Raw genomic sequence first — 69,860 nt, 5'->3', positions numbered from 1 at the left:
TGGTGAGGGGGATTTGAAAACCAGGACCAATGGGGGGCCCAGGCAGTGACATGCTCAGAAGAGAGATGAAACTCACAAGAGATTCAGCTTTGTTGGGTTCTAATGAAACCATGTTCTTTTCTAAAATTTATGTTTTAAAGTTTTATTTAATTTTTAATTGACACATAACTATTATATATATTCATGAGGTACAGTGGGAGGTTTTGCATACTCCTATACAATGGGTAATGATTAAATCAGAGTAATTAGCATTTCTGTTATCACTGACATTTATCATTTCCTTTTCCTTATGATGAGGATATTAGAAGTTCTCTCAGTTATTTGAAATATATAGTTTATTGTTCACTGTACTCACCTTATTGGGCAATAGCATGACAGAACTTATTCCTTCCAACTAACTTTTGTACCTGTTGACCAATCTTTCCTCGTCGTCTTCTCCTCCACACCCTTCCCAGCCTGTATAACTAGCATTCTACTCTATTGCTGAGATTAGCTTTTTTAGATTCTACATATAACTGTGAACAGGCAGAATTATCTTTCTGTGCCTGCTTGTTTCACTTAATATAGTGCCCTCCAGGTTTATCCATATTGCCGCAAATGACAAGATTCACTCTTTTTTATGGCTGCATAGTTTTCCATCATGTTTTATCGATTACATTTTCTTTATCCACTCATCTGTCAATGGTCTCTTAGGCTGATTCCATTTCTTGGCTACTGTGAATAGCCAAGTACAGATTTCTCTTCAATATCTTTATTTCAGTTTCTTGGGGTGAATATCTCTTGAAGACTCTAATTACTGCCCATGACTCCCATGTCCTGCAACCATATATATGTACATATTAGTTCTAAGTGACCTGTTTGGGTCACAAGCAACTACAAAATGATGCTCTAGTTGGACATACAGCTGTCCACAAGGGGCATGTGATTCATGCAATTTTTAGTCACAATGGCACCCTGATTAACCCCCCTCTGGTACTCCCTGGAGTGACACATGAAAAGTCATATCTGAGATTTAGGTGATGCTGCCTTAGTAGGAGAAAAACTGACATATTCAACCTTAAAAATTCCTGAGACATCCTGTGCTCTTCACCCAAGATTTTCCTAACAGTGGGAGAGATGAGGAACGGACTCAAGTGAAACCTGCAAATGGGATACACTACCACAGATAGCCAGACTCCCTTATTCTGGCCTTTAGTAATAGGTGGTTATCTCATTTTTTTTTTCTTTTTTCTTTTCTATTTTTTAAGTACCAGGGATTGAACTCGACCACTGAGCCACCTCCTCAGCCCTATTTTGTATTTTATTTAGAGACAGGGTCTCGCTGAGTCCCTTAGCACCTCACCATTGCTGAGGCTGGCTTTGAGCTCTCAATCCTCCTGTCTCAGCCTCCCAAGCTGCTGGGATCACAGGCGTGCACCACCATGTCCAGCAATAGGTGGTCATTTCAGTGAAAGGGATCTGTTTCTTTTAACCCTGGAAGGCAGTAGGCCCTAAGAAGTGATTTTTTTCAGAAAGGCTTTACATAATAAGAACCTATCACCGGGCACCGTGGTGCATACCCCTAACACCAGCTCCTCGTGGGGGGGCTGAGCAGAAGGATCACAAGTTGGCAGTGTAGGTGAGTAAGCAATACACTGCCTCAAAATAAAATAAGGACTGTGGGTGCCACTGAGTGGTGGGGACCCGTGGGTTCAACCCCCAACACTGCAAACAAAACGAAAAAACCCATTGGTGGAAAAAACTGTAGTTTTGCCTCTAACTATTCTTTTCCCTAGAAACAAAGCCTCATGTGAGTAACGGGTGCATGCAATGACTTACTCTCTTATTTTTCTCTTCAGTTTGCCCAGGAGGTTAAATGTTTTTCCTAGTGACAGTGTGGCTGAGGGTTCATCCCCCCAACCACTGGTGCTGAGATCGTTTCCCACGCGGGGCTCTTGGGAGCAGTGATTGTTACCAACAGTGCCAGGTCCCCAGTCTTACCCCTGTGCTCAGTTCCCAAGTCCACTTTTGTCACCCGGGAAGCTGGGCTCACGCACGGCCAGCCTGCTCCTTGTGTCACTCAGGAGTCTGACCCAGGCCCTCCCACTTGGGAATTGCAGGCCCAGCCTGGTGACGTCCTCCTGAGGGGTTCCTGACCTACCCCCACCCCTGCTGCCACTTGGTCTTCCTTTTCCCTTGTGGTTCTGGGTCCCCCCACCCCAACTTTCTTGCAGCATCCTTTGAAAGTCAGAGTGCCTTGAGCCCTGTGTGACCGGGCCAGCTCTGGGGACCTCCCACCGGCCTCAGGCCAAGCCAGGCCGGGAACACCCTCAGACAGTGATGAAGGTGTTTTGTTGTCCCACACACTGAGAACCCTGGCCCAGCACCCCCTAGACTCTCCCGTAAACCCCGGGCCTCGCCATCCCCCCACCCGCTGTGGACAGACCCAAGTCCAACATTCCTGTTTCTCATTGCTGTCACCAGAGGACCTGACCACAATGACAGAGACGAGGAAGCGTTTAATTGGGGCTCTTGGTTTCAAAGGCCTCAGTCCAGAGATGGCTGTGGACTCCATAGCTCTGGGCCTCCATTCTCTGCCTGCATAGCAGCAGGACATGGCCACCAGGAAACAGAAAGAGAGAGAAAGGGATCTGCTCACCAGGGACAACATATAAACCCTGAAGGCATACCCCCCAGTGACCCACCTCCTCCATCCACACCCTACCTGCCTACGGTTACCTCCCAGGTAATCCAGCTCAGGGGATTGACACACTGATCAGGTGCCGCCTCTCACAACTGAGTCATTTCCCCTCTGTTCTTTTCCTTGTCACACATATGAGCTTTTGGGGGACATGTAGTATGGAAATCTTAACAATCCCTGTTCTCTGGTGTCCTTAGTAAGAACAACCCAAGGCCCTCGGGGGGGGGGGTTCCCCCTAATAATTGCTCTGCACTGATCGCCAGGCATTTGAAGCTCCTATCATTGGAATACCAAATGGACCCTCTGGTGATGGTTTGGGGTACTCCCTTGTGGGTATATCCAAGTTTTCAGCTGTGGGTTCAGTGGGGAAAAAAGTGCCCAGAAACACCGCCCCCCCAAACCACCTGCTTGTCTTATTAGTAATGATCTCTTCCTGGCTCCCCACTTGTCTACTCCTGCCACCTGTCAACAAGACATCAGCCTTCCTAATTCATCCTGCTGACTCTGATCTCATCTCCCACCACCTCCCCACCCACCATGGCCGCTGCACCAACTTTGGGATCATCCTTGGACATGACTGGCAGGCTGCTGCCCCAGGGCCTTTGTACTTATTAGACCCAGTACCTAGGACCTTCCCATGCTTCCTTCCTGGCTTCCTTCCTATGTCCTCTCCAATGTCACCTCCTCTCATCATCTTGTGCATTTACCTGATACCAGAATCCCCCTTTATTTTACCTTTTCTCCATGGTTGTATTAGTTCCTTGTGGGTACTGTAGCAAATGACTACAGAGTAGGTGGCGTCAAACAAAGAAATTTATTCTCTCAACCTTCTGGAGGCCAGGAGTCTGACATCAGGAGTCAGCAAGCCCTCATGTTCTCCAAAGGCCCTCGTGGAGGCTTTCTTGACCCTTGCAGTTTTGGACGGCTCCCAACATTCCTTGGCTTGCGGCCCCATTGCTCTGATCTCTGCCTCCATTTTTACCTCATCCCTTCCTAATCTGTGTCCATGTCTTCTCTTCTTTTGTCTCTTATAAGACACATGATCCTTTTTTTTTTCTTCTTTTAATTTTTAAAAAATTGTTCTAATGACTTGTACATTACAGCAGAGTGCACGCTGACACATTGTACACAAATGGAGTACAACTTCTCCTTCCTCTGGCTGAACATGGTGCAGAGTCACACTGGTTGTGCAATTATACATGTATACAGAGTAATAATGCCCATCTCATTCCACCATCCTTCCCCCCATACACCTCCTCCCCTCCCCTCACTCCCCTCCCCCAATCCAAAGTCCCTCCATTCTTCCCTACTGCCCCCCTGTCCCCCATTATGGATCAACATCCACTTATCAGAGAAGACATTTGGCCTTTGGTTTTCTGGGTTTGGATTATTTCACTTAGCACGATATTCTCCAGCTCCATCCACTTACCTGCAAATACCATAATTTCATTCTTCTTTAAGGCCACATAATATGCCATTGTGTATACTTACCATATTTTCTTTATCCGGTCATCTGCTGACGGGTACCTAGGTCAGCTCCATAGCTCAGCTATTGTGAATTGAGCTGCTATAAGCATTGATGTGGCTGCATTCCTGTGGTATGCTGATTTAAAGTCCTTTGGGTATAAACAGAGGTGTAGGATAGCTGGGCCAAATGGTGGTTCCATTCCCAGTTTTATGAGGAATCTCCATACTGCTTTCCAGAGTGGTTGCACCAATTTGCAGTCCCACCAGCAGAGAATGTGTGTGCCTTTTCCCCCACATCCTCACCAGCACTTATTGTTGCCTATATTCTTGATAATTGCCATTCTGACTAGGGTGAGATGAAATCTTAAAGTAGTTTTGATTTGCATTTCTCTAATTGCTAGTGCTGTTGAACATTTTTTTCATATATTTGTTGATGGATTGTATTTCTTCACACATATAATCTTAATTAGAACAGGAACTCTGTGTTATTTCTTGCTCCATCCCCAGATCCTAGGGCAGGGTCTAGAGCATGCTAGATGCTTGGTAAATGTCTATTGAATGACATCTTCAGTAACTATTTTGGACACACCATTTTGTGCTCCAATGCAAGAATTTCCCCAGGATATGCATACCTCTAAGGCTGGATTACCATGTCTTTGTTCATCCTCAGCTTTTCTGAAATTATTATCCCACAAGTGACAGAGAAGGGCTCCTTTGATTTAACAATTGACACTTTCAGACTTTTAAATTCCTGCCAGCCTGATGGGTGTAAATGCTATCTCCTTGTAGTTTTAATCTGGTCCTCTGGTGCTGGGATACATGTTAAATGACTACTAGCATGCTAGCTTAATTTTTAAATTTATTACCTATCTTGGATCAAAAACTTTGAACAATGAGCGGCATATGAATACATAAAATGAACAGGCTATGGCTGGCTGATAAACCTGCCAGAGTGAGGAATCTCCTTTGCTCTGGTGAGCATGCTCTAGGTAAGTGGGGAGCCATCAGCCCAATGAAAGGAAGAGATAGTCACTACTGTTTAGCAGGATATTTTAGTCAGCTTTTCAGTGCTGGGACCAAAAGTCCTGACAAGAACAACTTAGAGGAGGAAAGTTTATTTTGGCTCATGGATTCAGAGGTTTAGTCCATGGTTGGCTGAATCCATTGTTCTGGGTCCCAGGTGAAGTAGAGCATCATGAGAGGAGGAAAGCAGCTCAGGGCATGGCATGCAGGGAGCAGAGAGAGACGGAGGGCTCTTAACTAAGGTGCTCTCACAGACACTGCTGCCCCCTGTCAGGCTGAAGAACTCGAATTAAGTGGCTTCAGGAAATGGACTCAAACCTCGCATGAACTAGGTTGAAAACATTTTTGTTCTGACTTTTTAAATCAGTGGATAACACTGTGTGATTCTATCCTGTTGTACCCTAACACTGAAGTCCGCTAGGGCCTTCTGTGTCCATGGACTCCACATCTTTGGATTTGCAGATCAAAAATATTTAGAATAACAATACAACAGTAAAAATAGTACACATAAAAATAGAATATAACAACTATTTGCATAGCATTTACATTGTATTAGCTACTTTAAGTCATCTCAAAGTGATTTCGAGCATAGGGAGAATGTGCGTAGGTTGTGTGCAAATATATGCCATTTTGTATGGGTGAATTGACAACCTCAGATTTTAGTATCCTCAGGAGATCCTGGAATCAATTCCCCACATATTTTAAGGGAAGACTATAGATATTTATTATGGAATGGTTAAATCTAACTAATTAACCAATGCATTACCCTCACATAGTTTTACTTTTTTAATAGCAACCATTTTCTTTTTTACATTTTCAATAACACACTATTTTGTTATTAACTATAGTCATCTTGCTTTACAATTGGTCTCTGGAAGTTTATTCTCCTTTCTCACTGTAATTATATATATCCTTCACCCAACATCTCTCCATCCCTTCTCTCCCGAACACCCACTTCCCTCTTGTGATATGTACCATTCTACTCTCTACTCCCATGAGATCAGCTGTTTAAAAATTAAGTCTATAGATTCCATGACATCCCTATCAAAATACCAATGAAATTCATAGAAGTAAAAAAGAGCAATCCTAAAATTTATATGGAATCACAAAAGATCCTGAATAACCAAAGCAATCTTGAGCAAAAGGAACAAAGCAGCCCACTACCTTTCTTCAAATTATGCTGCAAAGTTGCACTAAGAAAGCAAGAGTTTGAGCATAACACAGACACATAGACCCATGGAACAGAGTAGAAATCCCAGAAATAAATCCATGCATTCACAGCCAGCGGATTGTCCATAAAGGTGCCAAAAACATACGCTGGGGAAAGGATAGTATATTCAAAATTTGTCATTGGAAAATCTGGGTATCTACACGCAGAAGAATACACCTAGATGCTGTCTCTCTCCATATATAAAAGTCAACTAAAATGGATTAAAGACATAATTGTAAGACCCCAAACTATGAAACTTTTAGAAGAAAATAGGGAGAATGTTTCATGACGTTGGTCTGGGCAAGGATTTTTGGGGGTCAGAACTCAAAAGCTTAGTTAACAAAAATCAGATCTGGCAAATGGGATTATATCAAACTATTGACTTTTTTTTAACTGAACTAAACTTCTCAGAGAGAAACCATAAGTCAAGGGTTATAATGACAATAAGAACTTAGGCAAACAGGAAAGAAATAGTAAACCTGGTAAGATTGACTTCCAGTTTGGACACTTTGTAGGTGTCAATTTCAAAGTAAAAATGATTATCTAATCAGAAAATATAAGAAATCAACTCCTCCAAATTAAAAATCGTTTTAAAAAGTGTCTCAAAGATGGAAAGATAAATTTTCTAACCATTGACATTCACAGTAGTCAAAAAGAGACTCATGTTGGCCAGTGAACTCCACCAGTAAGAAAATGACACTCCTGCTGGCTGTCAATGCCATCAAAAGGACCAGGTTCCCCAGAAGTGACCGAGTGGACCATGCTTCCATCTTGCTGGCCCTCTGACCCATGTTTCTCCCTTCTCCATCATCTCACCTCTTCATTCTGAGCACATTGCTCCGGGTCTCTCTCATCATCCTCCTTGCTTGGGAACTGTGCCTTTGGCTGCCATGTCCTCATGGACACGTGAAGCCCAACACTGCTACCCAGGTCTGATGGCCACCTTTTGGGGGGACTCATCTTTTGATGTTCATGCCAGATCCTCTTGGATGTGGCTTCTGGCTAAAGACCGGCAAAGCTCTCAGAGAAGATACCAGGCTCCCAAGATGACATCCGGGGTTCATTTGGGGTGTGGAGTGAGCTTCTGGGATACATAAAGGCAACTTATACAAAAGGAATCCTCGGACCAAGCAGTAGATGATATTGTTTTCTCCATTTATTGGGGGCCATGCCAGGTCCCAGGACCAAGCCCTGATTTAATTCCTGTGAATAGTGATAGTGATAGTGAGCTCCTGTGCCAGCTCGCTATCTGTAGGATGTGCCACCCTCTGTCACTTAGACTGGTAGGGCCTGGTCCTCACCCTGCTAGGGCACTTGCACCTAGGCCCTTGCACTGCTCCAAGCTGCTTGGCCTTACGTGACAGCACACCCTTTATAGCCTTCATGTGTGTTGGAGTTGAGTCGAGGTGAGATGTAAGTGAACTGCCCTGAACAAGCCTCATTTTCTCTTCTCCATTTCAAATGTTAGCTGTGGCTTCTCTCCTTTAAAAAAAGAAAAAAGACTCTACTTTCTGACCTTTTCCCCTCTTACTCTATGGTTCTCCAAAGTTCCAGACAATTCCATTGGCTGGTGCTGATGTGGAACCGTAGGGGCCAGTAAGTGTGGCTGGAAGCCCGCAGATAGGTTGGGGGGGAACCATGTCATGCTGGATTTTGCTTCTTCAAGTCTGACCCTCCACTTCCTTTTGAGCTTGAGCATGAGGCTTCCATTTGTATTCATCGGTGACTTGTGCCATCGTGATCCTTGCTTAATACGGGCTTGCTATGTGACTATCCAGGACTATGCTTAATAATAATACCCACAATAAAATCCAATAATATCACGAATCAACATATAAACGGTATCTAGGACACCTGCACCTTTGTACATGGATTCTTTGCCTGTCGCTAAAATAGGACTGCTCTATCTATCTGATGGGTTACACTGCAATCCAAAGCAATGGTGTGCTCACCCACATTCTTCCCCCCAAATACTGTTCCCTGGGTCCACCTATAGTCTGGGGGGTTAGCAGACTGAGGGTCCAGGGCTGTCTTGTGGGTGAACCGCCAGTATCTAGCTGGCTCTGGGCAGATGAGCGTGGAGGTGGTGGGGGTTTCTTCCCCCTTCCTGTCTACATGAGGCCTCTTTCTGGTGTGTCCTGGTTTCTCTTGCAAAAGGTGGGTGCAGTTCCATGTCTCCCTAGTCACTGCCACCCCTTGGGAATAAGTACCAAGCACCTTGCTGGTGGTTCCATGGGCTTCTGGAGGGAGGCAGCCTCCTTGGCAATACATGGTGGCTGTTGGCAAGAGAGAGACGGAGCATTGATAGGTATCTGTCATTTTTCTCCAGGAGAATTCCTTTATCCCATTTGTAGCAAGACTGTGTGTTGTGCTTGTCAAAAGACAAAATTATAACACATTTAGTCATAGATCTCATTTATTTATGATTCATGAATTGGGGAATTCTCCTTCTAAAAATAGAGAGCTCCCAAAGGGCCAAGCAGAACAGTGGGTTTTGTAAAGTGGGAACAAGGAGACAGAACACTTAAAAAAATAGCCTGATTGGTCAAGATCAGGTTACTTATTTTTAACTTTTTTGGGGTGGTGGGGAGGTAAGGGCTAAAGCAGAGGGCATTTCTTATTATACTGGCTCCTGTTTTCTGGAGAAATTGGTCTATTTCGGGATCTGTCCGCTTCCTTCAAGTTTCCGTATGGTAATGGGGCATTTTGTCAGGAGGGACTCCATGTTGGTCTGGTCTGGTCTGTTGGGACACGTGCAGGAGCTCAGGGCAAACAATGGTCTTGGTCATTTTGTTTAGCACGTTGCTCCTGGTGACAGGCCCACAGTGTCTGGAGATCTCACATCAGGACACACTGTCCTGGTGCGGAGGCTTTCCTGCTGGTACCTGCCCTCGAACCCTTGAAAGCCCTCTCAGGCTGCTTCCCCCTCCTCTGGGCACTGTTCTGGTCCACCAGCTCCCTAACTTTTATCCCTTCTTCCTCTCAAGCTGCCTTCCTGAGAATCTGCCTGAAAATCCAGTCCCAGTTTTGTGTAGGACGTGGCTTGCACGTTACGGGGACGGGCACACTGGCTAATACCTCTTTACCACCATTCTAAGAGGTTGTGCTTCTTACTATTTCCAGCAACTGCCTTTTGTGGTCTACATTGTACTCCCACTGAAAAGTCACCAGACCACTGTCTCCAAGTCTGTTGAATAGAGGAAGGTTCATTAAACAGCTCTCAGTTTAAATCCACTGCTTAAAGCCCACGGGGACTTAATGGGACTCCGTTGGTGCAAGATCAGGCTCTAGGCTGTGCTGAGGTCTCCTTCCAAATGCTGTTTCCCTAACAAGGTTAGGATTGATGGTTTGAAGACTCTAAAGATATTGAAGCACGACCAATTTGGACTTAAAAATCCTTTCTTTAAAAATAGAACCTATAATTTTGCAGACAGCTGGTTCTTAAAAAAGATGAATGCCTTCCACCATAGCTGTGGGATTTCCAGAGATGATGGTGTAGTCAGTTCTGCTGAGATGGATTCTGAAGCAAGAAGACACCTCCTTTTCTCTCTGACACCAAGAAGGAGCTCTTGGTTGAGGAGCTGGGGAGCTCCCGCATCTGTCTCTAATTGCCTGTGTCCCCTTCTCTCTCAGCTTGTCACATTCTGGAATGCTGTGATGGACTGGCCCAAGACGTCATTGGCTCCATTGGCCAAGCCTTTGAGCTGTGGTTTAAGCAGTATCTGCAGTGTCCTTCCAAGATTCCTGCTCTCCAGGACCGGTGAGTAGTGCTGCCCGCCACTTGCTGAAGCCCCTCTCTCTGTTTTATGACATTTTCTTTGAAAACGACATCCCCAAGCCATACTCTGGTCACACCCAGTTCATCCCAGGGCTTCCTGGGCTCAGAGACACCTGCTCATGCTGGGCTCGGGCACGGGAAGCCACAGATGGAAGGCAACATATGGGTGATGCTTCGAATGTGTAGAAAATATTTTCTTGAAACTATAGTGATAGTAACCAAGGTTACCAAAAAGCAACTTCACTGTGATATTTTGTTCTGTTTCTTGTGCGACCATGTGATTTTTCCATATGTCACCTCCTTAGGTCTGTGCTATCACAGATCCTAAACGTCCCATTGTCCTTGCTATTACAATTAGCCAGCATCCTGCTGCAAGGAGCACCTATTGGCTGCAGCTCCCCATCTGCTTTATTGTCCTTTGTGGCCTTTGGAGTCCTTTGTCTGCTGTGTGGCCTTGGGCAAGTTCCTTAAATTCTCTGAGTCTAGGAGCTTCACCTGTAAAATAGAGAGTTTGGCTTCAGTGTTCGGTGAAACAGTGATTGTCAACAGCACTTATGAGATATTGAGCTCACTATAAATGGTGGTCAGCATCTACTCCTGTGCTTCTTTGGGACAGAAGAATCTTCCATGCAGCATAAAGCATTAAAAGCCATAATACAAGGCATATGGGTCATTCAGTATTCTGCCCTTCACCCCGTCCTTGATCGACATGCACAACGAAAATTTATAATGGTGCATTCACAGTTTCTCCTAAGTGCAAAACTACACTCTGGGCTGTAGCCATAGGTCAGTGTCTGTCTTCAGTCCACTATTATGAAGGCCCACTTAATCTCCCTTTTCCTCTTGACCTCTCTGGAAAGAGACTTTTAATCTCTTTCCTTATTCCCTGGAAAATTCCCTTTAAGACCTTCATTGGGGAGCCAATGTGAAAAGCCCACCTTCTCCCAAGTTGATAGAAGGTTCAGCCTGCTGCAGCCGGGACAGGTCTCTAAGAGGAGGTAAGGGGAGGAAGTCCAGTGGCCTGGGTACCCTGGTCTGAGAACAAATCAACAGATGTTTTAGTTTTTACATGGTGGACATAGTGCTTAAAGAATCCATCAGTATATGTGTATGACCAGGATAAATCTTGAAGAAATTGGAAATGAGTATGAGTATTTACTTTTCACCGCATGTTTTGAAAATACATAAGCAACTGTACATATAGTTTATGGATATGTACATGTGTGTAAGGAGGTATGTGTACATCTGTGGCAGGGTATCTGAGGATGGGTGGGGGGTGATGGGTTGGTTTAAAATGTACTTGTCAAGCGTATTTTTTAAAACATATTTTTGCCCTAACATTTTATAATAAAATGTTTCAATACTACACAAAGACTTTTAGAGTGAATACCCATATATCCAGCATTTAGTTTCTACCACTAACACATTATTAACAGATCTACCATCCAGAGTGAGATCAACTCCCTCCCTCCCTCCCTCCCTCCCTCTCTTCCTTTCCTCTCCCTCCTTTCCTTTCTATTTTCCTTTTTTTAAATTTATGTATTTATTTTATTTCTTGAGTTCCTAGGGGAAATTTTAGTGTTTTTTTTTTCCCCAAAAGAAAGGTAGCATAAAACATAGCTGAATGGTTTAACATTTGATTAATCTCAGTGGTGGATGCCTAGGTATCTTTAAGACTGATTATTATGGCTTTCTGTATTTTTAAAAATGTTCTGTATTTGTAAAAGTCAGATAAAACGATTTGTACAAACCTGGGTAGAGAAGAGTTAATTTAACTGTTCTGCTTCTCTGGCATCAGATTGAAGGTATGAAGTCCTGAGTATGTGATTAAGTGTCCTATTTAGTCTGAAGGTCTTTGGGAGGAAAGAAAAGGAAGTAGACAGAATCTTAACCTTTGAGAAAAACTTCAGATGTAAATATTGATTAAATTTCCATAACAGAACATCACAGGGGCCTTTGCTATAGCTTGGTGCTGCGGGTGCTTGTCCTGCTGGGCATCTCACCTTGAAGGGCGGTGCTCAGTGCGTTCACTGTGCAGGGCTCCAGGAGGGCGGAACAAGTAGAGCCCCTGGGACCAGCTCCACCTGCTGCTGGATCATCCTGGTTCTGTGAGACAAGCGTGCTTCCTCCACCTGCCCTGTCCTCCCGACCCGCTCCAGCCTATGGAGACCTACATTGTGGATAACACTGCAGGCGTTCTTCCTGTGGTGCCAGGGTCCCAGAGGTTAGCATGGCATGCGCTTCTGTTTGGGGGAGTTCTCTTTGGTTTCTCCTCCTCCTCCTCCTCCCCCCCCTCATCCCCCTCCCCTCCCCCTCCTCCCCCTTCTCACTTCTTTCCAAATAGGGAAGTATTTGCTAGAAGCGGGAGGATTTGGTACATTGTTTCCCACATTGCGAGGGGTGGAGATGGGCAGGTGAGGGTCTCCCAAGCTGCGCAGGAGTCCTCAGCGTTCCCAGTTCTTGGAGCCAGGATATCCCTCCCCTTCTCTCCCTGCTGGTGAGGGGAATTACTTATTCCTGTGTCATTTTTGCTCATTGTGTTCATTTATTGTGACCTGGATTCGTCACCCTTCTTTAACTGAAAATAAAAACAAGGACATTTAAATGAACGGTGGCTTGGGTTGTGGTCTGATTTTCCTGAGGGCATCTCAACCCCACGCCAGAGAAGACGACAGATCAAGTGCAGCTAACGCTCTGCAGATCATGGTTGTTCTTTAGAAATCGATATCTCCTGGTTTCAGAGATTTCAGTTCCTTCTCACTTGGCCCCATCATCACATGGGGGCTCAAAGCTCTCGCCCAGAGGCAAAGAGAGAGACAGGGAGCAAGAGAAAGGAGGGACAAGGGACAAGGCACAGCCTTCAGGTGCCTTTGGAGGACCCAGCTCCTTCAAGTCGGCCCCACCCCCTAAGTTCTCACCACGTGTCAGGGGACCATTAAACCATGAATCCATCCATGGATCAATCCATTAATGAGATTTGAGCTACCCTAGTGCAAGTTAAGTGGTCTCAAGTGGGATTTCCACTTTCATTTTACTGATGACTAATGATGTCAAACATCTGTTCATGTATGTATTGGACATATGTATGTCTTCTTTGGAGAAAGTTCTGCTCAAATCTTTAGTCCATTTTTAAGGTCAGGATATTTATCTTTTTATTGTTGAATTGTGGGAGTTCTTTATATATTCTGGATATAGGCTTTTTTTTAAAGATATATGATTAGCAAATATTTTCTCCAGTTTTGTGGGTTGTGTTTCTTTCAAGATGTCTTGTAATTTTCAGCATATAGTGTACTTGTTTTAGTAATTTTCCCTTAAATAATTTATTCCTTTTGATGCTATAATAAATGGAATTCTTCATTAATTTTATCTTTGTTTATTTCCCATTTTTAATGTATAACATACACTTGATTTTTGTACATTTATCTTGTATCTATCAATCTTGCTCAACTCGTTTATTACTGCTAATAACTTTTTTATGGATACCTTGGGATTTTCTATTGAGAAGATAAAGTCATCTGCAAAGAGAGGTAGCTAGCTTCCTTCCTCCCTTCCTCCCTTCCTTCCTTCCTTCCTTCCTGCCTTCCTGCCTTCCTGCCTTCCTGCCTTCCTTTCTTCCTAATGTAAGTGCCTCTTATTTCTTTTTCTTATCTTACTTCTCTGGCTAGAATCTTCAATACAATGAAAGAGCAGGCAAGAGGGGACATTCTTGTAATGCTCCTGCTCTAAGGGAAAGTAGTTAGTTTTTCATCATTAGTTGTGATGTGAGCTGTGGTCTTTTCATAGATGTGTTTAATGGGAATGACTTTCAATTCCAAGTGTTTTATTATTTTTTTAGTATTTAATTATGCAAATGTGTTGGATATTTTCTTTTTTTCTGTGATTTAAGATAACCATCTGGTATTTATTTTTTACTCTATTGATATGGTATATTACAGCTGCTGACTTTTTTTTTAATGTTGATCCAAACTTGCATTCTTGAGATAAATCCCATTTTGTCATGGTATATAATTCTTTTTACATGTTGTTGAATTTGGCTTGTTAGGAATAATTTAGTATTTTTCATCCATATTCATAAGGGATATTGATATAGATTTTTTTCCTTGTGATGTCTTTGTCAAGTTTTGGGATCAGGGTACTATTGACCTCATAGATTGAGTTTGGAGATGTTGCCTCCTTGCCTATTTTTAACAAGAGTTTTTGAAGAACTGCTGTTAATTTTACTTTAAATGTTTATTGGAATTCATTAGGAAGCAATATGTTTCCAGGCTTTTCTTGGAGGGTAAACTTTTTGATACAAATTCAATCTTGTTATTTATAACTTATTCAGAGTTTCTATTTCTTCTTGAGTCTGTTTTAATAGTTTGCAATTTTTATCTGCAAAATTGTTGGCATCAATTATTCATCATTTCTCATACAATCCTTTTTATTTCTGTATGGTTGATAGTATTATCTTCTCTTTCATTTCTGATTTTTACAATTTGATTTTATAATTTTTATAATGTATAATTTTTCCTTGGTCAGTCTGTCTAGATCTTTGACAGTTTTGCTGATCTTTCCAATTCTTTGTTTCATTAAATTTCTTTGTTGTTTTTCTGTTGTTCATTTCCTTTATTTCTATTTTAATGGTATTTTCTTCCTCTTGATTGCTTTGGGATTAGTTTGCTCTTTCTTTTCTGGTTCTTGAGGTAGAAGGTCAGTTATTAATTTGAGGTCTTTATCTTTAGGTTTTTTATTGTATAGGTATCTCCCTATGAGCAGTTATTTTATTTTCTTCTATAACTTTTGGAGAGTTGTTTTTATTTTCATTCATTTCAAAGAAATTTCTAATTTTTCTTGTGATCTCTTTTTTGATCTATGTTTATTTAGAAATAAGTTAATTTCTACATTTTGTGAATCCTGAAATATTCCTATTATTTTCATTTCAACATTGTTTGAAAACATACTTTTTAGGATTTTACTCCTTTAAATTTTTTTTTCTATGAGTTCTATATCATATTTCATACATTTGATTCAAGTGGGTTATGAACTCCCATTTTTCCCCCATATACAGATTGCAGAATCACACCGGTTCCACATCCACATTTTTACATACCGCCATACTATTGTCTGTTGTATTCTGCTGCCTTTCCTATCCTCTACTATCCCCCCTCCCCTCCCCTCCCCTCCCATCTTGGGAAAGGGAGAGAGAAGGGAAATTTCATGGAAATGGAAAGAGACTTTTAAATTTTTTGAGGGTCATTTAATAGCTTAACATATATATATGATTTCTCCTGGAGAACATTTCATATGTACTTGAGGAAAAACTTTTATTTCTCTATTGTTAGGCAGAGTATTTTTGTAAATGTCTCTTTGCTCCAATTGGTTTATTATATTGGTCAAAGTTCTATTTCTTAATATTCTTTCCACTTGTTCCATCTATTATTGAAAGTGGCATATTAGTGTCTTCAAGTATTATTGTTGAATTGTCTATTTCTCCCTTTGTTTTTTCCTAAAGTGTCTATGTCTGTCATAGAAAATATATAGTCAAATCATATTTTAATCAATTCTGCCAATTTCTGACTTTTTGTTGGAATGTTTAATGCATTTATATTGAATGCAATTACTGAAGATTTAGGATTTTCCTCTGCCATTGACCTTTCTTTTTTCAAATGTCTTCATTTTCTTCATTATTATATCTTCAAATGTTTTTTTCCTCTGCCCTCCTCAGTCTCGCTCTCCTTTGGGGATTTCATTATGTGTACAGAGATATGCTTAATGGAGTCCTATAGGTGTCTGAGGATCTGTTCATTTTCCTTAATCATTATTTTCTTTCTGTGCTGTAGACTAATTAATCTCAGTTGACCTATATTTAAGTCCTGTCCTTTGTTCTTCTGCCTGCTCAAACCTGCTGTTAATACCCTTGAATGATTTTTTAAAAAAATTCAGTTATTAGAATTTTCAACTGTAGAATGTGTTTTATTTTTATTCTTTTTGTATTTATATCAATATTCCTTATCTCATGAGGCATCTCCTGTTTAATTTTTATACTTGGCTCTTTAATTTAATTCTTTCACCACATTTAAGGTAGTTAATTTATAGTCTGTTTACTTAGTCCAAAGTCTGAGTTTCCTTGGGACCATTTCCCTGTATTTATTTTTTCCCATATACAAGCTATTGTGTCATGTTTCTTCATATGCCAGATAATTTTTATTAAAAATGGAAATTTAAATGATATAATGTGGAAAATGAAAATCATATTTCTCCCCTTTTCAGGGTGGTCGTTGTTGTTTGTGGTTGTTTGTTTCAGTGACTTTTCTCTACCCAGTTTGTGAAGTCTATATTCTTTGTCATATATGTCCACCCATGGTTGTGCTTGGCTAGCTATGTTGCTTTGCTAATGCTTGAAGACATGTTTCCTTAAATGTCTGGGACCACAAAGTCTCCCAGTCTCTACTGATGGAGCTGTGTGTGTGTGTGTGTGTGTGTGTGTGTGTGTATACCTTCAGCCAGGCAGTTGACAACTTTACCTTAACCTTCACTTTTCTGCTCAAACAGAGAGTCAAGGTCAGCCAGAGGTGAGAGCTTAGGGCTTCTTACCTTGGTCTTATACAGACACACAACCCTAGGCATACACATGCATGTAGCTTTCTAAATTCCCAGAAATATTTTGGAGCTTGTTAAAATCCCTACAAAAACTCTCTTGCCAGCTTTTCCTTTCAAGGTTTTTGATTAATCTACTGTTCAACCCAAATGTTACCCACTGCCTCAGTAAGCCACAATGTTAAACAATCACCTCTAATTGTTTTTGACAAGTTCCCTGGGGATTAGATCCTTTGTCTCTTTGGGTGAGCTCCAAATTAGGTCAAATAAAGACAGCTTTAGCAAATGCAAAGAAATGATCACGTTTTAGAAGATGAAAATGCTAATTACTCTGATTTGATCATTACATATTATATAAATGTATTGAATTGCCACACTGTGCCCCATAAGTATACACGATTATTATGAATTAATTAAAAAATAAATTTAGAAAAGGACAGCTTTGGGAGTTGGGTCTTTCAAGGATCAATCAGGTCAAATAATGTCAGTTTCTGGGAATGGGGCATTGAAGGAGTCTCACTACTGTTTTGCCCTTCCACGACTGCCTGGGTGTTGGTTTTCACTGTGATTAAGGACACTTGGTTTCCCAGGCTACCACAGAGATGGAAATAGGGCAATTTAAAAATGCCACAAAGATACTGTTTTTACAAGTTTTAACAAATAAATACTCCTTGGGATGCTGCAAGTTTCTTGAGCTGCTGATTAATTTCCAGAGTTTGGGAAAAGTAATTTCTGATCAAAGTTTATCTCTGGACAGTTTTATTGTTGCTTCTATGGAAGAGATAATTTTTAAAGGTCTTTAATCTGCCATTTTCTCTGAGGTCTCTTAATCTTCATTTTTTTTTAGCTGATTTCAATTCTATATAAATTTCATGACATATTAAAATGTATGCTTGTACCTTGAAAATCTGGTTATCTTTACTTATAAATTATTTATTTCTCAATTAAAATGAACAAAAAGGACTGTGTCAAATATGGTTGGAATTTTCCAGTGGGTATAAGTCTGAATAAAGTAGACATTTTGATCAAATTATCATCTGATTTTTTTTTATGTATACCCAAGATATAGATGGCTGAGAAGGCAGTGACTAAATTCTCTTTTCTTGGCAATAGATTCTTTATAAGTTCATTTTACATTACTATAACAAAATGCCTGAAGCTTGGTATCTCGTTAAAGAAAAGAGGTTTATTCATCACAGTTTTGGGGTAGAAGGGCATGGTACTATCATATTCTCAGTGGATGTATCACATCATGGTGGGAGCACATGAGAGGAAGGAGGAGATCACTTCTTGAAACAGGAAAACAGAGAGAAGGACCTAGATCCTACAATCCCTTCTGAGGGCACACCGTCAATTGTCTATGACCCTCTCACTAGGCTATGCTCTTAAAGGTCCTACCACCTCCTGCTGACCGAGGACCAAGCCTCTAACACATCACCCTTTTTGAGGGAGGGTCACACTTAAAGCATATCCAAACCAAGCGGGTGCTTACGTTAGATCTGTTGGGTTTGCCTATAAGCTCCACTTTGGTGAAAGTCTTGAAAATCTTTTAACAGGATGCAGAGTCTAGATGAACCCTGGACAGAAGAGGAGGGGGAGGGCCCAGACCACCCATATTACAACAGCATTCCCAGCAAGATGCCCCCTCCAGGAGGTTTCCTTGATGCTCGACTGAAAAACAGACCCCATGCCCCCGACTCGGCCCAGGTAAGTCTTACATTTTCTCCTGGGTTGGAGGCTCACCGAACTTGATTGCCTTTTGTTGTCATCAATTTTTTTTTCAGGTGATATTCCAATTATCCTTTGACACAGTCACTCACACTTTCTTTTGCTGGGTTCCACCAAGTGTACAGATGGGAGAGACTTTTTGTTTAACATCACGCTGTGTTAGCCAAGTGCCTTAGAATCATATTGTGGTTCCTGAGATTTGCATCTGGGGAGTCCTCTCTATCGTAGGACAGATCCCTTCACGCTGTGCTTGATCTTCATGAGGGGAAGATAGAATTTGGAACCTTTAAAAGGTGTGTGATATTGGGTGTTCTCTGAAAAGAGAGGGGACAGAGAACCTTGAAGTATGAGATTCTTATGCATTTTTCTCTTTCCCTCATTCCCCCTCCAACTCAAAATTTTCCTTTAAATCTAAATTGCTTTCTAGAATTATATCTCTATCTTTTAATAGGAATTTTTTGTTTTCTTTTTCTTTTTTTCCCTCCAGAATTGATATAGAACCCAGAGCCTCATGCATACCAAGCCCATGTTCTACCCCTGAGCCCCAGCCATGGACATTTTTTTTTTACCATGACCTACTTATGTGAATGATAATGACCTTAAAATGGCAAAATAACACCGATATCAAAGGTCTAACACCAAGAGGGAAGCTTCTGGTTTTCAGGAAGTGTGTTTCCCTTAACATAAATGACTATGGGTGCTAGGCATTGGGTGGGAAGTGCAATATGGCACATGGACACTCTCTTTAATTAAAATCCATCTTAGAATATCTGCAGTGACGCAGCCACACTGGCCAGAGCTGACTTTACAGTCACGTTTGGGGAGGGACTGTGAGGTCATGGAAACAAGGAGGCTGTGTGTGTGATTTGACGGGGTGCAGCCTTTTGCTCACACCGACGAGAATTTATTTATCAAATTTTAACGCAGACTCGGAGGCATCAAGGGAAAGTTGGACGTAACAGAGAAAGCCATGACCCCCTCAAGGTCCCACCCGCTGCACTATGGCTTTCCAAGATGGGGGAGGGGTAGAGGGTAAAGCTTTCTTTCTCTATATTTACATGTGTCTATAGTTTGCAGGAAAAGAGCAAACTTATTACCAGGGAAGACACTTGGGAGACACATTTGGCGAAGACTGGCAGCAGACACCTCCCAGGCAAGGTGAGAGGCAAGGTGAGCCCGGGAGAAACGGAACACGCTTGGGATGGGTGATGTGCTCACTGATGTGACCAGGGCTGTGGTCCCTGTGGAGCAGCACAGACCAGACGCAGCTCCCGCCTGCTTTTAGAAGACATGTCCAGGTCTTAGCCAATCTAATAACACACTTATGTCACATACTAAAAATAACTTAAAGGTGGCTATCTAACTGTATCTAATGTAGATACAACTATCTATAATCCAGACATCGTCTAAGAATAATTTGGATGTATCCAGATAGAATTATAATAATTTACATACAACTTGCTAAGAACTTGCTAGCTGCTCACAGTTATTAATACAAACACACCCATTCCAACATCTGTCTTCCACCCATCTATTTATCCCTCCATCAATCTGTCCATTTATCCTTGAAGTCTCTCTTTTAATTTTAAACCTTTTCCCTTCTCAAAAATTTTCTTGACTCTTCAAATGGTTCTGTGGTCCTGCTACAAAATCTATGCGGTCTAAATGAGGTGGCTCCAACTCACACCACTATGGATGTAAATTTAACCACTTATTGATTTAATGTTAAGATTTACCCCTTGGTTATAACCATTTGTGCCAAGAACCAAGTGACAATTTTTCAAATTTTCCTCATACAAAAGAATGTCATGTCTTCTCTACCCCAGTGAAAGGGAGAGCTGTGGGGTTGGCCCCGTCAACAAAGCATAAGGCCAAGCTAAAGCCACCATGTGGCTCTGCCTTAAAGTAGGTTGGAAATAATCAAGGATATGATTTTGTCAAGGGGCTTTTTCACCATGAGCCATTCACCTCTGTTCTATTTATGTTTAAAATGTATTATGTAACATATGCATGGAGAGATATAATTGTTAGAGGCTAAAATAGAAGTGTTCTTTCTTCTAGATATTTACTTTATTATAAAATAAATCAGGTTTATTATAAAATAACGTTTTGGTTTTTTTTTTTTTTTTTTGTATATTTAAGTCATTCCAGCTGGTTCAAGATCAGAGAACGTAGCTGACCCACCAGGGCAAAATGAATCTGAAACAAGTTCCCCATCTGGAACTTGAGACTCATAAGTCTCAAGCTCTTATTGAAAAATAATAAGTATGTTTTCCCTTAAAACAGATATGTTCCCATAAAACAGATTGTTCATTTTCTAGTAGCTCTTCCTCCTAAGTGAGTGTGGACTCAGGGACCACCGTGGTGGGTGTCCATCTGTCCCCATTCAGCATCTGCTGTCATCTGCAGTGGGAAAGGACTGTCAGCAAGGTCATTCATGGGGATTTTGATCTCCTTTTTGAAATGAGCTTGTGGAGATTTGTTCACAATATACTCAAAGGTGTACACTTAAATAGCACTTCTTAACCTAGGGCAGGTGATCCAGAAATAGCCTCTTAAACATAGAAATAGTGTGTGGGATTCAGAGAGTAGAATCACAGCTCATGGTTTTGCAGGTGAGGCCTCCCAGGGAAGCAGTATCATCAGGCCAACTCCCCCTCACACGTGCTGGCTGGGAGATGGCCGTGTGCTGGCCAACACCTACCCATAGGCTCTTGGCAAGGTTTTTAAAAAGCCCTAAACTGACTCTTGCCAGTTGCACGGAGCCATCTTCAACATATCACTGGCCCCAGGGTATGAAAGATGCCCTCTTTCCAGAAAGGAGAGCACAATAGGGCATTCTCTTGGATAGGGTTGTTTAGCTGCGTTGGAGGCAGGGCGAGCACAGGAATAGCAATCCAAAAGGGCAATCATGGGCAATGCCTCTTATGCCACCTCTGGGTGATGGAAGAGCTGGACACTGGGCTCCCTCAGCCTCAGCACCCCTTTGACCAGCTGAGAGGTCCAATTGAAGAGCATCACTGCCTTGTAAGAGGGGCCTCTTTAAACAAATAACCGTGTATCACCAGATGGTAAGAAGTGCTCACAAGTTATGAACAGCAAAATAAGACAAGAGGGGGATGGGTGGTGATCAGAGGTGGCAATGTGGTGGCATGTGAACCGTGGGATTTCTGTTTGTTGTATAGATCTGGGAGGGAGACAGTATTATTACTAACACCATCCCTATGTTATAGAGGAGGAGATGGAGAATCCTAGAGGTTAAGAACCTCCCCATGTGTAAAAGTCTCTGCTGGTCTAGAACTTGCTACTCCAGGTATCTGATGTGGGTGAGGCTGGGGTCACATGCCTTGAGAATTAGGTCACTTTCTATTCCTCAGCCAATTTGGCTGCTTAGACTCATTGGACTCCCATTTTTTACTCTCATTTTGTCAAAAATCACCTCAGCTAGAAGAACTCTTGATTCTCAATGCTGAGAGGCACCTTAGGTTCCTTCATCCAAAGTGTTCACTTTTTAAAAAGTGAGAAAACAGCCCAATAATGTAGAACCAGACCCTCCCACCTCTGCTTCGTTGTTGCGGTATCTCCCAGTGGTAGTTTTGTCATTGTATTTTTGGGCAGCCCATTTTTTTACTGTTTAACGTAGTCAATTTCCCAGTGACTCCTGGCCCCAGAGCTTGGGGAGAGCTGGGTTAGTTGGGCTTTGAGGAAAATGGGAACCGGAGCTATTGTTTTTCCACCAATTAATTTCTAATTTCCCATCAATTAATTTCTATATCAGCTCCAGAAACCAGAGAAGGGGAAACAGATGGTAGAAAGGGTCTTACAGAGGCTCATGTCTATTAAAAAGTAATTAAAAATACAAGCCAGTACTGTGTTGTTTATCTTGAAGTACTAGGGCTAAATAATACTCGTGGTGGTGATGATGGTAATGATGGTGATGTGAGTGATGATGGTGATAGTCATGATGATGATGATGGAAATGGTCATGATGGTGATGGTGGTGGTGATGAAGATATGAAAACAGCAGTAATGGTAATGATGGCGATAGTGATGGTGGCATTGATGGTGATGGTGGTGGTAATGGTGATAATGAAGATGATAATAATGGTGATGGTGATGGTGATGATGGTGGTAGTGATTAAGATGATGATGGAAATGGTAGTGATGGTGATGATGGTGTTGGTGATGAATATTATGATGTCAATGGTGTTGATGGTGATGGTGGTGATGATGGTAGCGATGAAGAAGATGATGGTGGTGGTGAAGATTATGGAAACTGTAGTGATGGTAATGATGGTGATAGTGATGGTGGCAATGATGGTGATGGTAATGGTGATGATGGTGATTATGAAGAAATAATGATGGTGATGGTGATGGTGATGGTGAGGATGGCAATGGTGGTGATGGAGGTGGTGATGATGGTGGTAATAGCAGTGGTGAAGATAATTATGAAGATGGTGATGATGGCGATGGAGATCATGTTGCTGCTGATGGTGACTGTGCTGACCAATGTGAATGTGGGGACAAATGGGATGCTGCTGCTGATGGTGAAGATAGCAAAGGTGGAGATGATGCAGAAATAGTATAACACAAATTTCCAATTACTCCAGGTGATCAGATAAGATGACCAAAGAGGAAAACCCACAGACCTAATCTTAGCCTATCATTTTAACCTCTTTTCCCCCCTAAACCTGTGACACTTCGCAGCTATCGAAAAGATCTAATTTTGGTTTCACATATTCATCTCTTTTCTTTGTATCCCCCACTAATATTTGCAAAATTTAGCTTATTTGATGGCACCCATTGAATACTTAAAGTTATGGACTCTGTCCTAGGAACAACATGGGGGTCTGGAGATGTAGCTGTGTCCCGGAGAGAACCATTACTCTTCTTGTGGTGCTTGCCCCTCTCTGGGTGGGCAGTGGGATCCTAAATCATCCTCATCACACCTGTTTCACAGCCTGTGCTCATTTTCCAGAGTGCGTTGGTACCTACCACCTTACTGGAAAACTGAATGTTGAAACTGAATTAGACTTTTCTGTCTACTTTCTTTGCTACTGGTTTTTGCTGCTGCTGGAGCAGCAGTTTCCCCATCCACAGCCACCTTGTAGACAGAAGTGTGTTTCAAGGGGGATAAAGCCAAGCGTGGTGTCAGGAATTCAAGCAAGCCCTTTGTGGTGGGAAAATAAATGAAGGTCAAGGGGCGTTAAGAGTTCCTATCCTAGAAGTCACACAAGAGGTACCCAAAGATTTTGAAGTAAACTGTTGGTAAGTTGGGCTTAGGTTCTATATGAAATCAAAGCTGCACAACTTGCCTTCACCTTTGGTATTAGCAAGTTTTTATTTGGAATTTATTAAGAAACATGGCTGATATTCCAGGGAAATTGGAGGGAAATGAGCTATGTATGGCTTCTTGCAGTGTGCAGTGACGAAGTCCTACTATCTATCTGACAAAGGGTGAACTTGAATCCTTGGCACAAAGTAGAACTTCCAGCTGTCAGGGAAAACAGACTCCGCAGAGGGAGTCATGCCAACATTTGGGCTGTGCTTGTAATTACTGGTTATGATAAGTCTTGATATATTACCAGCCAGTTCTTCTTTCCTAGTTTTCCTACCCTGAGGGGGTTGTGTTTGCATTTTCATCTCTTACATGATATTTTGATCTTTTGCTCTTGTGGTGATTGACTGACTCATTGCTGGCAAATGTCCTTGATGCAGAGCCTTTTGAAGATGCGCTCAGGAACCAGTCCTTGGGACCCATGTTGAGCAAGGCAGCCTCCGTGGAGTGCATCAGCCCAGTCTCACCCAGAGCCCCCGATGCCAAGATGCTGGAGGAACTGAATGCCGAGCCTTGGTACCAAGGAGAGATGAGTAGGAAGGAGGCAGAGGGGCTACTGGAGAAGGATGGAGACTTCCTGGTCAGAAAGAGCACCACCAACCCAGGCTCCTTCGTCCTCACGGGCATGCACCACGGCCAAGCCAAGCATCTGTTGCTAGTGGACCCTGAAGGCACGGTGAGGCACGGGACAGGGCCTTCTCATGAGCTTGTACCTGTCTTTAACCAACTCTACTCACTGGGACACCACATGGGGCGACCCCTGCACTGTGTCTCCTATCCATGTGTGCGTGCCAGGGACAGAGGCAGAGAGCAGGTGTCGATGGTCAGGGCCCCATGCAAGTCATAAAACTTGGGGAAACTTTCATGGCCCGGGATGAAAGTTTTGACTTTCCTATACTTTCAGGTAAATAAATACAGGAACTTTGGCTTACTATGCAGAGACTTTAAAAATGTTGGGTTCCTGTCTCATATCATATTACCTTATCAAAGTACCTTCAGTGGGAATTAAAATCTAAAAGTGAAAGGTGAAACTAAATCTGTAAAAGGGAAATTTTTCTTCTTAATACATTCATAACAGACAAAGGAAGCACAGGCTTCTGGTATTTTAATATTTATCTCAAAAATTCCTGAAAGTTGAGTCACTGAGATTTTATCTGTAGGCCGAAAAAGTGCTGAAGAGTAAGCAAGATCCCCACCAATTAGTCTCTAGTTTTTTCCTCTGCAAGAGGTGATGCCCAGTGAGGCTGAGTTTGACCATTTCTGGCTGTACAGTTGTGTCTGGATAATTGTGTGGGTTTGGCTGAATTGACCATCTTCCAATCAATAAATAGATCAGACTTCACCCTGGGAATAGTCCAAATAATTGCAGTAAATGCAACTGAATTAATTGCTGAGTAAATTCCAGAATTGCTGTTTAAAACTTCTTATGCAGTGAAAACAAAAAGCAAGGTAGAATTGTTTAAGTGACTGACAGGTAGGAACAAAGCTTTAATCTTCATCTGGACTTGAACATATCCTCTGTGTGTAGGCGGGTGCAGGTGGGCTGGGGGTCACTTGAGGGGCCCTATACCTCAGCTCTCAGCATTCTTGAAACATCTGTTTGCATAATTCCTCTTTCTCTTCCACCAAGACAACCATCTCCCAGGCATGGAATACAATAAATGTAACCATTTCCTTCCAGTCTATTTTCTGTAGTAATTTTTTATACAGATGTCATCTGTAAAAATATATATTTTGTGTTCATGTCTTTTAGAAATTTATGAACATGATGTCCCACAGATCTTCTTTCATTTCCTTCCTTCCTCTCAAGTTCTTGAGTTGCATCAATGGTGCTTTCTGTGCATCGGATCATCACTTTGGGGCACTGCCTGGGGACCTTCAGATGCACATTTTGAGTCCCTCTAAATTCTCTGGAGAAGGTTGTTTAAGCTGCTACAGACCCTCATGTGTGTTTCTCTCTATCCCAGGGATAGTGTCTCTGGGGCATATGCCAGGGGTGGAAGTTTTGGTCACAGGAAATACATATTTAATTTGACCAGGGTCTGCATTTGCTTCCAGATTAGCTGGGCTACTGAGGTGCACCCCTGATGGGGGGGACCCTACATTCTCAGTCTTCCTAGATCGCGTCTGTCTAGTTTTGCTAATTGGTAGGAGTGAGGAGTAAAGTCCTAGTTCATGGCCAGATGTGCAATTCTTTGATTGCATATAATTAGCCAAGAACAACAGGTCTGTCTCCTGTAAGTGTTATGCTCTTGTTCCCATACTTTTCTTTTGACTTTCTTTATGAGTTTTTCAGCAGTAGAATTTCCATGTGCCTCCTCTTCTTCTTCTCCTCCTTCTTTCTTCTTCTTTGCTTATTTGATCATTTTGCCTGTGAGGTTCTTCATCAAATAGAAGTCTTTCTTTGGAATGCTGAATCCACCAATTTTTAACCCTTGGGATTAATGGTTTTGAGTTTTAAATTTTTACTCACCCACAAATCACAAAGGCACTGCACCGTGTTCTATATATTTTTTCTATTTCTCTTCTTCTAGCCTCATAGTTTTATTGTTCACAATTAGGTTTAATTTCAATGGGAAATACTTTTGAATATGATATGAGATAGGAAACCCTAAATTTTTAAGTCTTCCTTATAGTAAGTCCATTTTTTTTGCTTGCCATTTACCAAATTATTCATTATCTCTCTGCCATACCAAAGTTCCTTCTCCTTCTATAACATACTGAGTTCTTGACATCCTGGGTCTGTTTCTGGATTCTTCATTCTATCAACCTGACTGTTTATTCCTGTGTAAGAACTGTGCTCTTTTCATTGTTAGGACTTGGCAGCTGTCTTAATATCTGGTGGTGTGAGTCCTTCTCTTGACTTTCCTTTATCAGAATGGTCCAAGCATGCTCTCAAACATTCATTCTTCTCTATTTTGTTTGTAAAATCAGTCACCCAAAATACATGCTGGGATCTTGATAGGACTTGTGCTACATGTATAGATTATTTTGGCAAAGAACAGCCAGTTTTCAATACTAGATCATCACCCCATGATGTGATGAACCACTTACTCAGACTTTTAAGATATTCTTTGAGAGAGTTTTAATAGTCTATCTAGAAAGTTCTTGTGTTCCCTTTGTTTGGTTTTTTGTTTGTTTGTTTGTTTGTTTTTTGGTACCAGGGATTGAGACCGGGGCTGCTTAATCACTGAGCCACATCCCACCCCTCTTTTTTCTATATTTTATTTAGAGACAGGATCTCGCTGAGTTGCTTTGGGCCTCACTAAGTTATGGAGGCTGGCTTTGAACTTGTGATCCTCCTGCCTCAAGTTGCTGGGATTATAAGTGTGTACTACTGCACTGGGCTTGTTAGGTTATTTTTGAAATGTCTAGTTTTAGTCCCTATTGTAAGTAGTATGTTATTTTTAGTTACATTTTCTTAACAATGACTGCTGTAGGAAGAGGAATGTGGAGGGATCTTGTGCCTAGAGATTTTGCTGATTCTGGCAGGCTCCCTGGCACTCAGTCTTTTCAGATACTGGGAGTCTTGTCTCTTGCTTTCCAGGGCCCATCCTGGCCCCTGATCTACCACCCTGACTAGGTGCAGCAATAAGCATTAATCAAGAGGGGGCGCCCTTGCCTGACTGCAACTGCAAGGAAATGTTTTGCAGTTTTCTTCCCTTAGAGATGTTTGCCGGAGACCTTTAGTGGTCTGTTCTTCTCAACCTAAAGGAATTCATTCATTCATTTAACAAATGTGCACGGAATAACTACCAACTCCAGACATCAACTTTTGGCACCTGGTCTGTATCTGTGAACCTATTTAAATAGAAAAATCTCTGCTTTGGTGGAACTTAAACATATTATTTACCTAATAACTCCTATCATATGTAGGTATTGAACTTCATCCAATACTTCTTCAGCATCTTTTGAGATAATAGTGTGATGTTTTTCTTAAATCCATCCATGTAAGTATGACACAGGGAGGTCTTTCTGATGTTGCATCCTATCCGAAACCTGCCTTCCCTGTTGGATTTGGATACCTCATATTTTCTTTAGGATTTTTTGAAGACTCTGACGTGACATCCCTCTCAACTGTCTTTACTGCTTTTGTGCCTGTGTGTGCTCATCTGGTTTGGGTGTCAAGATCACGTGGCCACACTTGCTTCCTAGAGCCAGCCAGACTTTCTCCAAATCAGAGGTGGCTTATCAGGAGACTCTTCCCTGATGGATTTACTTCCCTGTGTGCTTCCTGTTTCTTTGTTCTGATTTGTTTTGGCTTTAATGCACTTATGGCAAGCAAGCATTGGTACCCATTTATTAATTTGCTTATTATTTGCCTCTCTGTTTCCTCTAGCCTCTGATCTTGATAAGGGTGGTGGTTTTGTTTATTGTCCACCCCCAGCAACTGGAATGGTCCCTGGCACACAGTAGGTGTTCAATAAACATTTGATAAATGCTTGATCAACTTGGGCTTTTCCTGATTAGTAGTTGAGAATCCAGGGAGGTTACAGGGATGTATGTGTACAGGGGCATGAGGGTCACACCTTACTACAGATGAAGACTTACAAGCAAGATTTTTCTAACTAGAACCAGCCCAGGGTTCTTTCTACCTGCTTAGGTCATCTAGTGATTCTGTTGTGGTTAACTAAAGAAAGTAGGAGAGAAAATACTCAAGCAATTCTATGAGAATCTACACACTTCACTTGAAAATCTAGGTTATTAAAAAACACAAATGTGAAAATATAGCTAAATATGTCATTATATAGAACAAAGATGATTACGTTTTTCCATTTAGTCTTTAAAGGGCCAAAGAATAACTTAGAGAGAGAGAGAGATGCACGACTAATAATGTGTTTATCATAAATTCACAAACCATGTAAAAAGATGATGTAGAAAATGAGGAAATGGAATTGGAAGTAACATGGTTAAGCCAGGTGTCCACAGAAGCCATTTCTCAAAGTTTTCATGTATTTTAATTTTGGAGGAGAAATGTGTGGCACCACTGAGAACATTTGTTAAGTCAAACCTACTAATGGCTTTTCTTTGGGGGGGCTTTTATCTGGGTCTGATTATCTTGTTAAATCGATCCTCTGGAGGATAGCTTTAGATGAAAAGAAAATGGAAATGAAAGACTTAATTAAAAATGTAGCATCGCTTCCTTGCTGTGAGGACACCAAAATAGACGCTGAACACATTCTCTTCAATATTTATTCATCTGATTTTCATGGTAATTGGTAGGTCCCTGACTATAAAGGAGGGAGCTTGGCAGAACAGATTACTCAGAGACGGAAGACTGCAAAGCAGTTCTGCATCTTAATTTACTCCAGTGTCTACCAACCACGGAGCCTCCCCCTGTGTGCCGAGGTCACTGGGAACCTGGGCCAGGAGGCCAGTGGTGGCAGCTTCTGAGTGTCCCTGGTGAGGTGTTGAAACTACTGACCCTAAAATAGCAGGTGGGACATGCGGTGACTGGAGTCCATCAAAACTGGATGAGATGCAGTTGGAAATGCCCCCCCCCCACACACATCTTTTAAAAAATTTCAACACCTTCTGAATCATATAGTCAGCCTGGGTGTCTAAAACTCTCCTCTGAGTCACTCACCATTGATTCATCCCTTAGGACAGCACAGTAGGGCAGCCACCCTGCTCCCATTTGGACGTGCCACGCACGGCCACACAGGTGACGGGGCTTTCCATAGGCCTGATCCACACGGTCTCAGGTTCTTGCACATGTAGGAGGGCACACTGGGGCTTTTATATCACAGAACAGCAGCCACAGTCCAACACTCCCACATTGACTAGATTTTTCTTTTATCCTGAGAGTAACTTAAAAAACAGGATTCTTTAGATTAGTCTCCAAAATCGCAGTTAGCAAAGGCACCCCACACAAATGGGACAGTGTTGACATGAAAAGCAAAGGAAGCAGTCAACAGAATGAAGAGACAACCCAACAATGGGTGAGAAAACCTGCAAACTCTTCATCTCAGAAGAGAATAATACCCAGATTACATAAAGAACTCAACTCAGTAGGAAACAAGTCCAATTAAAAATTAGACAAAAGACCTAAATAGACATTTCTCAGAAAAAGAAAAAAAAAAGACCCACAAATGACCAACATAAACAAATGCTCAACATCACTCAGTAACAGGGAAATGCAAATCAAAACCACAGTGAAAATCATCTCACCTCAGTTAGGATGGCCATTATCAAAAAGACCCCTCCCCGAAAAAATAACAGATTCTGGGGGCCAGGGTTGTAGCTCAGTTGTAGAGCACTTGCCTAGCACGTGTGAACCCTGGGTTCAATCCTCAGCAGTGCATAAAAATGAATAAATAAAATACAGGTATTGTGTCCATCTACGACTAAGACAAATACCATGTGATCTCACTTGTGTGGAATCCAAGTAAACTGATCTCGTAGAAGAGAGTAGAATTGTGGTTATCAGAGGCTGGGAAAAGGAAGGGGAGGGAGAAAGGGGAAAGTTTGGCTAATGGGAACAAAGTCACAGTTAGCCAGGAGGGATAAATTCTGGTTCTATTGCACAGCAGGGTGACTAGCTAACAGTAATGCATTGTATATTTCAAATATCTGAAAAAAGGATTCTGAATGCTCTTCCATAAGGAAATGATAATGAGAGGTGATAGATATGCTAATTTTCTTGATCTGATCATTATACAATGTGTACATGGATCAAAATATCACATTGTACCCCATAAATTGATACAATGATTATATATCACTTTTTTTTTCTTTTTGGTATCAGGGATTGAACCCAGGGGGGCCTTAACCACTGGGCCACATCCCCAGTCCTTTTTATGTTTTATTTTGAGAAAGGGTCTCACTAAGTTGCTAAGGCTGGCTTTGAACTAGTGATCCTCCTGCCTCAGCCTCCCAAACTGTTGGGATTACAGGTGTGCACCACCATGCCCAGTTATATGTCACTTTTTAAAAAGTCCCCTACTCCCCTCCACTTAATGCCTTGCTGTTTTGAAGTTCCCCTTGTCTCAGTCACTCTAGGCTATGCTGCAAGAAAAAGCAAAATCTGAATTCTCAGAAGCTTCACCCAATACAGCTTCAGCCCTGACTTACACCAAGTCCTCTGTGTGTTACGTGGCAGCTCACACACCTCTGTGTGTTACCTGGCCTTGCTGGGGAGGTGGCACGTGTCAACCCCCCTCCCCGCCCATTAACCCCAACCTGGACAGGTGGCTGTGGAAGGCAGGAAGGAACATGGAGTGTTTGCCCTTCAAGATCTCAGCAATATACCTTTTACATTTTTATCAACGTGACACCAAAAATATACCCAAATAAGATACAGCAGAAAAGCACTTAATGAACAGCTCTACACCCGACCCTGCCCTCCTCACCCTGCCGCCGTTTCAGAGAGAAAACAATGCCAGCAGTTTCTCTGAAAGTTCACTTGACAGGGACCCTGCCCCCGTCCCAAAGGAATGTGCTCACTTATTATATCTCCTTATTTTTATCTTAATATTACGTTCCTTGAATTATTATATCCATTGATGTAACCATTTAAGGTGTCATTTCTGTATGTTGCAAAGGGACAACCTAAAGTTATGTCACTTCTATTTCTTCCCCTTTTTGGCAAGTTTTAGTCTGCCTGGTGGTTGTTTTGTGCCTTTAAACACGTGGATCCTTCCTCTCTCTCTTTTCCTCTCTCTGTCATTTAGTCCTGGGCAGTGGCCTCTCACGACTTCCTCCTCTATCCCAGGGGGCCTGGCAGTCCTGCTGGACCTTGGGATTCTCCTGTATCTCATCCCCTTGGCTCTTTGGAATATTTTCTGAGAGTATATAGGACAAAAGTTTTGTTGTTTTTTTTTTCCTTTGGAACCATTGGAGAGCCACTTGGCCCAATACTTCATCAACCTTGAGTGCCAACAAAGACATTGTCCTTCACGGCTGCAGAGCAGCCCTCGAAAAACCAGATGTAAACATAGATGTAGCTCTATCCCGTGATGCTCCGGAGCCCACTCCTGCTTGCCCAGTGGTTGCCAATATGGTCCTTTATTCCAGAAGGGTTCTGTTCAGAATCTTGCACTTGGGGCTGTTCTCAGTTTGCGCTCTTTGGTGGCCCCCTCACTGCTGGTTTGGGTCAGGAGTGTCCCCTAGAGGCCCCAGTGCTGAAGGCTTGCTCCCCAGCCTCTGGTGCTGTTGGAGGTGGGGCCCTCGGCAGGTGGGGCCTCGTGGGAGGAAGTGAGGTCACAGGGATGTGCCCTGGAAGGGGCTGCTGGGCTCTCGTCCCTTCCAGTATGTCATTGCTCCCTGGCCACCATAGGAGGGGAGAGCTTTGTTCCCTCAGGTGCTCCCACCGTGGTGTGCTCCCTCACCACAGGCTCAAAGGCCACCAGGGTCACGTGACCATGGACTGGACCCTTTGCCACCACGATCCAAGATCAACCTTTCCTCCTTTTAAGTAGATAATTTCAGATATTTTGTTGAAGAAACGAAAAGCTGGCAAGCATGCCCACTCTGGTTCAGGTGATGCCTCCTGCTGCTTTCTCACAGAAATGAGGCCTCTCGGGGCCTCTCGTTAGCTGGAAATGACAGATGGTGCTCATTCTGGACACTCAGGGCGGCGTCTGCCAGGCTGCCCCACTGGGGACCCACTCCTCTCCCTCTGTCCCTGAGACCTGCTCTAGTTCCTAACCGAGCCTTCGGTTCCATCCACTTATTTATTTTGTGAGTGTGGGTTGTGGTCTCCAATTTTACTTGGTGGGCTCTAATCTGAGGCTTCTTCAAGCTGGCTTCTGTCCTTGTGATGTGTCCTTGTCACTGTTTGAGCACCTCTTTCTTTCTAGTACAAAAAGACACAGGGGCCCGTCCTTCTCTGCACTCAGCCTGTCCTCCCAAGCGCTCCTGCTCCTTCAGGAGGGCACTGGCTGTTAGAGATAAAGACTGGGCACTAGGAGTGCTTATTGGGGGGCTGTGATGGTCCTCCTCTCATCACCAGGACAAAGTTCCTGAGATAATCAACTTGAAGGAGCAGAGGTCCATGGCTCAGTGTTCAGTCCACAGTCCCTGGGCCCTCTGCCTTTGGGCCTGGGATGAGGCAGACACCGTGGTGGGAGTGGGTGGTAGAGGAAGGGCCATCCCCCCATGTCCCCTTCAAGGGTGCCCTCCCAGTGACTGAAGGTCTCTCCTCTAAGCCCCTCCTCCTAAAGCTTCCACATCTCCCAACAGCACCTCAGGCTGAGGGCCGTGTCTTCCACACATGGGCCTGCGGGAGACACTTACCAGACCAGAGAAGGGTGTGGCTGGCCCTGGCCTCCTGCACACACATGTGTGTGGACATGCATGCAACACTCTCACACAGACACACATGCACCCCAGGTACACACTCATATACATACCCCCCACCCCCACACCTCACACATACACCTACTCCATTCTCCACGCACAATTTGCATTATTATACATTTATTTCTATGTCATTTACAGCAAGCCTTCCAATATCACAGGGTTCATTATAGTTCTTTTTCCACATTTATAACTCCCATTCCCAGCAGTGAGATACCTGATCCCATCACCCCTGATAGCTTAATTTTTTTTTTTTTGTCTAGGCCCCTGTATGGAAGCCCCTCCTCTGGAAGACCCTTGCTCCTGTCCCACTGTCCCCTCTGGGGCTCTCACCCTATCCATGCTCTAACATTCCACATCAGTCCCTCTCTCACCCAGATGTCCCCTTCCCTCTTTGGACTCTGACATCCCACGTTGGCTGTGCAGCCTTCTCCTGGGCAAAGATGCTTTCCCCTCCCTCCACTTGACCTCGGATACTCTGTGCTGGTCCGCTCTACACTGGGCACCCTCTCTTCCTACTGTCTGAACCCCATGTGGGTCTGAGTGGCTACCTCCACTCTCCAAAGCATGGATATCCTGCTTCCCTTTTGGAATGATCATTAGAGAAAGAAAAAGAGTGGAAAGGAAGACAAAAGAGGGCATGTTCACAGTATTCTGTAGTGTGCACAAAGCCTACCCCTTGCCATGTCTCCCATAAATAACTTCAGCATGCATGTTCACCTATAGAGCCTTCCTAACAGTTCTACAACGTCATTGTTCATCCAACAAAACTAAAAATAACTCATCAGCGTGACCCAATACCCAACCCGTATTCATTTTTTTGTAGTTGTCTCAGAGATGTTCTTTTTATTATGAACTTGTTGGAATCAGCATCCAAATGTGGTATGCATTTGAATTTTGTTGTCTTTTGACACAATTTTATTGTATGGCAGCTTTCCTTCTGTTTTTCTTCTATTACCAGTGATTTTTTTTTAAATTGCACTTTTGTCTGTAGAATACCCTGCAGTTGGTAGTTGCTTCCTTGTGACATTATTTAATTTGTTCCTTTGTCTCTTTTTCCTGTATTTTTGGTAAACTGGGAGGTAGAGGGTTTTTTTTTTTTTACTGTTACTTTATTGAAATTTAATCTACATAGCATACTTATTTTAAATGGGTATTTAGTATATTTGCTTTTTAGTAAAATGGTTCTCAGTAAATTCATTCATATTTGCATCCATCACCAATGTCAATCTTAGGACATTTTTATCACCATCAAAAGAAACATCATCCGATTGAGCTAAAACCCACTGACCTCCAATTCTCCTCACTCACACAGGCCTTTTAGGAATATTTTCTATCCCTATAGGTTTTCCATTCTGGAATTTAATATGAATAAATAATATTCTTGTGGAGCAGGTCGCTCAGAAAACACACGAAGTCCTAGTTTTGTCTAAATTTAAGAGTCTTTATTTAGCCCCCCGGCTGGCAACTGCTTCCCACAGGACCCATAACTGTCTCTCAAGGAACAGCCCCGAGCCTGAGCATTTTAGGATATTCAAAAACCACATCTGGGTTGACGTAGCTGCAAGTAAGCAGGTACAGAAGCCGGACTGGGCAGTCAGCGAGACAATGCAATGTACCGTTGGTATTTCCCATGGGACTTTCCAGGTTGGCATAGCAGCAAGCAAGCAGAAGGGCAGTGGGTCAAAATGACCCTAGTTGAGAACAGGTTAGAGAATGGTTACTAGCGTCTAGATAGTCAAACTCTGACAAGATACACTGCCCAAGAAAAGTAGAAACCAAAGGGAACAATTTTACATTGTATAAGAATTGCTATTTTGTGTTGCCAAGTACTATGCTAAGTAACTATTAATGGGTACAGAGGAGGGGCTTTCCCACGGGAGAAGCACTTCTTACATGATATGGAGTCTCAGGGTAAAATGGGTCTGTTTGGTCATTGCCCGTCTAGCCTGGCCCATAACAATGTAACCTGTGAACTTTTGTGACCAGCTTCTTTCAATCAGCATAATGTTCTCAAGGTTCACCCAACCTCTAGTATATATTTTCTTTTTATAGCTAAATAATTAATACCCACTGTATAGGTAGATCACATTTTGTTTTATTATTCGTCTGTTGATGAATGCTCAGGTTGTTTCCACATTTTGGTTATTAGTAATAATGCTGCTATAAATATTTTTATAGTTAGGGTTAGCTTTTTCATTTTTATTTGATATATAGCCAGCAGTGGAATTGCTGGGTGAGATTTCTTGAGAAACTCCATCTTTTCTCTATTTTTTGAGAAACTGCCCGACAATTTTCCAAGGTGACTGTACCAATTTACACTCCAGCTGACACCATATAAAGGCTTTGATTTCTCCACAAGCTCTCCAACAATTTACCTCCCTTTATGATTCTACCCATCCTGGTGTGTAGGAAGTTATATCTCACTGTGCTTTTGATTTACATTTTTCTAATTACTAATAATGTTGAGCAACTCTTCATTTTCTTATTGACCATATCCTTCTTACAGAAAAGTCTGTTTATATCCTTTGCCCATTTGTTTTAATCAGATTATCTTTTATTATTACATTCTAAACGTTCTTTATATATGCTAGAGACAAGTCCATTATCAGATATATAATTTGTCATTATTTATTTTCTCATCCTGCAGGTAATCTTTTCACTTTCTTGATGCTGTCCTTTAAAGCATAAAAGTTTTAAATTTTGACAAAATCAATTTTATCTTTTCTTTTGTGCTCAGGTTTTTTATGTCATACCCGAGTCTTTTGCCGAATCCAAGGTCATAAAGATTCACCTCTATATTTTCTTCAAAGAATTTATAGTTTTAATGCTTACATTTAAGCCTTTGATTTGTTTTATGATAATTTGTATATACAGTGTGATGTAATGGTTCACCTTTATTCTTTTACTTGTGAATATTCAGTTGTCTTCCCATCATTTGTTGATAAGACTGTTCTTTCCCTGAACCACTACTAAGAATCAGTTGATCATTGATGTATAATTGTATTGTGGGCTCTCAAGTTGATTCACTGGGTCTGGATGTCTATCCTTGTGACATACCATACAATATTGATTACCATTGCTTTCCAGAAAGTTTTTAAATCAGGAAAGGTGAGTCCACCCACTTTGTTATTCTTTTTCAGGGTTGTTTGGCTATTTGAGGTTTCTAGCAGTTCCATATGAGCTTTAGAATAACTTGTCAATGTCTACAAAGAGGTCAGTTGTAATTCTGATGGGAATTACATTGAATCTATAGATCAATTTGGGGAATAGTGGTGTCTTAAAAATTAAGTCTTCCAAACCATGACAGAGACATGTTTTCCCACCTATTTATATATTTCTTAGTTTTTTTTACAATATTTTTAGTTTACAGAGGATAGGTTTTTGCACTTCTTTTGTTAATTTTACTTCTAAGTATTTTATTTCAGAAGGTTCTTATGAATGTTCTCATTTTCATTTTCAGACTATTCATTGCAAGTGTATAGAAACATAGTTGATTTTTGCATATTGATTTTGTATCCTACAAACTTGTGCTGAAGCCATTTATTGGTTTTAATATTTTAATGGATAGTTTAGATAGTTTTTCTATGTAAAGATCATGTTATCAGCAAACAGAGTTTTTTTTTTCCTTTCCAGCTTTGACATCTTTTATTTCTCTGCATTACCTAATTACCCTAGCTACAAGTTCCACTACAATGGAAGTAGCAAGAGCAGACTTCTTGTCTTGTTACTGAAAACATCTAGTTTTTCACAATTAAGTATGTTAGCTTTGGGATTTTTGTGTATACCCTTTATCAGGTTGAAAAAAATCATTTTACCTCTGGTTTGCTGAGTCTTTCTTTTTAAACATGTAGTGTTGAATTTTGTCAAATTATTTTCTGTGTTGAGTTAATTTTTTTGTGTGTGTGTTTGATTTATAATTTCTGTGTTATGCTGACTGATTTTCAGATGTTAACTCTTGCATTCCTGGAATAAATTCCACTTGGGCATGGATGCATATTTTTTTTATTATTATTTCCTAGATTTGGCTTGCCAGTATTTTGTTGAGGATTTTCCCCATCCATATGTGTGGTGAGCCGTTCCTATAGACTGTGGCCGCCATTAGAAGATGGCGCCGGCTTCCACTGTGGCCTGTGATAAACAACTCCTTTTATGGAGAGTTGGCACGCAATCCCTGACCACCCTATGAGAAAGATCCACGTGGCAGCTTGGGATTGGTATGCGGGAGGCTTTATTAGGCTGTGCTTGGGCGCTCGGCGGGGGGTCGCTAGAAGATGATACTTGAATCAAGGCCTGAATAAACTGCTGAAAGAAGAATCCTGTGTCGTGTTTTTCCCTTGCTGGCGAGGGGTCGCAACACATATGTGTAAGGGAATCTGTAGGGTTTTATTATTATTATTTGTGGTTTTGGCTCTCAGGGTATTACAGAACTCACAAAGTGAGTTCAGAAGTGTCTTGTCTTTCATTTCTTGGAAGAGTTTGTGAAGAATTGGTGAATTCTTCCTTAGTTTCTTGGCAAAACTTAGTAGTGAAGTCATTTGGTCCTAGCTTTTTTTGTGGTGGGTAGTTTGAGTACTAATTCTCTTCATCATTATAGTTCAATAGGTTATCTATTTCTTCATGTGTCAGTTTTGATAGTTTGTGCCTGTGTAGGAATTTTTCCATTTTATCTAAATATCAAATTGACATTCATGTATGAAGAATGCATATTCTATTATTGGATGTAGTGTTTCATAAATACCAAATAGGTCTAATTGATTTTTCGGGCTGTTCAGGTCTTCTATTTCCTTGTTGGTCTTCTGCCTTGTTGTTCTACCCATTATTAAAAATAGGGTATTGAAGTCTCTGTTATTGTTGACTTGTCTCTCTTTCTCCATTTCTGTTAGTTTTGCTTCATGTATTTTGGTGGTCTGTAATTGAGTGCATATATGTTTATGATTGCATGTCCTCTAACAGAGTGACCTTTTATTAAATGTTCTTTTTCATCTGTAGTAACATTTTTTGTTTGGAAGCCCAGTATTAATATATCCACTCAAGCTTTCTCAAGGCCGCTATTTGCATAATATATCCCTTTCTACCCTGTACTTTCAATTTGCTTGTATCTTTGGATTTAAAACATGTCTCCTTCAGACAGCATTTAATTGGATCATGATTTTTCCTTATATATTCTGATAATCTTTGCCTTTGCATGGTTGTATCCATTCACTAACATTTAATGCCATCATTATTGATATGACTAGATTTACATCTGCTGTATTACTTTTTTGTATTTTACAGGTCTCATGTCTTTTTTGTTCCCTATTCCTTCTTTACCTTTGCATTAAGTGAATATTTTATAATGTAGCATTTTAATTTTTTCTGATCAATACATTATATCTTTTTATTGGTACATTATGTACATAATCACGATATTTATCATACCACTTTTTATACATGTGCACATAAGTTGATTATTTTTATTCCCTAGTACCTTCTGTTTTGCCTTTTCCTTTTTAATCATTTTTCCATTATGCCTTTGAATCTTTTTAAGTGATTGTTCCATATACATTTTATCTTGCCAGAATTACCTTCAAATTTATACTAGCTTAATTCTTGTGATCTACAGAAACATCCCTCCTATGTAGCCCTGTTCTTTTTCCCTTGTGAGGAATTATTGCCATACATACCATATATATTAACATTACAAGCCCAACAATATATGGTATAATTATTATTTTACCATCTGAAGTTTTCTCAGCCAAACTAGATTTACTGGAACCCACTCCCTTTGTGCGATTATTGGCAAAGATGTTATATCACATTCCTCTATGTCAGGCCCAACATTGCATTATATATGTACTCTTTCATGCAACTGCTTTTTCAATAAGTTAATTTTGAAGTTTCTAAATGTGCTTTTCTGGAGAGAAGAAAGCTGTTTTTCTCTCGATGTGGTCACTGTTATTTAGCACCATGCTCATCCCCTCTCCTGTTTGGAACACACATGAAGACAGACAGACTTCTTCTGAAGTGGACTAATGTGTTTCTGAGTGAATTCCTCACCCTAGAGACATATTTTCCTTGAACCTTGGGTGAGTTTCAGTGTGTTGTTTTCCCAACTCTTCTTTCTTGGCATTCAGTCACATTTTATTGGATTGCTTACTTGATTGTCTTTCTCAGAACAGGTGCAGCAAATAGACTTTCTCCTTCTCACAAGTCTGAAAATGTGTTTTTAAGTCACTTTTGATTCACAGAATGGTTTGTCATAGTATGACTGATCTGAGTCTTTACCCTTGTGGTTACGTTGTTTTTTTTTCCTGGAAAACATTTAGCTTTTTAAGTGTGGAACTTCTTCCATTCTGTTTTCTGGAAACTTGATAACTCTTTATATCTTAAGATTTATGTTTCTCTGTAAATCAGAGCAAGTTTCATGAACCATTTCTTTGATAAATTTCCTGATTTCTACATCAATTCCTCCCAGAACATATAGATGAGAAATGTGTCCTCCTGGACTCATCCTTTCTCTTAAGTTTCTAGTTCTTTGATATTTTTCTCTACGTTCTGGGGGCTTTTATTGACTACCTCATAAATGTTATGTTATCTATCTCTGCATGTTTTACATATATTCATATTCATATCATTTTATAGATTACATATTTAATTTTTAAAAGATTTTTTGTCCTCTGTTTAATTTTGATGCACCTTATTCTTTTGAGGGTGCAGTCAGTATCTTTTTGATTCTTCACACTATTAATATGAGTTCAATTCTTGTGCTCTGTTTTCCAAGTCATCTTCTGAGGCAGGTGTTGATTTGCTCACCATGGTCTTTCTTCTCACAGTGCTTATGTTTTTTTGTTTTCTTTAATGATCATTTTTTTATGCAGTGCTAGGGCCTGGTGCCTGCCGTGCAAGTGTTCTACCACTGGGCTACACCCCAGGATACGCTCCATGCAACAGTGGCTCTTTTGAGTCTTCATTCCTTGTGGTGACATTCTTTTCTGAAAATATTTAGCTTTTTCTTTCCCTTCATGTTCTGTAATGATATGGTCATGAATCTGATCTTAACTCTGCTTTCACTGCGAGGTTTAGGGAGAGAGGCTGGGCTGATCACCCCGGGGTTGGTCTCCTCTGCTATGATAAACAGTTCTCCTTCCCTCTAATCTGTCCCGGGCTTTAGAAGAATGACTGAGATTGTGTGTGTGTGTGTGTGTGTGTGTTGGGATGGGAGGAAGGATGGAGGGGAGGAATGCAGGGGCGTTGCCTCTTAGACTAGAAAAACATGGGGGGGCCTGGGACTTTTGAGGCTGGGTACCTCTCAAGAGCTTCTACCTGGGGTCCCCTTTGTTCTCCTACAGGCTTAATTCTTCCCAGGCAGCAGGTTTGATTTCTCTGAATAAATATTCTCTGACCTCTTCTCTAAACATAAAGTGCTAGTCTGGCTGTAAGGAGGCAAGGAGGGAGGGGCTGGGTTTTGTGTCTGCAGCCCACTGCAGGGGAGTGGTAGGGCCCCTCCCCTGAGGGACGATGACCCAAGCTCCGTCCACATTCTAGGTGGCTCCTCCTGGCGTTCAGCAGGCTTCTGGCTTTTTGTTAGCCCATCGCCCACATTCTTCCCCTCCTTCTCTTTTTAGAAGTTGATTCTTCCTTTGTCATTTTACTGGGTATAGGAAGGGGGAGTAGGGGAATACCTAACTGATCCTGAATTCTCAGGGCTCCACATACCTGTTATATTCTATGAAGGATTTCAAACTCAGGCAAAATGAAAGACACAAAAACAACTAAATTCTAGCATCTTCCTCATTCAGTACTTAAGGAGCTTCCCCCCCTTCTCTCTGAAATGATGCAAATGGCCAGGGCCAGTGCGTCCAGTCCCCGGGGGAGGTTGGAGATACTGTGACCACCAATTCTCTCCTCTGGATCTGATTGGTGATAGTTTTCTATGAATTTCCTGTTGGATCACCAGCGTCGGTTCTCTTGTTTTTACTTATTTATTTTCTTATATTCTCTATTGTCAGAAACAGACTTTGCAGACTCTTGGGCAAAATTTGGGATGATGAGGTCTTCTCAGTACCTGGGAAATTATACCAGAAGGAATGGGGCTGGGGAGGGAACAAGACCAATTCCTTCTTCCCAGGACCTCCTGTTCAGAGAGCCCAGGGAAGCAGGGGAGGGGTGAACATCAGGCCCCCCACCCCCCCACCCCTCCACACCCCTGCAGAGACTCAAGCTCACAATCGGGGAAAATTGAGTGCTCTCCTGGGGCAGGGGAGGAGGGTGCGAACAATTGATGTACAAGGTCTCAGGCTGGATTCCTGACATTGTCACAGGGGGAGGGAGGGTGCGGTCAGCCCTGTGGCCCAGCCACTGCCTCCTGGAAGGACCTGGGCCGCATCTTCATTTTGGATCCAGGAAAGTGATTCTGGGTTTGATCTGTGTCCCAACTCGTTAGTCTGGATTCAGGCCCTTGGATCTTGGGTGGGGGCAGGGGCCCCCCAGTGGATCCATCCAAAGCCAGGAAGTTACAGAAAGGGCAGCAGCGGCATGTGCCAGCTGTTCCCAGGGAACCCAGGTTTTCATCAGGGCAGCTTTGCCCATGCTGGTGTCACCCTTTGTCATTGCAATCATTTTGTCATTGACTGAGTGTACTTGTTAGTGAGAAATCCTTAAGTGGGATTTCTGCCTGCCTGCAGGGTAACGCAAGCCCAGCCACAGGCAAAGGGAGCTTGCTCCTCACTCCAGGCTCCAGAGGGCCTTCTGGAGTCCTTCCCCCAGTCCAGGCAGGCAGCCTCAGCTGCCCCATCCTGTCTCTGTGTGCTCCTCTTCCAAATGCTCATCAAATGGCTCCCAAATAACCCAGAAAGCTGTCCTTTCTTCCCCACCACCTACCTGCTCAGGTCACTTCCTGCCTGAAATCTTCCTAGGACACACATCCCATCCAGGGTAAGGCTAATGTGCCAAGTGTGGTAAGAGAAAAGCAATAGTGACCACGTCCTGAGCACTCCCCAGAGGCCGTGCCCTGTGCTCAGTGTATATTAATCTTGTCACGATGACAACAGTCCTATCTGTAAAGTAGGACACATGACAGACTCTCCACAGAAAGGTCATGTCCTTGCCATCAGGGGCACCATTAGAAGGGGACTAGCCAGGATGCAGCAGGTACTCAAAACTGTCTTCCTGTCACTTGTCACAAGAGCAGAATGCTTCTTATGGGAGTCATGGGCAAGGAAGATGGCACATGTGCCTGAGCTCCCGCTTCATGCACGGGTGCCATGGTGCACCCAGGAAGAAAGGGCTGGGACCACCAGGCTGTTCACATTGTCAGTGGAGAAGGACCCTTTGTTCCCTCTGGATCCCGGGAGGGACTGAATGAATTGGGCAGGTGTGTTGATTCCAGTTCACAAAACGAAGTAGACAGGACTTTGAGCCCTTATGCTAGTTCAGCAGTCTCTAGAGTGGCTCTCCTGTCTAGCAGCTTGGAACCATCTGGAACTTGCTCAGAAATGCAGATTGTCAGAGCCTGCCCAGACCTGCTGGGCCAGAAATCCTGAGTGAGGGGTCACCAGCATGAGCTTTCATCAGACCAACAGGGTGCATGTCACTCGAGTGGAGGAACCTGGGTCTAGTTAACACACTCTTTTAAAGAGAAGGAAGGATGTGTTAGGTAAGTTGCCAAGAACAGAGCCATTAGCAGAATAAACATTCAAGCCCAAGCACAGTGACCTTTCTCCTGCATGGCAATCCCTTCTGATCCTGTCCTGCTTTGCATAATCCCTGAAACACAAGAGTGGGTAATCTAGGTGTGTGGGTGAATGAAGTTTGAAATATTAATTTCTATTTAAGTTTCTGGAAGGTAGGTGAGAACAGGCAGTGCGACAGTTTGGATCTGGAATGTCTTCCAAAGCCCTGTGTGTTAAAGACTTAGTCCAAAGCTGGGCACTATTGGAGGTAGTGGACCCTCTAGGAGGCTGGGCCTAGTGGGAGGAAGTGAGGCCATTGGTGGGGGCAGGGGGATGCCCTTGGAGGGAAGATTGGGATCCCAGCCCTTCCCTGTCTCTCTTCTTCATTACCAGTGGCCACAAAGTGAGCAGCCTCCTCCACCCAGAGTTATTTTAATATCCTACCACTTCTGAGTTATTCCACTGGCTCTCAGGAATCTTTGGTCCCAAATAAACCCAGCCTTTTGGATACCTGGGACTTGGTTCTTTCCCACCGCACTCAATTTTTGTCTGTAGAATCTGAGTTTCCTGTACTTTCAGACTCTTCCTGAAATGATTAGAAAAATCATAAGCAGCTCAGAGACCACGCTGACAGACCTTATCACACTGGCTGCTCCTGAAGACCAATCAGATCTCACCACACAGGTGGCTGGCTGTGTCTAAGACCCTGGCTGTTCTCACTCCAGGATGGCATGGGTCACTTTGAGAAAGCCTGTGCCCACTCCTTCCCTAAGAAGGCAAGCTCAGCTAAAGAACCACAGCGAGGCGGACACAATGGGCATGGAGAAGGCCATGTGCCTAACCTCCACTGCTGTTTGTCCTAGACTAGGCAGTGGGGTAGGGGTGGCTCCCGTCACCCCTGCATCTTGGTCTTCTTGCATCCCCAGAAGTCTGGGTCCCCAGAGAAGGTCAAGGCCTTTGGGCAGTGCCTGAGGTTATGCAGGTTCCTGCTTGGGGCTTCAGAAGGGGGTCTAATTCTGATAAAATCATGGTCCATCTCTGTTGTGGGGGTGGGATAGGGGTAGAGTTCTCTGTTCAGCAGAATTGCTTTGTGTAATCACTGAAACACAGGAGTGGGTAATCTAGGTGTGCTGTCTCCTGTTGTTGGCATTGTGCTTTATTGATTATTAAAAAATACGGAGATTATGGCAGACACCTCTGACCAGTTGTAGGACTTCTCTATCCATTTAAGATCTTGGGTGAGAAGATCCATCTCCAAGTCCTGGGAGTGCTCTGAGGCCTGTCCCTCCTGCCTTCTTCCTGGATTTTGCACATTAGGTGTCCACATAAGGTTCTGTGTGACAAAGTTGTTCCATGATTAAGAAGAAAATGTTTCTAGATACTAAACAAATGTTGAAGGAACCTTCCAACTGGAGATTTTCAAATTCCCCCACCATTTTGCCCTTCTAGCCACTAGGGGGCACTAGAAGCACACAGTTTCCACCTTGCAGGAGCTGGAGGAGCCTCACTTGGGAGGGCCCAAGGCAGGTGAGCATTAGGCCTCTGCTTTGGACCTAGAGAGGCCCCCCCCCCCCCCCCCCCCCGGGAGAGTCCACTGTGCACTTCCTGCCTGTACTTCCTCCTCTTCTCCAACTTTGCTCTGATTTGTGGAGTTTTACAAAAATGTGGAGTTCGTTTGTGGAACAGCTGTGACCTTTCCTGGCTGGTGTCCTTGGACAGGGGTCCTCCCCTCTGTGAATGGAATGGGTGCTATCTGTGGTCACTCAGGGATCTGTAGAGACGGATGGCTTTGGGGACACTGAGTGCGGTGGTCCCAGCACCCCCTGTTTAGCGGCTGAATGAAGACTTCTTTGTGGTTTCTTTAGTAACTCACCAGCTGGTGACCTGGAGGACTCATGGAGGTCACACTCAGCCCACAACAGCCTGGGCTTCCACAGGTGGGGCCAATTTGGGAGATGGGGAGAGCCCCTCGGACAGGGATGAGAGATGTTCTATTGGTGGCCCAGCTCCTGAGACACAATTTTAAAGCTGGAATGGACTGTGATGACCTCTATATCCATGTGTTCCACATCTGCAGATTCAACCAACTGCAGATATTCAGAAGATAAAAGTGCACCTCTACTAAACATGCACAGACCTTTTTAAAATTATCATCATACAATGTAATATAATGAGAATTTACATAGCATTTACAAGGTCATAGATATTATAGGTGATCCAGAGATGATTGAAAGTGTACAGGAGGCTATATATACATTATATGCAAATACGGTGCCACTTTATGTTAAGGGACTTGAGCATCCATGGATTTTGGCATCCCTTTGGATCAACCCTTTGGATGCTGAAGAACCACTGTACTTCCCCTACAGTTAGAACAAAAGTTACAAACATGATTCTGTTAGCAATTAGCATTCCAAAGGGCTGGTCTGGTGGCCTCCATCTGTTGCAAGGGCGTGGAAGTTCAGCGCAAAATATGTGAGGTCAAACCAGGCCTGTAGCTCTATGGATCACTCAAACTCCCACTGTGTACTTCCCCAACCCCCACCTGTCCTTGGAAGGCTCATACATACCAACAGAGAGCAAAAGGCTTCCCCCTACCATCTTCCACCACCAGGCACTTCTGACCACCACCATTCCCACAAGCATCGAGTAAGAGTTCTGGTTGCTCCTCTTCTCCTTCAGCATTTGCTGTGGTCAGTGTTCTGGATTTTGGCCGTTCTAACAGGAGTGATGTAATAGTGTCTCGTTGATATCTTGATCAGCATTTCCTTGTTGACCTATAATGTGAAAATCTTTTCCTATACTTATTTACCATCTGTATATCTTCTCTGACTCTGTTCAGGTTTTTGGACCATTTTTACCCCATTGGATTATTTTCTTATTGCTCAGTTTTAAGAGTTCTTGGTATGTTTTGGATACCAGTCCTTTATTGGATATATTTTTCACCAAGATTTTCTCCCAGTCTGGGGCTTGTCTTCTCGTTCTCTTGATGGTGTCTTGTGCAGAGCAGAAATTTTTTAATTTTAATGAAGTCTTGTTTATCAATTCTTTCTTGCATGGATTGTGCCTTTTGTAGTGTATTTAAAAAGTCATTGCCAAACCCAAGGTTGTCTACATTTTTTCTTGTAGTATCTTCTAAAACTTTTATAATGTTTTTTTTTTAATGTATCAGTGCATATTGATTATACAAGAGTGTGCTTCATTGTGGCTTAGTCATACATGCATGTAATATAATTTGATCAGTTTCATTCCCCTGTCCCTCCCATTTCCCATCCCTCTTCTCTCTCCTGAGCCCCTTCTCCACCCTAGCAGTCTCTCTTTTATTTTCATAAGACCCCCTTTCTCCCCCTTTTCTCTCCAGAGAGAAAACATATGGTACTTATCTTTCTGAATCTGGCTTATTTTGCTTAACATCATCTACTCCAGTTCCATCCATTCCCCTGCAAATAGCATGATTTAATTCTTCTTTATGGCTGAAAAAAAATGCCATTGTGTATATATGCCACACTTTCCTTGTATTGTTAATGATTGCTATTCCCATTGGGGTGAGAAGGAATCTCAGTGGAGTTTTGACTTGCCTTTCCCTGATGGCTGGAGATGTTGAGCACTTTTTCATATATTTGTTGGCCATTTGTATTTCTTCTTTTGAGAAGTGTCTGTTTAGTTCCTTTGCCCATTTAATTAATGGGTAATTTGTTTGGGGTGGTTTGTTTGGTGTTGCGATTTTTGAGTGCTATATACATTCTTGATATTAAACCTCTGTCTGAGGAGTAGCTGGCAAAGATTTCCTCCTATTCCTTAGGTTCTTTGTTCACCCTGTCATTTCCCTAGCTGTGCAGAAACTTCTTATTTTGATGCCTCCCCATTTATTGATTCTTGGTATTTTTTTCCTGAGCTATGAGAGTCCTAGAGAGGAAGTTGCCACCTATGTCTATATGTTGGTGCCATTTTGAGTTGTCTTTGTGCAGGGTGTGAGGGGGATCTTGCTTCAATGTTTTGCATATGGATGTACAGTTTTCCAGCACCATTTGTTAAAAAGGCTGCCTTTTTCTCCAACATAATTTTTTGAAGTGTTATCAAGAACCAGAAGACTGGCTGTGTGAGGATGTCCCTGTGTCCTCTATTCTGTTCCAGTGGTCTGTGTCTGTTTTTATGCCAGAGAGAGTTGTTTCTGTTACTGTTCTTTGTAGTGTCCTTTGAACTCAGGTATTGTGAGGCCTCTAGCCTGAATGTGAATTTTAGGACTGTTCTTTTTTTTTTCTTTTTCTTCTGGTTCTGAGAAGAATATCTTTGGTATTTGGAGGAGGATTGCATTGAATCTGTAAATCACTTTTGGTACTATGGCCATTTTTAAAATTAATTTTTTGGCATAGATGGACACAACACAATGCCTTTATTTTTATGTGGTGCTGAGGATCGAACCCGGGTCCCTTCTGTGCTAGGCGAGCGCTCTACCACTGAGCCACAATCCCAGCCCAGTATGGCCGTTTTAACAATATTCATTCTGCCTGCACCTGAGTATGGGAAGTCTCTCAATCTTTTAGCGTCTTCTTTGATTTCTTTTTCTAATATTCTGTAGTTTTCTTCATAAAGGTCTTTTAGTTCTCATTAGGTTTACTCCAAATTATTTTATGTTTTTAACATTATTGTGAATGAAATTCTTTTCCCGATTTCTTCCTCAGCAGATCCATCATTGGTGTGTAAAAAAGATATTAGTTTTTTAGGTTCGCTTTGTATCCTGTTATTTGGCTGAATTTGTTTATCAGCTCTAGAAATTTCCTGGTGGAGCTTTTAGGATCTTCAAAGTAAAAGATCACTTCATTGGCCAACGGCAACAATTGGACTCCTTCCTCTCCTGTTTTTAACCCCCTTTTCTTCCTTCTCCTACCTGATTGCCCTGGTAAAACTTCAAGTACCATATTGAATAGGAGGGGTGAGAGTGGACTTCCTTGTCCTGTTTCTTATTTTAGAGGACAGGCCTTCAGTTTTTCTTCATTTGTTATAGTCCTGCCTTTGAGTTTGTCTTATACAGCCTTTACCATGTTAAGGCAAGTTCTTTCCTGTCTTTAGACTCTTCAGGGTTTTTAAAATTTTTTTTTTCATCACAGATAGTTGTTGAATTTTGTTGCAGGCTGTCTCTGCATCTCCTGTGATGATCCTCATTTTGCCGTTGGTTCTATTTCTGTGGTATATTATGTTCATTGATTTACTTATGTTGAACAGTCTTGGCATCCCTGGAACGAAACCAACCCAATCGTGGGGTTTAATCTTTGTAATGTGTTTTTTTAAAAAATTCAATTTTCTAGGATTTTATTAAGAATATTTGCATTTATCTTTGTCAAGGATATTGGTTTGTAGTTTTCTTTCCTTGAAATGTCCTTTTCTGGTTTGGCCATCAGAGGGATAGTGGCTTTGAGTTTGGAAACGCCCCCCCCTTTATGTTTCATAGGAAAATCTGAGGCACAATGGCATTATTCTTCTTTTTCTTTTGGTTAGCTTGGTTAAGGGTTTGTCAATCTTGTCTATCTTTTCAAATAACCAACTCTTTTGTTTCATTTATCCTTTTTATTATCTGTTTACTCTCTATTCCATTAATTTTAGCTTTGATCTTTATTATATCTTTGCTTATACTGGTTTTGAAAATAGTTTGTTGCCGCAGCCCGGCTGGCTGGGCAAAATAGTCGGGGGATGAGTGAGGAGCAACTTGTGAAGGTTGACGCAGTGGGAGCCATTTATTGTAGGACAGCAGGGGTATATATACATAACTAAATACACAGCTTGTTTCAATTTAGCATCAACCAGTTACAGCAATCAGTCATTAAGGAACCCTCATCATCTTAACAATTATACACAGCTTAACATCATTAGATACAGCAGTCAGTCATTAAGGAATCTCTATCATCTTAATGGCTCCCTGGCGTTACTTCACAAACCATTCCCTCTGGCAAAATGCCAGGCGCCATCTTGACTTGTTTACAGACCCAAACAGTTTGTTCTTGTTTATCTAACACCTTGACATGCAGATTATTTATTTGGGATCTTTCTCAGTTTTTAAGGAGACACTCATTCCAATTGACTTTGTTCTTATATCTGGCTTTGCCATATTCCAGAGATTTAGGTATGTTGTATTTCTGTTCTTGTTTGATACTAAGAAATTTTAAATTTCTCCTTTTATTTCTTAATGATCCACTCATCATTCAAAAGTAGATTGTTCAGTCTCCATTTGTTTGTTTAGTTTCTATGTTTTTCTTGCTGTTGACTGTTAACTTCATTATGATCTGCTAAATTGCAAGGAATTATTTCATCTTTTTTTTTGTATTTGTTAAGACTTACTGTGTGGCCTAGATTATGATCTATTTTGGCAAAGGTTATATGGGTAGCTGAAAACAAAGCATATTGAGCTGTTGTTAGATTAAATATTCTGTGATGCCTGTTTTGTCCATTTGAGTTAAATTATGTTTTAACTCTATAGTGTCTTTGCTGGTTTTATGTCTGAATTACCTATCTATTTGTGATTGAGATGTACTGAAATCACCCAGTTTTACTGTATTGGAATCTGTCTGAGACTTTATGTCAAATAACATTTGTTTTATGTAATCAGGTGCACCTATATTGGGGGCAAAAATATTTACTGTTGTTATATTTTCTTGTTGGATTGTTTCATTTGCCAGTATATAATGATCTTCTTTGGCTCTTCTAATTTTGGTTTGAAGTTTTCCTTGTCAGATTGAGGAGATCCTCCTGCAGTTTCCATTGCATGGAATATTCTTTCCATCTTTATACTTTCAGCCTGTGAATGTTTTTACCTATGAAGTGTGTTTCTTGCAGATAATGTAGATTTGGGTCTTGTTTTTTAATCTAGTCTGATAGTCTGTGTCTTTTAATTGAGAATTTAGAACATTTACATTCAGTGTTATTGTAGATAGGTCTGTATCACTTCCTGTCATTTTGATTTATTTTCAATGCTTGCTTCAATCCTAATTGCTTATCTATTCTGATGAAATCTATCCTTTCCTGAGTTCTTGTGTTAGTCATGAACTCCTTTACTTTATGTTTACCTTGGGAGGCTTTTATTTCTTCTATGATTCTGAAGGAGACTTTTGCTGGATATAGAAATGCTGATTGGCAGGGGTTTGTGTGTGTGTGTGTGTGTGTGTGTGTGTTTGGTTTTGTTTTTCTTCTTTCAAGTCTTGAAATACATCATTCCAAGCCCTCCTGGACTTAAGGATTTCTTCAGAGAAATTTTCTGTTATTTTCATTTAAATATAACCTGGCTATCTCTCTTATAGCTTCTAAACTTATTTCTTTTTTTCCTGGAATTTTGGCATTGTAATTGTAATGTATAATGGAGAGGCTCTTTTCTGGTCTTGTCTGTCTGTGATCCTAAATTCCTCCAGTATCTGGATATCCATCTAAACCCCAAGGTGTGGAATACTCTCCGCTATTAGTTCTCTGAATAAGCTGCCAGTGCCATTGACCTGTATCTCGGCTCCTTTCTCAGTACCTGTGAGCCTGACGTTTGGTCTCTTAATGTTGTCCCAGAGTTCTCATCTATTCTGATCATAGTTTCTTATTATTTTCTTCAGTACCATCCGAATGTTCAAGTCTGTCTCCCTTGTCCTCGAGCTCCAAGGTAATCTTCTACTTAATCTAATCTGTTGGCAAGACTTTCAACTGAGTTTTTTACTTGACTTATTACGTCTTTCATTCCCAAGGGTTCTGATTGTTTCTTTTTCAGAATCTCTGTCTCTGTATTGAAATGCTCATTCATATCCTGTTTTTGCTCTCTGGGTTCATTCCTGAGATCTTCTTTTAATTCACAGGTCAGTCATTTTAACAATCAGCTTTTCAAATTCACCACCCAGCATTTTATCACTTCAATATCTGTGGATTGAGTGACTGGGGGGTTATAAACTTTTGGAAATGTCTCAGGGGTTTGTTTCCTCCTGGTTTTGGACATTCTCTGTTGTTCTTGCATCTGTTGTGATGTTCCTCCTCTTCTTATTTAGGAGGCAGTTATCTCTTTACCATAAACTCTGAGCTGAGTTTATTTCTTAGTTTCAAAGCATCCAATCAGTGTAATGAAGGTGCTTAGCTGTACCACTAGCCCGGCTTTGAGAAAAGAGGATAAGTGACAGTGGAAACCTAAGAGCAGAAATTATAGCATCATACATTTAGAAACAGAATAATTCTACAACTCTACTAACCAATGAGAAAAGGGGGTTAGAAAGAGTACAGAATAGGTTGCAGAGTTAGGCATTAATGGTGGCACACTTAATGCTAAATTATACTGGAAGAAGGGGGAAAGGCAAGAAAGAGAGTGGGAGGGAATGGAAACAGATAAAATGAGGAGAGAAGAAGGATAAAGAGAAGGGAACACATGTGGATGAGAAAGAAGAAGAGTTGTCAAGAAAAACAGTCAAATTAATTGAAAAAAATACACAAAATTGGATAGACCTATGAAAAAACACATAGTAAAGTAAGACACAAGAAAATACTTTATACAAAATTTCTAATGCAACAACAATAGTTAAAAAAAAAAACAAAACATTTAGTTTTCTCCTTGCTGAGGTGTTTGAAAATGGAGAAACTTCTCTCTGAGGCTTTGATTTTAGGGCCCCTAAGCTAAAAGGTGGTTTGTGACACAGTTAAGTTGCTGTTTGTTCTCTCTTAGCTCAGACCCAAACTGGGCCGTCTTGCTGGGGAGTCTGTGTGCTGGATGGGAGGGCAGTTCTAGCAGGCCCTGTGGTTGGCAGGGTCCCTCGGGTGGCCTGTGTACTCATCAGCACTGTACTGCACCCTCAGTCCCAAGAGGGCTGGTCCTTGTGCTGGGGAGAGTGTGTGGGGAGTGCCCAGGTGGCATCGGCAGACCCTCCGCACACTCTCTCGGGCCTGGGGGCGGTGGTCAGCCTGCCAGGGGCTGCCTCAGGCAGCAGCTTCCCACGGACTCCAACCCCACCCACCGCCATACCTTGTCAGCCTTGCCCCTTGTTCAAATAAAAACACCCTTTTCTTTTCTCTTCTTTGAAGACTGATCCATGGCAGCGGTGACTCCTGTCACCACCCAGTATCACTCCTGAGCCCAGATTGACTCATGGCTTGAGCACCCACTGATCCAGTGAGAAATAAAGCCTGGGTGGCCACTGGGTCTTGGGTGCATGAAAAGACCACGACAGTGGAGGGAGGGAAGGAGGGAGGGAAGGAAGGGAGGGAGGAAGGGGGGGAAGAGAAAGAAAGCTACAAGATTTCTAATTTTCTGTGCAGAAAGTTGAAAATAACGAAGCTTTCTCAGGTGGTGCTGCCTCTCCACTTTCACTAGATCTGGTGGGACGTGCCAGGTCTCTCCTGCACCTGCTCACTTTTCGGGGTCAGAGTGTCTTTTCTGCTGAGATTGTGGTCTTGCTGGACAGAAGAGCCTACTTTTCTTAAATTCCCTGGGAAACTTTCTTTTAGCTTATGGGAGCAAAGATTCCCCTCCCTCTGGGCCATGATGTGCCAGCTCTGGTGCAGTCTAGTTTTTTTTTGTTTTTTTTTTTTTATTAATTCTCTTTCTAATCCAAAAACTGGTTTTCTGGGTTTCACCTGGTTGCTGGCTCTTGGCGTTGCCTTCCGGCACTTTCCCACAATCCCTCTGTATCATCCTGCGGCTACAGAACCCATGTCTTGACTCAGCCTCAGAGAGCAGCTCCTTTACCGTAGGTTCCTTTAGAATGCCATTTTTCTGAATTTCTAGTGTTTTGGTTTACAGTGAAGTCTGTAATATTGTTTGAGTTAATGTTTGAAAGAGTCTAAGTTCTGTCTCTAGATAAATTAACTGTTTGTATTTTTTTCTGTGTTTTTGCTTAGTTTTTTCATTGCTGTGACCTAAAGACCCAACAAGAAAGATGTAGAGAAGGAAAAGTTTATCTAGGCTCACGGTTTCAGAGGTTCAGTTCATGATCAGCCTATTCCCTTGCTCTGGGCCCAAGATCAAGCCCATCATGGTGGAAGGAATGACAGAGGACAGCAGCTCAGGACATGGCAACAGGAAGAGGGAGAGAGCTCCACTCCCCAGAGACAAAATATAACACCCAAAGGCACACCCCCAGTGCCCTACCTCCTCCAGCTACACCCCGCCTATCTACAGTTACCTCTCAACTAATCCATATCAGTGAATTAATCCACTGATTAGGTTACAATTTTCATAACCTAATCATTTCACTTCTGAATATCTTGCATTGTCTTACATGTGAGTTTTTTTTTTTTGGCGGGGGGGACTCATATCCTATCCATAACAATACAGATGTCCATACTGTCTTTTCTCTTGTGTTTCCTTGGCTTCTTGTTAAAATTCAGTTGACAATGTTTGTGGATCTGCTTCTGGGCTCTTTGTCCTGTTCCATGGATCTATTTGTCATTCTCGACTAATACCACAGTGTCTTGGTTGCTACAGCTTTGTGGTAACTCCTGAAGTTGAATTGCGACAATTCTCCAAATTCTTCTCTTTCAGTATTGTGTTAGCTACTCTGGATCTTTCCCCCCAACCAGATAAGCTTTAGAAAAAGTTGGCCAATACTACATAACTTGGAAGGATTTTGATTGATTTTGCATTGAATCTAGAGATCAATTTGGAAGGAACTGACATCTTGACCACATTGACTTTTCCTATCCGTAAACATGGAATACCTTGGAATTCCTTGTATACCTTCTCCATATTTAGTTCTTCTTTGATTTTCTTTATCAGACTTTAATAGATTTCCTCCTATAGATCTTGTATATGCTTTGTTGGATTTATACTTATATGTTTCATTTCGGGGGATGCTAATGTAAGTGGTATTGTAGTTTAATTTTCAACTCCATGCTTTCATTGCAAATATATAGGAAAGTGATTGAATTTTGTGTATTAACCTTGTAACTTGCAACCTTACTATAATTGCTTATTAGTTGAAGGAGGGGTTTTTTTGGTTGTTGATTCTTTCAGATTTTCTTAAGAAATAATCATGAGTCAGTGAACAAATGTAGTTTTACTTCTTCCTTGCCAATATGAATACCTTTTCTTGTATTATTGTATTGAGCAAGACATTGGGACTTCTAGTATGATATTGAAAAGGATGGTGAGAAAGGGCGTCCTTGCCTTGTTGTGGATCTTACTGGAAAAACTTTGGTTTTTCACTTTTAGTTATAATATTAGCTGTAGGTTTTTAGTTTAGGATCTTCCCTTCTATCCCTAGTTTATTGAGAGATTTTTAAAAAAATCATGTAGGGTGTTGGATTCTGTCAAATACTTTTTCTGTATCTATTGATATTGTCACGAGATTTTTTTTTCTTCTTTAACTTGTTAATGTAATAAATACTATATGGATTCTTAATTTTGTGCCAACTTTAAACATCTGAAATAAATCCCTCAGTTGTGACGTATACATTTTTATACATTGTTGAATTTGATTTGATAATATTTTTGGATTTTTGCATATATGTTCACTAGAGATACTGTTCTATGGTTTTCCTATAATATCTTTGCCAGGTTTTGGTATTAAGGCAATGCTGGCTTCATAGAATGCATCAGGAATTATTCTCTTTGATTCTATCTTCTGAAAGACATTTTAGAAAGTTAGTATAAATTTTCCACAAAGAATTGTAATGCATTCCACTGCTGTTGTGTATTTTAAAAAAAATAATAGTAAAATTTAAAAAAAAAACTTGAAGCTTTCTGAAAAAAAAGAAAGAAAAGAAAAAGAAATCATCAGTGAACCCATCTGGGCCTGTTTTTTTTTTCTTTTGAGGAAGGTTATTAACCATTGATTCAATTTCTTTACGAGGTAGGCCTATTCAGATCATTTATTTCTTCTCATGTGAGTTTTAGCAGATTGTGTCTTTCAGGGAATTGGTCCACTGTGTCATGTAGGTTCATCAAATTCATGGGCATAGAGTTGTTCACAGTATTCCCTTATCATATTTTTAATGTTCATGGGATCAGTGATTCTCTTTCATTTTTACTTGTGATTTTTGTCCCTCCACTGCTCATCTTCCTTAGCCTTGCTAATAGCTCAACAATTCTGTTAATATTTGGGTTTCACTGATTTTCTCTATTGATTCCGTGCTTTCAATTTCACTGATTTCTCATTTTCAGTCTTTATTTCTGTTTACTTTAGGTTAATTTGCTCTTTTCTTTTTCTAGTGTCTTAAGGTAGAAGCTTAGATTATTGATCTTAGACCCTTCTTCTTTTTAAATATATGCCTATGTAGACTGATAAGAATGAAGCTTTTCTCTCCATTTTAATTTCCTCTTTGCCACGCAGAGCTCTGCACAGTTGTCCGGGGTGAGCATTCAGTGTGTCCTTACTATGGTAGCGTCTTTTTAGGTGTCTGGAGCCTAGGTTTGTCCCAGGGGCTGGGTGGTTTTAATCAGGCCCTGGCATTTCTAGTGCCACTTGGGGACCCACACAGATGGATCTAGGGGCTGCAAGTTTCCCAGGCAGGAGCCAGATTGAAGTGCTAGCAAGTATTTATAGGAATTCAGTGAATTGACCCTTTTATTTAATTTAACAGTAAATATACGACTTGTTCTATGTGCTGGCATTGGCCAGCTGTGTACCGCAGACACCTCCTGGCAGTGCTCAGCTTTGGCAGCATGTTGGAATCACTGTGGGACCACAGTATGGGCCAGTGAGCAGAACAGGTGCTAACCCTTCTTCTACCTCCCATTTATATGTTCAGGAAAAGTTCATGGGGCACACACTGTGCTCAACTCTAGAACTGAAAGCCCAGGAACACGGAGCACGGCCCTCCTGTCTCAGCCAGGCCCACCCTGTGAGGGCAGCATATATGCGCTGGGGCCCGGCCTGGGAGGTGTGGAGGGAGAGAGGCCACCTGGAGGTTCTGTCATTGAGGCTGAGGCTGAGCCAGGTTCTCAGGTGGAAGAACTTCCAGGCCAGGCAACAACTGTGCCTGTAGGCGAGAAGGGCACAGGATTCCTTAGACCCCAGCGGTACCGTGCAGGGAGGCTGGGCAGAAGCTTCTGTGAGGGAGGGGATGGAGACGGAGAGGCGTGGTAGCCCTGGTTGCAGAGTTTGGAAAAGGTTGTGCCCCAGTGTGGTCCGGATGGAAGGAACAAGGTGGACAGGGTCCACGGAGCAGTGTGCTGGACATTCAGGGCTCTGTCTCCAAGGGGTGGGCAGATGAAATGGACTGAATGGACCAGCTGCACTTAGTGACCAGGGTCTTGGTAGACAGCATCTCTGAGGTCTGGGATTCCCGAGTCCCAGAAAGGCCTTTGCCCTTGGGCCAATTCTGATGGTGGCTCTGGAAACAGCGTGTTTTCTTTTCTTCTGTCTATGGGACATGCTCAACTTTCTGTTTGCTTCCCGCACAGATCCGGACGAAGGACAGGGTCTTTGACAGTATCAGCCACCTCATCAGCCACCAGCTTGAAAGCAGCCTGCCCATCGTCTCTGCCGGGAGCGAACTCTGCCTCCAGCAGCCAGTGGAGAGGAAACAGTGAGCTGGCCAGGCCCTCTTCCAACGCCTGCATCAGGTCAGGAGGACCTGGGGCGACAGTCTCCCGCTCCAGGAACTGCGGCAGCTGCCTGAGGGCACAGAGCCTTCTTCAAAAGCCCCCAAAGGCAGGTTTCCTTCAAGTTCAAGTTTCATAAACTTGTTCCCAATTTATCATATGCATATTAAAGGTGTACATACCTATACATCCTGTATAAATTATCCCTCTATATTTATATTTTTTAAGACTAAGAAAGATGTAAGACTAATGTTCTGTGCTGTATGTTTTTAATGAAAAACAACAACAACAAAAAATTTTTGACTGTAGTTGTCCAGGCAAAAGTTTAACTCAACTGACCTATTCCACTGGGAAATTTTACTAGGAAGGTGTAACCTGCAGTTTTACTTAATAAGCACAATACAAAGGCAAGTAGGAGGTTTGATAATAAACACGGAATTGTAATAGAATAAGGCAGAAAGCCAAAAGAGTGTCTAACCCTGCATTTGAAGTACTATTATGAACTTGGCTCCGAGACTGGATGGGCTGGCTGACTCGGCCTCCTCCTTCCACTTCCTGGGCTATGCCTTCCCTGCTCCTTGCCCCGTGGGGCTCTGTGTGCACAGGGTTTCCACCACAGGACCACCTGCTGCAGCTTGACCATACAGCAGGAGATGCTCGAGCTCCTCTGGGTCCTGCTGAGCATGGGCACCTGTCACCCTTGACCCCAGTTATGTGCAGGGATTCATGTAAGGGCAAATATGGCACAAAATTAACATCATGAATCAAGATCTTGACTGGCAGATGTGGCTCATGATCAAATGAGGATGTGGGGAAGACAGCAGAGGCAAATTCTTAGCCAGTGGGTTGATCACAGGCTGCTTGTAACAGCTGCAGGTGAAACAGCCCCACACATACCCTTTGTCTTCAATAGAGGGAAAAACGTGTCTCAGAGATGCGGGGAGGGCAGATGCACACAAGTGTGCAGAGTTCAGCCCTGGACCCGCTCACTGGCCGGTCCTCCTGGGTCTGGGTGGGCTCAGGAGGAGGTTCCACCCCTGGAGTGAGGGATGGTGAACGGCCTTGCTGGCCCACAAAGCTTCCCAGAGGCTTAGAGGACAGGGTGAGTGCCCAAGGCCACAGCTTTTTGTCCTGAGTCTCTTCCTTCCAGATCAAATGCTGTCATTTTTTGATAGATCCTTTGGTGTTGGGAAGTTGGCAATGTTTATGATTTTTAAAAAATATTGGGGCTGAGATTGCCCTGTTGTCTTTTCAAAATAGTTGGATGATTCCGTCATTGGTTGATACCTCCTCTAGTGTCACCCTGGTCTTGGTGAGGTCCTGTTAGCACATGTCATCCCTGGCCAGTTGAATTGAATGATTCTCTGTTCATAACCAAGAGCTGGGTCATGTAAAACTAGATGCTTGGAGAGGAATTAAGAGGACACTTAAGTATATCTGGTGAGTCATGTTTTGTGAAGTTCTAATGCTGAGTATGTGAACTCCACTTCTGCTTTGGGAATGTGTGGAGTTAATAGATGAGGATGGACTGGGTAAGTCCCAAACTTCATACAAGCAGCCTTCTTTGGAGGTTTTGTCCTTGAAGGGTCTAAAGAATCCAAGCTGATGGCTGAGTTAGTCTTCTAGAATGTTCTGTGGTGAACTGGAACTCTGGAGAGCCTGGCACTAATGTAGACCACCTTGCACTTCCTATGCTGTTGATTTCAGGCACAGCCTGGACACCCCACTCCATGTCATCCAGTGGCAATGGCACTGACAAAGTGGCTGGTAGCAGCTGCTCAGGCTCCTGCCTTGTGACCACGTAGGCTTTGGGGTAGCTCATGTCTGTCCCCTGGGAAGCTGTCCCCAGTACACACATATTCTGTTCTGATCCTCCTGTGTGAGCATCTACTATACATAAAAAGGTTGTGCAATTATCTTCTTTGAACATCCTTTCATCTCTTACTTGTGAAAGGCCAGAAACTTTATTTTCAGTGGCACTAGCATAATAGAAAACCAAAGCTAAGAACCATTTTATTTTATTTTCTTCTTGGGGGAGTAAGAAGTCCATGGTTCTAGTAGCCCTCTTAGCTGAAGTCAGTGTTGGTTTAGTGGATGATAGACAGCATATATTTTTTTCCTGCATGGAAATCAATTTATAAAATCCAAAGTATTGGGATTGAATCTTTTTACATTTCACTATTAATTTAAAATATGTGATTTGGATTTCAGATGACAAGATTGGTTACACGGAAATAATGCCCAGTCAAAATAACCCCATTTCCTTTTAGCAACGACATCTCAAAGCAGATTTGAGATGTGGCGAATGACAGGGATCTTCTAATCTCCTTTCCCTTCATTCTGTAAGCTTGGTAATGTACCCACGGGTCATCGCATCTCTTCTGCCACATTCCTTCCAAGGAATGTGATGGGGCATTCCCAGGAGTCTCACTCCCATGTGGGCAATGGAGGCTTGCTCCAGGTCATGCATCCAGTTGGCAACAGAGCTATGCTGCTCATCCGGTGTTTCCGGAGCTCTGCCGTGTGCCAGCCTGTGCTTGGAGCTGAGGATTTGGAGGCACACCTAATGGAGCCTCCTCCCTCCCCAGCCTGGGCTCTGCTTCCCCATGAATCTCAGACTGCATTTCTGCCTGGGTGGGGCAGGGTGGCAGATCAGCACTCCTGGTGCATTACGGAGCTTTGACTCCCTGGGCACAGTAGCCACAGTCTGTGCCAGGCCACCCTGGGCCTGTAGGAGTATGCCAGAGCCCTCTCTCCTTCTCATGAGCACTTCCCGCCACCCCACCCAGAACTCTGCTTCTTCTAGGAGTGCCAGATGGGGCCTAGCAGTCTTAAAATGCCCTTCTCTGCTCTGGCACAGTGACCCTGGAGACCCATGCCCACCCCCTCCAACCTCTGCCCGCCTAGGTGAATAACCTGTTCTTCAGATGACATCTCTGTCCCACTGAAGCTGGCTGGGGCTTCCATGGGGTTGCTCATTGTGGTCTAAGTCAGCTTTGATTCAGGCTGTCCCTGAAGAGGCTCCCTGTAGCATCAGGTGAGCCGGCTGACAAATGACAGGATCTCATGACTCAATCTTAAATCCCAAGCTTAAGTCACCATGGGTGGGGCTTCTGACATTTGCAGGACCACAGGTCTGGGTTCCTGCTCAACCTGCATGAGTGACTGTTCTGTGTAAGGCCATCTTGGATGTTGGGGTAAACGGACCAAGGTCCCATCGGTTCAGGTATGATGGTGTCCTTGAGGCTTGCCTGGTGGCAGAGGGAGTCACAGATAATTTTTAATGAAGACAAAAACTGATAGGCCCTGAGTGGAGGTAAAGGCCCAGCTTGGAGGAAGGGACAGGACCTTTGAGGAGTGAACCCAAGATGACCTATCAGCTTCGGGTCATTGTTGACACATGTCTGGCCTCCTTACCTCTCGAGGGTTCTGAAGATGCCCAGCTGCTGCAATGAAGCTTTTCTTCCTAGGATGACCCCATTATCTAAGTGAGGTTCAGGGCAGTTCCAGTTCTCATTTCCTCTGTGGTGGCTGCTACATGAACGCCAGTTGGGCTGAGTAGAAGCCTACACCACAGACATCTCGGGGGTAGTGCCAGCAGCAGGTGGACACCCCTGTCTATCCTCAGCCCCGGCATGCCTGGCATGACACGGCCTTGGGCATATCAGTAGCTGGATTCCTCTGAGCCATGGCTAGCTCCACACCACCAAGTGGCTGCACAGAGTCCCCATGTGAGAGTGTCGGGAGTGATGAATGTGTAATGTGTCAACAGATACTTGCTGAGATTCTTCATTCACAAAAGCGCACATCAGTTCTCTCTCACTGGCCCAAGGTTGCATGCCATCTGTAAATCCCTCTCTGTAGATGGTGACAGCCAGATTGGAAGTGGATAGGAGGATCTGGAAAGACTGCAAATCACTGCACCCAGACAAGGCTTTGCGGTGGGTTTCAGAATAGCACTCTGGTTCTCGTGGAACTTCTGAAGTGTTTTCTAAGAAAGGCAAAGAAGGAGAATCCCATTCCTGGAACACAGTGAGAACCTAGACCTGGTGGCTTCTTACAGGATAACAAGGGAGCTTTACAGGATGGTCCAGTTGGAAGGGACCCATGTTTTTGCAGATGAGGAAACTGGAGCTAGGGGCCCTTCTGGAAAATGGCCGTAGTCAGTGGATGAATCTAGGAAAGAACGCAGGACATACTAAGGTCCTCTAGGGCTTGCACATGATGCTCAGCCCCGTGAAAATGGCAAGAAGTGCTTCTGTCCTCCGGCCTTCCCTCCATGTGCCATGTCAGAAGGCACAAAGCCCGAGTCCTTCAGGTGGAAGGGGCGGTGCTCCTATTTCCTCTGACTTAGTTGGGGTTCTTTGGGAAGCAGAACCTGAAGAGGCTTCGAGCGTATCTAATTTATTTGGGAAATGATCTCAGCAGTAGTGGGGAAGGAAGATAGTAAGGTGGCATTGTCAAGTTTCCATGATTGTGGACACTGGGACATCACCACTGGGAGGCCTGGGAGACACCTCAGAAGCAGCCCAGTGCGGGGCACAGGGGTGGAAAGTGAGCCTTTATTCACCAAGCCCATCACTGGTTGAAGGCTGTTTTTCGGGACAGTTTCTGATCATCCCTGAGTACACCTGAGCACACTTGGCCATCTAGGAAGTCCTTGGGCAGAGACAGATGTTCTTAGTAAACAAACTTGGCATGAAAGGCAGGCATTAGAACCACCTGACTTGCTGGTTCACCCACAAATTACAGCATTCTGCAGCCTGCTTCCATCCCTGACTCAGTGGATCAGGACTGAGGCCTGAGCCTTTGCATTTCCAACACACAAGGTGATATTGGTGCAGCTGATTGTCTTTGAGAGTTTTTGTCATTTATTGGTGGCTTCCCCCCACCCTCTGTTTTATGATGAAGTCTTCATACCCTTTTTGTGTCGTAGTTCCCAGGGTCCATGCTGTGAATTCAAAAGCAGAGGATTAATAAGCACTTACAAACTCCACGCAACCATTGCTGGTAGATAAAAACACCATCTACCAGCCACGATTTATTTATAATGGGGTTTACACATATTTATAAAGTTTGCAAGCAACAAATGCACAGTTTTAAAACTGGCACCTTTTATAGCAGTCAGAAAAATTGCAACTTTATACCAGGACCTGTGAATGTGAATTGCACATGTATATTCACATGTATAGATACTTGTGTTGGTTTAAACAGATATGCCTTTGTGTGTGCCTGTGTGTGTGTGCATGTGTACCCACGTGCAGGTGGGTTCTCTGCTGAGCACCATCAGATTTCTCCCTGGGGTTTGTAACTAATAGACAACTTTGGTGGCAACCTAGCACACAAGGAGCAAGAACAAAACACCAGGACAGTGGGGTGGGAGGATGCCACTATGGACCATGACAGAGGGACAAGAGGGAAGAGAAGACAGCGAGGGAAGCCAGAGGAGGGAGATGGCAGAAGTAGGACAAAAGGAAAGAGGAGAGGGAAGGCAAAGCAAGTGCAGACTCACAGGGCTCCCTGCAGTGCCGCCAGAGGCTGTCCCCATGGCAGGCTGCTTTGGAATGCAGGCATTCCCTGGCTGCAGCTGCATTTGATGTGCACAACCCCTTTTGTAAGCAGTCTTCTCACCCTCCTAGGTGGCAGGCCCTGCACTGGGCTTGTGGAATAGAGACAGAAATATACAGAGTTTCTGCCTGAGTTTCTAATCCAGTGGGAAATCAGCATGGAGTACCCACGTGCACATACGTGCACACACGCGCACACGCACGCACACACACACAAGGGTGTTGGAGTATGACCAGCCTTGCAATACTGGTGCATCCATGTTCAACAGGACCTGGTCAGTCTGGGGCTGCTGGGAAGGCTTGGCCCACTGGGCATTGACATGGAATGTCAGAAGACACTTGCATCAGTGTTGGAAGGCAGGAGAGAAGAGAGGCTCAGGACTCCCCTGGTGCAGGTGAGACACTGGCATCAGAGGATGGGAGGGGAGGAGAGGGGAGGGGCTCCTAGTCTCCCTTCTTTCTTCCTCACAGTGATCTCAGATGCCCTGAATAAGTGAATCCCGGACGTAAAATGCATAGGTGTTTCCCCAGGGCCTGGAGAAAGATTTTCACAGAAAAAAACCACAGGAAATGAAACAATCCTGTGTTCAAGTATCTATTTGATTGTCTCACCTTGGACTGTTGTAGATAGAAAAATACACACTGGGGAGCGAGACCAGTTGCTCTGAGCTTTTGAGGTCATGAATTCACACACAAGTAGATATTTTTACTGCAACCAAAATCTCTTAACCACTGAAATCAAGCAGCAATTAACCAAGCAGAAATGAATGGACAAATCCATCTCTGAACAATGAGTTACATTTTTTTTTTTGTAACAACTATGTGTGAGTTGCAAGTGGAACATTCTGTTCATTTGACTTTTGACTGTAACTTGTTCCAGAATATTGTGAAATTCAGTATGTGAATGTTTCTTTGTATTCCGAATTAAAACATTTGGTGTTTAAATCCCAGGGTTAGGAGACGATGCCATGTAAATTTTAATGTGTAATTATAAGATACTTATTACTTTTTAAAAAGCATTTGGCTGGCAAATTATACATATTGATAAAAAAAGTGAGTGATTATTTGAAAAATTTGTTTCCATTAACTTTTGTGAAGCAAAAAAAATATTACTGTCTGGTTGTGTGGCCAATTTGCCCTTCCGGCTCTGAGTTTGGAAAGGAATTGGCTTCTCCAACATCCCTGAGGAGCAGAAATACAAAACCAAAAGTTTTCTAATCTTTCTTCTCTGAAAAAAACCATAAAGCCTAAGTTAATTGGCTGTTTTGGAGATCTGACAATTAACAGGCAACGATGATTGTCTTAGGTTCCCTCCTCACCTTCAAGGAATCCAATTAACTTCTTCAGGAAACCATGCAGTTTCCAGTTAGACTCCATCACCACACACGCGTCTGTCGCTTGCCTGTGCTTCTGGGCTTGCCAGGCATAGGATAAGGCACAGCAGACTGGGTATCATCACTATGACCCCAGAGTGCAAGGTGACACACCTAATTCAGGTGGCGCTGCACTTCTCGTTATAATTGGTTATCAGAAAACGTGCCTTTCTTATTGGGACAGTGGTATGTGCATTTCTGATTACGCAGCAACCCCTTTGAATATTTGACTTAGATACTAAAAACATTTGGGCATCGAGGTTTTGCACTTGTAGATACAATTTAAAAGCATGGAACTGCCAATGTAATTAGACATTTTCTATAAAATGCACCTTGTTACATTTCTGTGAAAGGCTTGTAACCAGCGCAGAGTAACTATGGCTGAAGGGTTGAGCGAAACAACCATTTTTTAAAATAGTTCATTGTTTCAATGACTATCAATGTAAGTCCGCTGGCAATAAAGGCTATTGAGAAAAGTCTCTTTCATTTGGATGATGGATCTTGTACTGCCTCATAAAAGAGAGGAGGGCAACTTGGAACTTCCCCCCACTCTGCCCCAGAAAGTAGTACTCTCAGTTATTCCCCCTGGGAAGGATAAACGGTGGCTAGGCAGAAGCCATTCTAGGAGGTTTATGTTAATTTTTCAATTTAGTGCCTAGTCTGCCTTGGACAGAAATGAAGGTGGACAGATGGGCCTGAGGGCTCCAGTCCTTAGTTGTGTAGGGGGCACTTCATTGTAAGTTGTGACAAGCATCACCACCAGAACACTTATGTTCAATACCAGCTTCTCTTTCCATAGGACAGAAGGGAGAGGCTGAGCCTTACCATTTGTAGTGGAGATTCTGAACTACCCACTGCCTTTGCTTAAATAACAGCCAACCTAGAAGAACCAAACTTCCCATCTCTCTGGGCCGGTCTTTATTGCAATGGGTCTTACAATCTCCTTCCCATCCAAAGAGCCCCCTGTGTCGCTTCCTCAACACAGAAGAATCTGCCAGAATTGGTGCACACAGCATCCGGTCCACCAATGCTTCAGTGAAGAACGAGAATGGGCAAGTCTAGGGGGAAGAGGTGATCTGGGGTTCTAAGTGTTGTTTATCCCCAAGTTGCTGAGAAGCACAAGTACCAATGAGCAGCAGCCCACTCCCCGAACACCCCGAGGGGTGGCCCCGGTGAAAACAAGAAAACAATCCCGCCACACGGACTCCCCAAAACTGGTTTACGTGCGGCCTTTTGGTTTTATTTATTTATTTATTTAAACAAACATACATTGGAAATAGTAAAGGTTACTAACTGCAAGGAGATCTAACACAGGTTCTCTGTGGCATATAAGATCACCCTATTTCCAAACTTCAGGGCTACGACTTTGACACACTCAACTTCTAGTGAGGAAGTTGGTTAGCTTGTTAGGAATGTGCATATGGATATTGAAGGTGGTTGGTTTTTTTGCATATATCAAATGAGCATAATTACTTTCTTAGTGTATTTTTAAATTCAGATGGCTTAACAGTTTTACATCATCTCCAAGAAGCCTGTATAGTGCCTCTTGGAGGGAGTGACAGATGTGACCCCCGAAGAGGGTCGATGAATGAAAGCTGACCTGCGCAGATACTAGAGAAGTCACGGTTATGGACCAAAGTGTGACCATAAGACACAGCATACTGACAGAGAGACCCAAGGCCCCCAAAGCAACTCCACATTATGACAGATCAAATAATTTCATTTCCTATGTGAAAATGCATTTTGTCTCCCTTATACATTTCTATTGTTCTTGTTCTTAATCCAGAACCTTCAATAAATCTTTCCTAGAAATGCCCTGGCTTTTCTCATGCTATTTGATAACCAAATAAGCTATTTTTCAGTGATGTAGAGTCGGCAACAGTACAGGCCTTGTGGAACATTTCCTTACCAATATCTCAACAGGAACAAAAAACGAGGAAGGTCTTTGGTCAGTATTTACAGGTTACCCAGGACCCACAGAAAGCTTCCTTGATAAGAGCAACTTGCCAGGAAGGAATTTCTCTAACAAAGAGTCATTCATGAGTTGAGATTGCTCTTTTAGGTATTAATAAGGCAAAATTCTTACTAACCCTAAAAAAGAAAAAAAAAACAGTAGGGGGCACTGATGTGAAGTTACTCCAAGCGAGAAGCCTTCTGAAGGTGGCTTTTGATTTTTGTTTACAAAGAGCACAGAGAGTGTGTATCTGTGCCAGCCCTACACACGAACTCATTTTCCTTCTTTGTATACTGTATGTAAGATCCTTGGGGAAGAACACAAACAAGGATGCTTCTTTTAAAAGGTAAACACAGTGATATAGGTTCAACTGGTGTTGAAAAATAAAATTACAGTATCATGTAGGTATTATAATGCATCTCTCTGAAGCCTGAATAAGTTGTCAGATTACATTTTCTAACCTGACAATTAAGCTGCTCTAATTGTCGGGATCAGTGTGTGCTTTCAGGAAGCTGTGATTTTGCTGACATAGGTGACAGTCCCGGGAGATGACTGACTCTGTACTTTTCCAGTGCAGAATCCAAACTTGACCTAGAACCAGAGTTCTGTCTTCTAACACTCTCCTTCCAATGGAAACCCCCCCATTACATGAAGCAGACCACCGCCCCCCCGTGACTTGGTGAGGCCAACCGGGATGGAGGGAAAACCCTGCCCCTCCCTCATGAGCTGTTTCTTTGGTTAGTTGGGGCGCACGGGCTCTTGGGAGATCCTGGCTGTGATTTGCACAAGTCCACCTCCCCCCAAATTAAGTGTTCTCTCACTTTTGGATGTGCTTAAAGTTCTCCAGAGGGACACAGGGCTAGTTAGGGTCAGACCCACACATTTGGGGCTGGCCTTGGACAAGCCTTATTTGGGGAATTTAGGCCTTAACATTTTTCTTACCATGAGACTTCACAGCAATCTAAAGAGGCCCACCTAATTCACACCCATGTCCTTGTACCTGGTGCTGCAGTCAGAGCACATTTGCACGACTGGTTTCCTAACTGCTGGGGGTACTGAGACTTTATGTCAGCACCACGTGGCAAACACCTGGAACATGAATTCCATGCAACACAGAAAGGGACAGATATACAAGCACCCATTCAGTGTACTGTGGAGTTACGAAAACGTCATCCAGAGGCACGCTGAGAAACACCCAGTGCATCGCGTAGCCCCGACCTGCCCTCTTCGTGAACAATGGCATGCGGCATCCAGAGTTCAGTAGAAGGCCGTGGATGACATCAGCAGCTTCGTAGTTTGGTGCCCGAAACAGACAAAGCACGCTGTCTTTTGAAATGGTTTGGTGATTCCTTGGGTCCCCTTCTCAGGAGTCGGCTCCTGGGCAGGTTGTCAGGCAACATCAAGTAGATGTCCTGAGTCTCAGCTCTTTAAGGGTCCCCATGGAAGCGACACATGCAATAAATAAGAGCTTGGCTGCAGAGCTGGGTGCGTGGAGATGTCACTTGCAGAGGATCCCGTTCTGAAGTGCTCTGTTTCTGTCAATGATGCAGGATGTGGTGGCTGGGTGGGGCAGGTCATCCTTGATCTTTGGGGAGTGGCTGCTATTGTTGCTGGTGCTGGATTTGCTTCTGCTTGGGTCCAGAGCCGGCTGCATGGGCGAGACGCGGGCCCCCTTGCCCCTGACCAGGCAGTTGCAGACCAGACGGAAAAAGGCGCGCCGCACCTCCTTGCTGGCCAGCGTGTAGATGACGGGGTTCATGGCGGAGTTGAGGACCACCAGCATGATGAACCACTGGTCCTTGAACAGGATGGAGCACTCCTTGGCCTTGAAGGCCACATCTATGAGGAAGAGGATGAAGAGGGGCGACCAGCAGGCGATGAACACACTCACCACGATCACCACTGTTCGCAGCAGGGCCATGGACCGCTCCGAGTTGTTGTGATTGGCCACCTTGCGGCTGCTGGACTTGACCAGGAAGTAGATGCATGTGTACAGGATGACGATGGTCACCAGGATGGCGATGAAGATGCTGATGCAGAAGGCGATGTACTTCTTGGAGTAGAGGGGAAGGATGGTGGAGCAGTCAGGGAGGTTCTTCAGGCAGTTCCAGCCCAGGATGGGCAAGGCTCCCAGCGAAAAGGCAATGAGCCAGCACATCCCAATCAGAAGGAAGACCCGGTGCTTCTTGTTGGCATCCTAGGGCCACATCTTGATCATGGTCAAGTGCCGCTCTATGGCAATGGCCAGCAAACTGCAGGTGGACGCCCCGAGGGCCACAAACATACTGCCCTCCCTGATGAACCAGACCGTCAGGGACAGGCTGAACGTCTTCTTGCCAGACATCAGAATGTTGACCTCGTAGGCTATGCCAGCCAGCAGGTCGCACAGAGCCAGGTTGCCGATGAAAAAGTACATGCGGTTGTGAAATTTATTGTTTTTCCAGATAGCAATCAAAACCATCAGGTTCTCCAAGACGATGAAGCTGCAGATGACCAAGAAGAGGATGGTGGTGAGCGTGCTGCCACCCTTGGAGGGGTCCTTCAGCCTGCCCTCCAGCTTCCCCACATAGTTGTAATGTACCTGCAGAGTCTCATTCCCCGAGGCCGGCTGGGGACCCGGAGGGAGCACGGTTGCCATCGCTGGGCATCGACAGACGGTCACCTCCACAATCCACCAGGGGCGCTCAGGGAACGTTCATTTCAAGAGCCCAGCAGGACTGAGGCTGGCCGCGGCTTCAGGAATGGGTGCAGGCAGGAGTCCAGGAAGAATGTCGCACACCGCCTCCTGCAACAAGATGAAAGGAGAGAGCCCGGATGAAGGGCTGGATCACCACCTAAGGAACCTCCGTGAGGAAAATGCTGAAGCATTTGGACAGGTGGCCTGGTCAGGGCTGCAGAGGGTTTGTAAACACAGGCCCAGTTTCTAAGTGATTGAGGGAAAGCGCTTTGGGGTCTGGAGTTACCAAGGTGTGAAATGCAGTCATGTGACCCTGCCAGCCCAGATAAAGGTTCTACTTGAAAACTTCCAAGCACCAGGAGATGCTACCCTGTCAATCTTTCTCTACCACGTGGGAGCTGGGAAACCATCTCCCCCAGTTACTCGGAGGGATTCAAGATTTTCTCAGAACAAAACAAAACAACAAAACCCTAAAACACAAAAACAACAACAAAAAACAACCAACCAAATCCACACACACACATACACACACACACACACAAAAGGGACCACAGGATGGAATCCAGAACGATGCCTGCTCAGTTTTCAAGACCTCTCAGATGAGATTTGGAGTGACATCGTGGGAAGCACTGATGTTTCCTTGGAAAGCTTGCCCTGGGGTCTGGAGGGGATTGGGTGTGCCTGGCAGAGAGTCCTGAGGCCTTACCACCATGCAGTCACCACAGGAAGAACAGCTGAAGGCAGGGTGTGGACCGGGCAGCCGCTGTGCACCTGAGTTCAAAGCTTGGTGAGGCAGGAGCACAAACCTGCCAACCTGGGCTGGTGCTGAGGTTAGGGAAGAAGGACCAGCAAGAGGAGCCATGCAGGCTTTGAGGTGTTCAACATGCAGAGGCCTGGGCTGGGGGTGTAGCTCAGTGCTAGGGGGTGCACAGAGCATGTTCGAGGCCCTCTGTTCCATCCCCAGCACCTCAAGGGGAAAAAAAAAATCAGAGGCCTGAATGTTAAGCAAAACTAAATCAATGCTTGTGAGCCAGAAGAAACCGCATATCTGAGAGCACTGTGGGGTCACCCAGGCAACAAATCCAGGCACGGGCCCTTGAGGGGTTCTGAATTTTAATACTTCCTCCACTGAATCCTGACCAGTGGTCATCTTGATTGGCATCCTGTGTAGTGACCATGATGCAGACCCAACTATCAAAGCAGAAATTGCTTTCAGTAGAATTATTATTATTTTTTAGGTTGTAATTGGCTCATAATAGTTGTACATTTGTATGGGGTACAGTGTGATTATTTGATCCCCCACATAGACAACATGTCATGATCTAATCAGGGTAACTGGCATTTCCTTCTCTTCAAACATTTGTCATTTTTCTGTGTTGGGGAGTTTTGAATTCCTCTCTTTTAGTTCTTTATAAAATATGTATTGAATAGTTGTAAGCTGTAGACACTTACTGTGCTGTAGAACCCTGGAACTTATTTCTGTATCCAACTATAACTTTGTGTGCATGATCCAACCTCCTCCTGCCCTCTCCCTTTCCCAGCCTGTAGTAATCACTGTTCTACTCTGGGCTTCTATGAAATCAGCATTTTAGCTTTTGCATACATGTGAGGTCACGTGACATCTTTCTAGACTCACTTATTTTTAATTCGAATTATTTGAATATTTAAATATCTAATGAAGACCAAATGAGGTTGATTGAAAATGGCCCATTATGCGTATCAGTGAAGATGCTTTACTCTCCTGGTGTTGAAGCTGCAGCCTTACATCTGGTTCAGAGAAGCTTGGATCTCTCGGCAACAATATGGGGCTCTGCATTTTTGGGTCCAGTGTAATGTGAAGGTCTCACTCACCATAAGTTCCTTCCTGTGTATGAATCCAAGCCCTGTGAGGGCCTCAGTCCCTTGAAGGGTGCAGGAGCTTGCACTGAGGCTACCTTGTGGGGCTGAGAAACCAAGGTAGCTTTAAAATGTTTCCACACCCTAGTGACCCTCCAGGCACACAATCTGTCCAAGCCCTCGCCTCCCTACATTACGGTGGAAG

The 69,860-nt window shown here is 43.0% G+C and overlaps 2 protein-coding genes across 3 annotated transcripts in view; one reads left to right on the top strand and one right to left on the bottom strand.

Annotated features, from left to right (window-relative positions):
* The first annotated feature begins 9,930 nt into the window (after positions 1-9,930).
* LOC124080057 (SHC-transforming protein 3-like) lies at positions 9,931-56,531 on the top strand. Of its 2 annotated transcripts, none has more exons than XM_058573098.1 (5): positions 9,931-10,140; positions 18,294-18,444; positions 19,536-19,623; positions 24,184-24,479; positions 56,108-56,531. In XM_058573098.1, exons 2-5 carry the CDS (start codon positions 18,295-18,297, stop codon positions 56,234-56,236), a joined length of 663 nt encoding a protein of 220 aa, XP_058429081.1. In that variant the 5' UTR covers positions 9,931-10,140; position 18,294; the 3' UTR covers positions 56,237-56,531. The 2 variants fall into 2 exon arrangements, with proteins under 2 accessions (XP_058429081.1, XP_058429080.1); XM_058573097.1 differs by having other exon boundaries at positions 19,536-19,635.
* Positions 56,532-64,406: 7,875 nt separating this feature from the next.
* S1pr3 (sphingosine-1-phosphate receptor 3) overlaps positions 64,407-69,860 on the bottom strand; it is a 12,413-nt gene continuing 6,959 nt past the window's right edge. Inside the window, 1 exon segment of the mRNA XM_058573096.1 lies at positions 64,407-67,927. Within this exon segment, the coding sequence (XP_058429079.1) occupies positions 66,641-67,780 (1,140 nt within the window). The 5' untranslated portion in view covers positions 67,781-67,927 and the 3' untranslated portion in view covers positions 64,407-66,640.

Source organism: Marmota monax, unplaced genomic scaffold, assembly GCF_021218885.2.
Source record: "Marmota monax isolate L192 unplaced genomic scaffold, Marmota_monax_Labrador192_F-V1.1 WCK01_AAM20220418_F8-fsc01025, whole genome shotgun sequence".
NCBI lineage: Eukaryota > Metazoa > Chordata > Mammalia > Rodentia > Sciuridae > Marmota > Marmota monax.
The sequence above is the reverse complement of the archived record's forward strand: the minus strand, read 5'-3'. Positions and strand labels throughout refer to the sequence as shown.

Excerpts from the sequence above, each read along its gene's own strand:
- LOC124080057 (XM_058573097.1), top strand. The coding sequence starts at position 18,295 with ATGCAGAGTCTAGATGAACCCTGGACAGAAGAGGAGGGGGAGGGCCCA. Across the intron at positions 18,445-19,535 it reads ATGCCCCCGACTCGGCCCAG|TTTGCAGGAAAAGAGCAAAC; the intron begins GTAAGTCTTACA and ends ATGTGTCTATAG. Across the intron at positions 19,636-24,183 it reads CAGGCAAGGTGAGAGGCAAG|AGCCTTTTGAAGATGCGCTC; the intron begins GTGAGCCCGGGA and ends TCCTTGATGCAG.